The 72,089-nt window shown below is 42.7% G+C and overlaps 1 protein-coding gene across 1 annotated transcript; it reads right to left on the reverse strand.

The window, feature by feature from the left end:
• Positions 1-6,821: 6,821 nt before the first annotated feature.
• Positions 6,822-14,186, reverse strand: LOC147882739 (serine/threonine-protein kinase 52-like). Its single transcript, XM_087400268.1, has 7 exons — positions 13,715-14,186; positions 12,285-13,602; positions 8,378-8,499; positions 8,080-8,288; positions 7,807-7,981; positions 7,436-7,570; positions 6,822-7,184 (listed from the first exon to the last, which is right to left on the reverse strand). The coding sequence occupies exons 2-7, from the start codon at positions 12,616-12,618 to the stop codon at positions 6,978-6,980; spliced, it is 1,182 nt and encodes a 393-aa protein (XP_087256394.1). The 5' UTR covers positions 12,619-13,602; positions 13,715-14,186; the 3' UTR covers positions 6,822-6,977.
• Between the last annotated feature and the right edge of the window lie 57,903 nt (positions 14,187-72,089).

Consider the following 72,089-nt stretch of genomic DNA (forward strand, 5'->3'; position numbering starts at 1 on the left):
GGTCTAGATACTCTAGATGATCTTCTCAAGGGCATTTCAGCTTGTTGTCCCACCTGCATATCAGCCACATTTGGCTCATCATTTCCACCAATAGATGATCCATCATCTACCCTTGATTGTATACCTGTGGGAGTACTTGGTGGTACCATTTCTTGCACATTTGATGCATGGACAGCTTGCTGTCTATCAACATATGCAGGTGGATTCACATCCTGGAAAGTGATTCTCCTCATTTCCACATCCCTCATGGGTGCCTTATGCATCTTCTTCTCATTGAAGACTACATCATGGCTGCGTATGATCTTCTTTGCTTCTGGATCCCAGAGACGATAGCCCATCTCTCCACTTTCACCATAACCCAGAAAGATGCATTTCCTAGACTTAGGATCTAGCTTCTTTCGAAGCTCTTTTGGCACATATGCATATGCCTCACACCCAAATATACGCAAATGAGAGTAAGAGGGCTTCTTGCCACTCCATGCCTCTTCAGGAATACCACCATCCAAACTCTTACTAGGTGATCTATTGATCACATGCACTGCAGTCTTCATTGCCTCAGCCCAAAAACCACCAGAAAGAATTGCATTGGAAAGCATGCATTGCAATCTTTCCTGAATGGTATGGTTCATCTTTTCTGCAACTGGATTTTGCTCTGGAGTACGAGGGGATGTGAGCTCCCTCTTAATCCCACGTGTATCACAAAAATGCTGAAAGTCATGAGAGAGATACTCTCCACCATTGTCAGTCCGTAGGCATTTAAGCATTCTACCTGACTGATTCTCAACCAAGGCCAGCCATTTCTGAAATACCTGGAACACATCACTCTTCCGAGCTATAGCATAAGCCCACACTTTCCTAGTTGCATCATCAATGAATGTTACATAGTATTCAACCCCGCCTAATGACCGTGTAGGCATGGGACCACATACGTCTGAATGCACCAAATCAAGCTTTTCAAACTCTTTCTTTCCCCTTCTTTTATGGGCTGATTTAGTCTGCTTCCCATAGAGACAGTGCTCACAAAATTCAAAATCAAAGAAACTCAAATGCGGTACATAACCCAAACGGCATAAAAGTTTCATTCCATTCTGGCTCATGTGCCCCGACCTGCAATGCCACAAAGAAGTGCTTGGCTGCTCGGTTATTGCAACAACATGATCAAATACCTCTGATACATGTAAGGGATACAAAGTCCCACACTTGGCACCCCTGGCCAAAAGCATAGAGCCCTTTTGAATTTTCCAACTCTGAAAGCCAAAAGTGGTGTGAAAACCAGCATCATCTAGCTAATCCACTGAAATAAGACTCTTGGTCAACTTAGGCACATGTCTCACATGTTTCAAAATAAATGCAGACCCATTTGCAAAAGAAAACTTTATGTCAACTGCTCCGACTATGTCACATGCATAGTCATTTCCAAGATGCACACAACCTGTCTTTCCACTATCATAAGTGGAGAACCATTCCCTATGGGGAGTAACATGGAATGAAGCACCAGAATCCAAAATTCAATCTTGGGAATATGCATCATCTGAAGTGATAAGCAACTCTGTAGATAAACTAGACATGAAAAGAGCGTCATTGTCACTATCATGTGTGACTACATTGATCTCCTCGATCTTCACTTTTCCTTTGTCCTCCCTTGGACTCTCTTCCTTTTGATTTGCACCCCAATTTGCATTCTTTTTCTTATCCTTTTTCTCTCTTTTCAGCTTGTAGCAATCCTTTTTCATATGGCCCTTCTTGCCACAGTGGTAACACTCAATGTTCCATGCCCTGGATTTGCTACGAGACTTCCCTCTTTCTTGGGACTTCCCCCTGAACTGTGATCTGCCCCTTTGCACATTTAAGGCTGCATCCTGCTTGTTGCTGTCCATAGACTTGTGTCTAATCTCCTTGGCCAACAAACTACCCACAACATCATCAAATTTCAGTACTCCACCAAGTGTAGAGTTATTGACAGCTGTATGGAAGGTATCCCATGAGGATGGCAATGAACATAAGAGAAATATTGCCTTAGTCTCCGCATCAAAATTCATCTTCTAAGCCTGAAGCTGCCTAAAAATAATATTGAATTCATTCAAGTGAGAAGCAATGGAGACCCCTTCCTTCATCTGCAACTCAAACGACCTCTTCATGAGGTAAACTTTATTAGAGGCAGTTTCCTTCTCATAAGTGGCACACAGTTTCTTCCACAAATCTTCCGTAGTTTGCTCATTTACTACTGTGAAATAAACTAACTCTGCAAGATGAAGTCTAATAGTAGACTTTGCTAATGCATCCAACTCATTCCAATCATCCTTAGATATATTTGCAAGCTTAGCTTCAATCCTTGCCAAGGGTTTAATCTGCTTCTTTTGAATAAGTACATCCCTTATTTGTTCTTTCCACAAAGAAAAGTTTGTCCCATCAAACTTTTTAATGCTAAAAAACTCCTTTTCAAACATGGAAGAGGATGCCATGATGCAAATGAAGCAAAAATCCCAAATGCTAGTGCCTACAAGAGAGAATCACACCAAATACCAGGTGCACCCAAATGTGTATGCCACAATAGAGTGAAATATCACCAAAACTCATGTCTCAAAGCATCTGACTCATGTGCATATACTATGCATCCATATGAGCAAATCTGGCCCAAAAGAAAATGCCAACTGCAATGGCAATCCAAAATGCCAATAAGTGCCAAATGACTCAAGCATAAACACCGTCCACTGGCATATGCATCAAAGAGCATAGCACTATCAGTGCATCACCTGCAATGTGTCAAAGCTGTCCCTCAGCATAAAATAGCATCCATGTGCAAAGCATCCATAAAAATAGCATCCCACAAGGCAATTCGGGCCTATCAGCGCATCCAATAAGGACCACAATGCATCCAAATGGCCTATAAATCATCCACTGCAATCCAATGCACACCACGAATGAGCGTCCATGCAACCAGAGTGATCTGCATAAGGTATGCTCAAGAAATCATAGTCCCACGGTAATGACCGCTACTGAAAATAGAACCTGAGATGCCTCAAAACATGGGCGCCATTGCATAATCGGACTCACAAGAAAATATGCAAATATCTCTCTTATGCCGGAACTCCAAAATCCCAACCGATGAGTGAGAAATGGGAGTCAACACTTATCCACTGCCATGTGGCATAAATCTAAGGTTTCAAAACCTTAGAATAAAAAATGCATAACAGAGAGACGAAATCGAATACACAGAGATCTATAACTCTGAAAATCCTCCACCAAATCCCGCAAGAACTAACAAGTAGAGGTTTTTGGGCGTCCGGAACGCAATGGGACAGACGGTTTTGAAAACCGTGGTCTCAATCACTGGGTCCAACACACGGACTGAAAAAAGTTTTTGGAAACAGAGCTGTTTGTAAACTCCACCAGAGTGCGAATGATAAGCAACATAGAAGTTTTAGGATCTCCTGAGTCCACCGGAATTGACAGATCTGCAAATGGTTGCTCCAAACTTGAGTTTCAACACCCGGGCAGAAAAACGCAGAAACTGACACAGTGAGTTAGAAATCCAATGAAATGATCCCAGATTCAATAATGAAAGTGTTTCCAAGCTCCTGAAGTGAAGTGGACACCAAAAGCAAGCAATAGTTGCCTCTACAAGTCAATATGGAGTCTCTGTCATCGAACGAAACATGGAAAAGCTCAAAAAACGACTTTTTCTTTGAAAACACTTAACAGGCTCTCAAAACCACTTCGCAAAACCAAAGTGACTTTTCCAAAGGTTCCTCCAAGGTCTCTACACACTCGGATGCAAGTAAAGTCACCCACAAAGCTTCCCACAGAGCTTCTCCTTTCTCCCACAGAGTTGCTGAGCTTCAAGCATTCACGCACACTCAGCTAGATCACCCGGGCTCTGATACCAGTTGAGAGTGCTCTCAACGGAAGCAAGAACGGAAGAGGGAGAGAGAGAAACAGAGAGCCACACAAGTTTTGGTGGGTGCAGAACCACCCTAATCTTCTTTTTCATTCATTTATATATGTGTTTGAGTATTGTACATAACCGGGGTAAAGGCACAGTGACCTTTGACCCCCACACTGAGAAGAAGAAAGTTTTGTGAACAGTTGAGGGAATGAGTTATGGAGAAGTGATAGAAAATGGATTTGCAAGATTGGCACGTATACCAGAGACACATTACGAGGTTTTGTAGGTGCTAGTTGTTTAGTTTGAGTAGAAGGGAGCTTGCTATCTGATCCTATGGGGGTTTTCCTACGAGTTTTGTGGAGTTGATGAGTGCATATGCAATTTCTATGTGAAACGTGACATAACTTTGATGCTATAAAGACAGTTTCCTTGTTGCTCTACCCATCCTACCATGCGAAATAGGAAATAAAGTCTAAAGGTGAAGAATTCTATGGACTACAATGCGTGGATTCACTACAACGCAAGGAGGGAGTTTCGTTCGAATATTATACTCCCTTCTCATTTGCAGTGAATACTTGCCTATTTTAATTCCTAGTAGCATATAACATCCATTCGAGGCACAAAAAAGAACAAAGATGCAGTTCCTTATGGAATTCACTACAATACGAGAAGGGCGGATACTATACTCCCTCCTCGCATTGTAGTGAATCAATCTTTGATTTGATTCATTCTCATTCCATGCACTTCAACATCTAGATTCACTTCAAGGTGAGAATGGCTTTCCGTCTATGTAGTATACCCCATCCTTATGTTGTAGTGTCTCCATCTTGAATCTTCATCTTCAGCTTCTTTTTCCATTTTTTCATGTGGTTTTCGAATAGGAATGAAAATAAAGCAAATCAGAGATTTATTCACTTTATCATGAGGACGGGGTATAATACCCTAACAAAAGGCCCTCTTTGCGTTGTCATGCATCCCACAAAAAACTGTCTTGAGCTCTCTTTTATTGTGCGTGGAATGAATGTTAAATGCTACTAACGATTAAAATAGATATTAAAATACATGGATTCACCACAATGCAAGGTGGGCGTTCAATCCAAGAACTATACCCCCTTCTCACATTGTATTGATTCCAACTTGAATCTTGATCTTTAGCTTTTTCCAAGAATGAAAAAGAGAGCAATTTAGACATTGATTCACTACAACTTGAGGAGGGCCTTTTGTCTGGGTACTATAAACCCTCCTCACATTGTAGTGAATCCATGTTTTTTCACGTTGGATTCACTACAATGTGAAGAGGGCATTCTATCCAACTACTTTAACCCCTCCTAAAGAATTATAGTGAATCAATCTTTGATTTGCTTTCAGTCCTATTGGCATAAAACTTGCAAAAAAGGAAAAAGAAAAGCTTAAGATAAAGATTTCAGCTGGATTCACTATAATGGGAGGAGGACCTTCCCTTTGGGTACCATACTCCTTCCTATAATGGGAGGAGGGCCTTCCCTTTGGGTACCATACTCCTTCCTCACATTATGTTGAATCCAACTGAATCATACTGAATAGCTAAAACCGTGCACAAGATTTAGAAAAATCACACATGGGAGGGACTTGTTTTGAGAGATTTTGTGGAGGAGGTATCGACAGGATACAAGTTTTCATGGAGGAGGTATCGATCAAGGGGATGGTAGAAGAACCACGTGCAAAATGACGAACAAGAGGTAAGATTAAAACTAAAGAATAATATTGAAGCACCTTAAATTGAAGTGCATAATGATTACCTTGATTGCGTGGGATAGCATGTGTCGATCACACATGCACTCGAGATATTCTCTCCATCCACCCCTTTAAATGAAACCACATAGTGCAATCACTGTGGATGAAAAGTATTCAATCGAAAATATTCACTGAGGAGGAACCATTTTCGTAATCAATGAACCCACTTTCTCTGTTGCTCCATAATTATTGGGAGAACCTGATTTAAAACTATTTACCCAAAAAATAAACATGGAGCAACAATTGGAAAGGCTCACCGTTCATCGTCCCATCTAACATCACGATTCACGAAGTCTGAGAACCTACAAGCTCTTTTCGCACACAGTCTTTGTTCGCTTAGGCTCTACGAGATTACCATAAAGCTCTCCTAAGCTTTATGAAAATCTTTCATCAAGCCTTATCTTTTCCTCTGAAATCTTTCAAAAGCTATGCTAGTAGCCTTTCCTTCTTCTCAACTTTCTCTCTACCTCACACTAAAAATTCCTCCCTCTATCTCATACGATGGAAATTACTCCTTGTACCATGAATAAGAAACCTAACGACACTACAAAAATATCTCAAAGTGAACTATAGCCATGGGACAAGTCCTACGTCAACTGCGCTACCAAGATCATCTTACAAGTGCTTCATTTGGAACTCACCACCCAACCATTAGAGCAGTCCACCCACCATCAAGCACTAGAGGTCATACGACCCATTCCTAGGTCAATAGCAACTCCACATCCCATACCACAGAATCCCCATCCACGATTCATGTCAAGCACAATTTTTCCTCTCTATTTTTCATAACGTTTGTGAGAGATACAATCATCTCCCTATAACTTACCATTGGTTCACATGTGCAAACAGTGATTCATAGAGGTACAAAAAAAACACAGCTTTTACATGCCCACTCAATGTGTAACATCACCCTTCTCATATTTTTCACGTTCATAGTATTCATATCTACTATTCTGTCTTTGCTTCCCATTTGAGGGAATTCGTCAGAGGCTGACTTTTGTTGTCTTTTTTCCTTAACCATGACATCGTAATCCAAAACTCAGACACTTAAGAGTAAATAGAAGCATGCATCAATGTAAATACAATTACAAACAATTCAGAATTTGCATCAAGAACAGATGAATTAATTCGTGTAAATGTGTGTGCGCCTAAATGAAAAAGGGGTATTATAAAGCCCACATAATAATCATTTTAATCAATAAAACATCTTAGCTTCTGTAAAATGTTTTGAATGACACCACAAAGGAATGTCTATTATACAAAGAAACATACTCCAGTCTTCTCTGAATTTGAATCATGTCCTATCTAACCAAGAAGTTCAAGACCCGCGACGCCTTCCAAAACAAAAACACCCCTGTGGCTGATCAAGAGGAATCATTCCACCACCTTTGCTTGTATCAATTGCTTCTAGCAGATGCACTACCTCATCCATGTTGGGTCTCTTGTCGGGATTAGCATCCCAGCATTTTTTCATTATGGATGACAATGAGCTTGGACAACATTTTGGAATGTCAGGCCGCAGATTCTACAGGAATGAGATACCCATTAGCTTCTCTGTAGGTTTATTAGTGAGCCATTAAATGAAGAAAATCATGGATCATCTCAGGATGCATATCAATCTTAAAATTCCCACTTTCAGCACAAAGCATCCCTCAAATAGAAAAACAAAGCAGAATGAATAAATATAAAGAAGACACCTTCCAATATAGTTCTAAACAAATAAGAGGCAGCATAAAATCATGTAGAATTGAGGAAGAAAAGCCTTCATCAAAATACCTGCTTGACAACTGCAGAGGTCATTTCTGCAAAGCTCAAGTCAGGATAAGGCATGTCACAACAATAGATTTCCCACAAACAGATCCCAAAGCTATAGACATCACACTTCCGATTATATGGCTTCCCATCTAGCACCTGGATGTCACCAGAAATTAAAATAAAGGAACAGTAAGCTTCATGCTAGATGCTTTGGTACAGATCTAAACTTCATAAAGAACAAAGTTACACCAGTTGAATGCTGCAAACTGCTTGCTTTCTCCACCACCACCCCAACCTTCACTATTAGTCTTGCAGTATTGACTAGCACGACTGCATTTGAACTCAAAAAGGAAAGTAAAACAGAAAGCTAAAGTTGCAAGTTAAAGAGCTACCTCTGGTGCCATATATCCGAGTGTTCCAGTCTCACCAGTCATGTCTCTTGGGTTTTGGGCTTCAACTCTTGCCACACCAAAGTCTGCTATCTTCACGGTCATTTTCTTGTCAAGAAGCATATTTTCTGATTTCACATCTCTGTGTACAATGTTCTTTGAATGAAGATAACTCAGCCTGGCTAACAAAATAAATAAATTAGCCCTGCATCAAAGAAGCAGGATGAAGATAACACTGAAGAACTGACAATTTCAAAATCAATATCCACAACTTACCCCCGAGACAAATCAAGGGCAAGTTGCATCACAATTTTGAATGTAAGCTTCTTGCGGTGATGCCGGATGAGGAAAGATTTCAAAGTCCCCCCTTGGAGGTATTCTACGACCACACAACATATATTGGACGCAACATGGAGAAAACCATCTTTCCCCTCCTCATATGAAGGTATTCGTATATCTGAACTTCCCATTGAAGCTCCAATAAACTGCAAACAAGATTTCCATGCTCATAAATAAAATGTTGTTTTTAAGCAGAGAAACTCAACAGTATTTCTAAGCCAGTACAGAGTCTCACCCTTGTAACATTTGGATGTTCTAGCTTATGCCAGACAGCAACTTCTTGCCTGAATGCAGCTCGCACACTGTTGATTTCAGACTTTGTCATTGTTGCTTCTTCACCCCAGTCAAGAAGCTTAACTGATCAGAAGACAAAAATCTTCTAAGCAATAGCTTCCTCTGGAGCCCTTCAATAATAATTATGACATGAAGCTAGCTACCACCACCATCTTTGCATATAAGAAAAATGGAACAATACCCAGTATCCACGTAGGTGCATCCTTTGCATGATGCTTTTCATATTCACATTTTCAATATGCAGTTCACGTTTAATAAGAACTTAATCTGCAAGTATGTAATCGTGCATCATAGACTGCACGCTTGCTAGTTTGGTATCAAAGTAAAGAGGAGGATGTGGCAAAAAATTACAAGTGCAAGATTCAAAATGCAAATTTAGACTATTGCACACAAGCTATCTGTTGGAAAACATACCTACGCTTGTCTGGAATATCGTGTAGACAGAAAAATGTCCTTGCAAGACGTCTAATGCAGAAGACGTGCCATGGTACAACACTCAGTTTATCTTGCTTTAGCAGAAGAGATAGAGAACACTTTCAGACCTGAGAGAGACTATGCAGATGTACAGCCAAAATAGATCTCATCTAAGGAACAGAAATCCGTACACAAGAAGCTCCAAAAGTGTACCAATGCCTGCAGCAAGCATCCGCTGAGGTCTGGAACCAACACAATCTCTATTTGGTCAACCCTCTGCAGTAGAAACCCTACTGGATCAGCACTTGCCTCACTGTAGGCTTGCCGCTTTGCTCTAGGGTGAGCTCTGCTTGCTGCTCCCTCCTGCACTCACATACACTCCCCTACAGCCTGTAGGTGTGTGCACTGTAAAGCCCAATAGATCTGCAGACCTGTAACCAGCATGATCTGGTCTGCTACCGACCTGCAACATCCCTTCCAGGGCCTGGACGAGCTCTTCCATGCAGGTTAGGCTGGTCCCTACCAGGCCTTCTGCCAACCGCATGGGCCTGCACAGGCCTGCAGTAGCTACAGTTCTACATCAAATCTAGAGGGCTGCCCACGTGGCAGTCTCTCTCACTCCCCCTACCTGTGCACATGTTGCACAAACTAAACCCAACAACTGTAAGTGTCAAGCGCCATTTTGGGGCCTCACATTGACCCTATACTCAACATGATCTCACAAGTGTAAGAGCTTCCTGTTTCCATGCCATGCCTCCCCCTGGAGGTCGGATATATGACCCCCCATTGTGTTAAATATTTGGAAGCAGAAATCTCATGCTCTCGCTGTGAGTTCTCCTCTCCAAAATTGCAGCAGCCTTACAGGAAATATGATTCTCACCCTTAAGTGTTAAGGTCCACAAACTCATCACCAAGTGTGAAAGTCTCATCCTAGGGTCAAAGATGACAAGACCACGATCATTCCTGGGAATCCGAACCTGCACACAGGCACAAACAACCGATCATAGAACCACAAAGAGAGGCACAAGCATGCTCACCACCCAACCATGATCCTCACGGCGGGTCCAGGACCCATAGAATCCGAGAATCTCCATGAGCCACAGGCTGGGCTGCTGGCACAAACATCTACATCCAACCAGTCCACAACCATCTTGGTGTCCCATACCACCAAGAGGCGTGGCCTCAGGACTGCGCTGGGGATCTAGGCTACCCTAGAAAGCAGGTGCGTCCACAACACGATCCAAGATCCAGACCAGCAAGGAAGAGCTAGACCTGCTCTGACTTGCATGACTGAAAACTGAACCCCTGGCTCCTTATATAGGCTCAAGCCCACTGCTGCTAAAAAAATCAGGAATCCTGACTCGCCCATTGCCCTTGCATCCCAACCTGAGAATTGCCTGCCTAGCCCCTAGCCCCCCCAAGCTATCAAAGTTTGTCATGTGTGCCTAAGCACCTGTCAAATACGATCCATGCACATGACATACTCCCCTTCCTCTAAGAACTCACTCTTGAGTTCATAAGAAAGTCTGGAAACTCTCTCCAAAGGTTAGTCAATGTCTCCGATGTAGAGTCCTCCTCGACACAATCCTTCCACTTAATCTTGTATTCCGTGATCGTCCGATTTCGAACTTGACATTCACGAAATCCAAGAATATTTTCTAGTTCGTTTGGTACAAAGGTCAAATCTGCAACCTCTTTAAGTTCTTGAGGAGTAACTACATGATCCTGCGCACCAAAAATTCGTTTAGTCTATTGACATGAAAGACTGGATGAATTCTTACACTAGGAGGCAATTCCAGTTCATATGCAACTTCACCAATTCTTCGGATAACCTTGAATGGACCACAATATCTGGGGGATAATTTTCTAACTTGTACAGTACTTAGGCTCTTGGAATATGCAAGTATACCATCATTCAAAAGCTACAGGTCACCCTCTTGAAATAATGCTGCCCCAATGGCATAGTCACTCACATCAGCCTCTAACACATAAGGCAGGGTAGGATCAGGCAATGCTAGAACAAGCACACTCTTGATACAAATTTTCAAAGTATCGAAAGCCTTGTTCAAATCTTCATTCCAAGTAATAGGTTGAGGGGATCTACGACCAGACCCTTCAATATGTTGGTCAAGGGGACCGTGATTTTGGAATAAGGAACAATATGAAATTGGACGAAGGCTTCATCAATGAATTAGAAGATTGCTAGATTGAGGAGTGTCAAGGACAATGATAGGATTAGCGAAGTGAAAATCTGTGGTTTGAGATTCCACCGTGGTTTAGGACTGTTTGCAAAAGGTCACTCAGGCTGTACACACACACACACACACACACACACACACACACACACGCACAAGCGCGCATGCCCGCGCGCGTACACACAGTGCCACGTAAGAGGCTATGGGAAAGAGGAAAACATCAAAGAGAAAATGCTTACAATGAATATGGCCCTAGAGGAATGGTTTTCGTTAGATTGCCAGTTAAGCAGAATTGTACCGATCCATAAGGGGGGATATAGCAAGGTGGCAAAGAATTATTGTTCAATCATGGTAAGCAGCCTAATGGCAAAGTAATATGGCACTATACTCGAGCAGAAAATCAGCAAATGGGCGGAGGAGGAAGGAGTGAGGGCACCATCCTAGGCAAGATGTCGTCCCAAGCACACAACGGTTGATCATCTGGGTGCCATAAGGGCTGCAACTAAGGAAGTCAAAGGCAAGAAAGAGGCTATATACTGCTGTTTCATAGATTTCAAAAAAGCCTTCAACACAGTGCTGTGCAAGAGGCTATTTGAAAGACTAACATCAGTTACAACTAAGGTGAGAAAGAGGGAGGTACACTATTGCGAGTGCATCCACTTCAAGGATTCCACCTTACCCAGCTAAAGGCAAGAAGACAGTGGTCCATGACACTTGCGAACGTTCATGGGCATTCCCTAAGCATACCACAAAAATATAAAGACCATTCCAAGCCAAAACTTGAATTCATGAATTTTATTTGAAATCGGACGTGGCACGACTGGACTGGTTATGAAGCTGCACTGTTGATAAAGTGCACCAATTGGAGAGTTCAACACAGGAGGTTGGGCTGCGTGATGTATTCTTCAGATCGCTCACCCCCAGCTTCCAATGTGAAACTATGGCAAATTCAAGTCGAAGCGCATGCACAGCCGTGTAAAACACAATGTTATCATTTTTTAAATCTTATCTATCTACAAGATATTCTGGCGACAGTAGTTGATTCTTTTCTGGTTGCATAGCAGTTAATGTTTTGACCTTTCGCCCGACAAGCACAAAGCAGCCCATCTAGGTCAGAACATGGACAACTAATGAAAACAATAAAATATCGGAAAAGGATTGAGAGCAGCCAAGCATACAGAGAAAAGTCAAATGTCACAGGGTGCATAATTAATGTAAGGAGGAGAAGTTAAAAGGTACCTGCAACATCTTGTCCATCATACATGCCTTTGTAAACGGTGCCATAAGTTCCCCTTGCAATCATGTTCTTTAGAACCAGCTTAGTGTGATCAATCTCCCATTCTTCCTTCTCTCTGAGCAGATCCGATTTAGAACTTTTGCTGCGAGTGAAACGCGTATTTAGTATTTCATCAAGTTTTCCAAGGTCCTCTATATCTTTGGCCCTCAGATACTGCCCCGACTTTGCTTTATCTACTTTACCCTCCTGATTGTCATGCTTCTCTTGCTTGGGCTCTCCGTTGTGCTCACCATGTTTTGAGCCTTCTGATATTTCTGCGCTTTCCTGATCGGCCATCACGATTAGTTGTTCGATCCAACCCTTTGCAACTCACAGGTGTATAATTTTTCCAGCCTGGGGATGAGATCGAGAAATCACATCCTAAATCTTACAGTTATGCCTTGTATGGATCTCCTTGTCACTTGCGCAGCACTGCCTGATAACAACCCGGAATGTTTAGATCGTGGAAACCGTTGGCGCGGACAACACATAAGCTGGCTGTACCATGCAGTGTCCTCTATCCCCGGCCCGAGGCGGAATCGGTCTTCGTCAATGAGGAAAGACAGCGATTCTTTCAGCCGTTACATGCGACTACCAGCACCGCCGATTTCTCAGAGCAACATGTGAAGAAAAGCAGCTTTAAAAATGATTGAAATATTCCAACAGACCATCTGTCAAGCAAAAGGGCATGCAAAAAGGAATGGTAGTGGACTGCTCGAAAAAAAGGGGATGAAAAATCGGCGATGAACGGCGGAGACCCCGAGGCAAGGGGGCGTGTCACAAGCTGCAGGCCCGGCAACAGAATAAGGATATACAAAGCCTGAGTGAGACGCTAAAGCAGGGCGCCCGTCGATGCAGCATTGGATTCGACGACGATGATCTTCTGCTCTTCTTCGCTCTGCTAAACACCTTGTCTAGATCAATGCAGCAGCAGCTTTCCGATCTTCTTCAGTAATCGGATTGATTCATCCGACATTCAGCTCAAGTTTGCGCGTATTTGAAGCAAATACTGACCATCGAGCTGGATTTACCGTCGATTTGAGGGAAGATTAGCAATCCAATGGATTCTCCAGCTATCATCGGACTCGGGATCAAGATAAGCTCCACTCATGTGCAAGCCATTCGGACCAAGCACACTAATCGCCGACGGTGATTTTGCATAGACTTCGTCCCAAACAATCGAGAGTTGCGTCAAATTTCACGACTCGCAAAACGCACAAATGCGGCTCCTAATCTGCTGCTCGCTCTTTCGCTTAGTAAAGCCAACGGAGCTTGCATGATCTGCAAAACAGTTTGGCAGCAATTTTGCAACCTCGAGTTTAGCATCTTGCAAATCTTTCTAATCTCCAGCAGCTCCGGCATCGATTTGCAGCGTCCATTAGCAATTCAGCACCTTGTCAATCTCTTCAAAATCTGCACAATTTCTTCACAACCTGCACAATTTCGTCACGATAGGCACAATCTCTTCACAATCGGCACAATTTCTTCACAATCTTCCAGTTTGCAATTTCTTCAGAATCTGCAACAGCTCCGGCAGCAATCTGCAACCTCCACTTTTCACAATCTGCAAAATTTCTTCATAATCTTCCAGTGTGCGATTTCTTCACAATCTGCAACAGCTCCGGCAGCAATCTGCAACCGCCAGTCGGCACAATCTCTTCACAATCCGCACAATTTCGTCACAATCTTCCACGTTGCGATATCTTCACAATCTGCAACAGCTGAGGCATCAAGGTTGCCAATTCTGAAGGACGAAGGGTGAATGATTGTGAATTGTTGAGGGCGAAAGGAGAGCTTTTCTAGATCGGATGAATCTTTGCACGACTGCAACAAAATTCTTTCGCTATCGAAATTTTTCCATGCATCTTGGTAGAAGTCTAAGCTCCACAGAATTCTAGGCCCTTGACTTACATCCTTATCATTCACAATCCTTTTGAAGGTTTCACTTTCATTTAACAACCATTTCAATGTCAATCATTCTTTAAGATTCGACGTTGTTCCAATCACTATATGATGTGGGAGTCTCTAGTCGCACCCGGAGTCTCGAGAAATAAGAACCTCTGGTCTCTTGAGAGACATCTGATAAAATTGGAACTATACAGAAATAAGAGCCTGTTTCACATAGGAAGAGCAGTTTCCACACCACTCTACTCCCTATCAAGGCTCGCCAGGTTTTCCTACTTGCCTCTGTTCCAGTGCAGACCCAAGGAGCAACCTCCCTCCAAAATCACCCTGTCCCTATCAAGACTGACCAACAACAACCAACTTTTTATATTGGACCCCTACTCCAGAGTAAGCCCAAACAACAACCTGGTTTTCCCTCCAAAACCACCCTGTCCCTATCAACCAAGTAATGACAGAGCAGGCCCAAGCAACACACTATCCCTATCAAGGCTAACCAACAACCAGGTTTTTCTATTAGCCCCTATTCCAAAGGAGGCCCACGCAGCAACTTGGTTTTTCCTCCAAAACCACCCTGTCCCTAAAAAGGCTGACTAGTAAACCAAGTTTTTCTACTGGCCCCTACTCTAGAGTAGAACCAAGTAGTAACCTGGTTTTCCCTCCAAAACCACGTTGTCCCTATCAGCAACCACGTTTTTCTACTGGCCCTTACTCCAGACCAAGCTGGCCCAAGTAGCAACCTGGTTTTCCCTCCAAACCCCAGACATGTGAATCCAAATTAAAATCTATCAATCAACCTAGTTTGCAAACCTCCACCTTCGTGTGAACAGGATCTAGTTGGTTGCAAGTCAAGCAGAAACTAGTTCGTTTTTGGACCCCTCACTCCTTTGGAGTAGGGGCTGAAATGCCCAAAAGAACCACCTGCAACCAAACAAATAAGATACTAAACCTGGTCTTTTTGGTGCCAAAGGAGTTTCAAACCACGAGTAACGCAAGAACAAGGCCTATTACTTTGTTTTTCAACTTTTCCAATAGTGCTTATAGACCAGCCATGGTTTTTAAAATATCTTGAATGAGTCTATTTTTTTGATGGCATGGTACCATGGATGTTTAGCCCACGTGCCATTAGTGCATATTACAATGGCCACGAGCCCTATATTACTTCATAGATTTGCATCTTGTTACCACTATTTATTGATTGAACCTGATGTTTTATAGTTTCTTTTCATCATAGAGCATGTAACTATCAAAAATACGTGAGAGAAAGAGAGGAGAGCACAACCATAAGATGATTAACTACTCACTACATTGCAAATGAAGGAAACTAAGAATGCATACATTGTTGTGAATAAGACCATTTTAGGATTCTTGCAAGTGTTGTAGTCTCACTTCTTGTTCTTGAGTTTAGTGCTTTTATTATTTTTGTGGTGCTTGATGTTAGTATTGCGCTCAAAATTTGTGCTCTTTGTTAAATGTTTCAATGTGCTTCATGTGAGTGAGTATCATTCCTTGGAACTTCCTTCCTTCATTGGAAGTGGAGTCGCACTTGGGAAAAAATGTATTTCAACAAAAGAGTATGTTCTCTACTCTTTTTGAAGTGCAACAAAGAATAGATGTCTACAGTTCACTCTTAATTTTAATTATGTAATGAGTGTTGCACCTTTCAATTACATTATTAGCTCTATGCTTGCATAAATTTATGCATTTGTATAATGGGAATTTTATAAGAATATCATTTGCATGTAATGCCCTTATGCCTTAATAGAGAATTTCATTGTATTGAAAATACAAAAGATAATTATGAATGGATTATCTCCATTGCATGTCTCATGAAAATCGTAATCTACTAAAATCCCATCTCCTATATTGATGTACCTTTATAGCTATGGTCACAAGAAGTCCATAGTCATCCGTGCTTACAGTGCACTCATCCTCTACTCATGGGTGATTTTTAAAAACCTTTCATTTTCTCTTTGAAGTATTTTAAGCTATTTATCCAACTTGCCACATTACCATTTTCCAAATTACCAGTTTCCAATCACCTATAGTCATTCTCGACTCTGCTTACGACCTCACTGAATTAGAACTCTCTTCACTATTGTACCCTATTAGTTAGATTTCTATCCTTCAAGCTCTATTTTTGGAGCCATAGTATCTAATGTGGATAGCAAATGATGAAGCTTTCTTCATTCCCATTACTTCATCCATCATGCCCTAGAGATTTTATCCTATACTGGTACCAAAAGAATCTAATCATTTGTTTGAACCTAGAGGGCCCTCAGTTGATAAAACATATGTGTGCTTCTACCTTGGGGATTTTCCCCCTCCATTTATTGGGGGTTTTCTCCTTTTAACTGGGTCTATCCAAGCCTACCCATTGTTGCAAGAACTCATTTCCATCTACTACCACTACCATGCATGTCGCTGCTGATGCACAATTTTTTTGCAACAAGCAAAATGCAATACCACTATGATAAAATGTGATACTACTGTGAAATAATTTCCTACTTGGTATGAATGCCACCACTAAATGCATCCACAATGTAAGAATTGCCTACTTGGTCACATATTTGCAACGTAATGATCCTTGTGGAAAAATGACTTTATATGGCCTTATGGCATGCTCCACTTATGTGCCGATGTTTGTGGAGTGAGCAAGGTCTCTTCTTGATTTTCCTCTCCAAAGACATTAATAAGCCAATAACATAGGACCAAATGCTAACAACAGTATTATTTGACCTCTAGAGCTTCTATGCACATTGTGTAGAGGGCAATAGCCTCTCCCTTTATCTTTAAAAGGTACATCTTTTTTAATATTTTACCATTATCGAGTCTGATCTCCCCACTTTAAAATTAAGTATGCCACATGGCAATTCATGGATTGGCCACATGTTATGTGTTGTGGCTTCCACATGTCTAGGAGGGAGGGTGTTGGAGGTGGGGTGGCCATCAGGGTTGTGGGAGGCATTGGAGAGAGGAGAAGAGTTCCTATCAAGATCGAGAATCACTAAAGGAATGCTCATGGGATGAAGTCTCTATGAATAGTACTATGCATATATTTCAAGGAATATGCTTTTGATTTTCCATTACTATTGGTTCTGCCATACTTTCCCATCAAAATTTGGTCGTGGAAAACTTGTATGGCATGATCCTTCTTTCAAGAGAGGATTAAGGCCCCTTTCTTACCCTCTATTTCTTGCCTTATCTACCTCTCTCTCCTTGATTCTTTTTCTCCCTCACCCCTCTTGTTCTTTTCTAGTTCTAGTGCTTAATACTCCTTTCTTTTCCTTTGCTTATTTTCTCTTCTTCTTTATCACCCCCACTATTGATTCGCTCTCCTTCCTAGCACAAATTTCCTCTACACCTCTCCATGTGATGCTCCCCCTCATAGTGTTCTCCCCCTCAATCTCTTTCACAATATCCTCTTCCTCTTTCTCTCACCATCCTACTCCATAACCTTGTCTCATACCTCATGGAAAACTCCCCCTCGCTACGGTCTCCATGTTCTCCTCTCTTCCACTCACCCTTCATCCTCACACCACTCACCCGTCCCCTCACAACACTCCTCCAAGCCACCCATAGTGCCTTTCTACTTTGCTGCTTAGCCTCTCTGTGCCCCCCCCCTCTCATTCCATTCTTGCCCACCCCTTCAAAGCCCCCTATAAGTACTGTTCAGCATCTCCACCAACCCCTCTTGCCACTGTGGGCCTACCCCTGCTTATATCTCTTCTCTCTTGTGGCCTCTCCACTTGACTCCTCCTTATAGATCACTCGCACCTTCTACTTTATAGCATTGCAAGCCCCCTCACTTTTACTCTACAACTTCTCCTCCTCAAGTGTGCCTTTGATGTATTTTAGCACCCGCATCCCTGCCCTTGGTATAGGTGATGCCATAATCAAGTGTGTCTTTGATGTATTTTAGCACCCGAATCAAGTGTGCCTTTGATGTATTTTAGCACCCGCATCCCTGCCCTCAAATGGTTCTCCCGGGGCTTATTGGAAAACCTGCTTAGTACACCAATCGCAAAGCTGATGTCCAGCCGCGTGTTGCACAAGTAAATCAAACTGCCCACAAGCCTTCTGTACTTCAAAACTCGTTTGAGAGCTTCACGTCAACCTCCATAGGGGTGCCAACTGTCTTGCACTCAGCCATGCCAAATGCCTTCAGTATCTCTCCAGCATACTTCAGTTGTGAGATGATCTGTTTTGGCTCTTGCCAAACTCAAACAACTTAGTTTTTGCAATGGAAATTTATGTATGACCATGAGATCATAATGTGAGTAACCACAAGGTTATCAATAAAGATCCATTTACAAGAAAGAAGCCCATGGATGCCCAAGGCTTGCATTATGACCACGAGGTTGTAATGAATCCTTGCACCTTTCTTGTTTGTTGATGACCTTACAAGTATTTGTAAATCCACTCTTCTTTATAAATGGCCCATAAGTCCCCCAAATTAAAAATCCCTTCCATTAATGAGCATACTATGTTACATGTTGTACAGAGTAGGAAGTTATGCTCTTTTTTTTGAGCTCTTGCAATAGATTCATTATGAGACTAAGAACCATTTTAAAGAAGGCAATGCTTAGCGCATCTCAACTACTCTAGCTTCATAGTTTGACAAATTAGAAATTATGATAGGTAAAAAATACCAATCATCTAACCTAAATAAATTATGTGCATGGTATGTGATAGATAATAGTATGCATAGGGAGTGCTAAAATTCGTTTGATAAAGTGGCAAGGTTTCAATGCACCAACCCTACAAGTGCATTTGTCTATGTGTGTGATGAATAGTTAACATATGCCACTTGCTAATATGAGAAGATGTGTGTATATGAAAGATGTAAAAATGGTTGGTGAAGGTCTATGGGAGGTTATAAGGTGAGTTTGGATAAATATGGAGGTGAATGGTCCTATAAAACCATATGTGAGGACAAGCTATAGACCTTTTCACTTGATGGAGATGCCACATGATATTTTGGTAGGGATGAATGGTGAAAGTAAAATAAAGGAAATTGATGGCGAAATCCAGTACCTTGCAATAAATGGAAAAAAGAATCTACATCTATCAAACATAATAGGGTCGAGAATGATAAGGCATCTATAAAAGGATCCATCCTCCCCTTCATGGGACACATTGATTGTCCATCATCCTCTCCATGTAAGATTGATCTTAAATAGAAGTCCCTTTCCTACATGTCTAGAAGCCCTCACTTTTTATGTCTCTTGAATAGAAGTCCCTTTCCTACATGTCTAGGAGCCCTCAATTTTTATTTTTCTTGAATAGAAGTCCCTTTCCTGCATGTCTAGGAGCCCTCACATTTTATTTCTCTTGAATAGAAATCCCTTTCCTACATGTCTATGAACCATCACTTTTTCTATAGACTTCCATTCCTCCTCCCAAAATGTGCATAACTTGTGCCTTCCCTCCTACTTTTTCATCCCTGCCCTCCATACACCATAATTCCCCTTGTCTCTTTTCCTCTAACTTAACGTGGCCTTAGTGTACATACTAAACTTCTCTTGCCTCTTCTTTGTCTTAGTTCCATGATGCATCCCTCCCCACGATGTTGTCCACCATGTGTAGGACCCAATAAACTCATTCATCATATCATTAACGTTTTAAGAGTTCCTATCAGGATCGAAAATCACTAAAGGGATGAAGTCTCTATGAATAGTACTTTGCATATATTTCAAGGAATATAATTATGATTTTCCCATTACTATTGGTTTTGCCATACTTTCCCATCAAAATTTGGTCATGGAAAACTTGTATGGCGTGATCCTTCTTTCAGGAGAGGATTAAGGCCCCTTTCTTACCCTCTCTTTCTTGCCTTATCTACCTCTCTCTCCTTGATTCTTTCTCTCCATACACCATAATTCCCCTCGTCTCTTTTCCTCTAACTTTACATGGCCTTAGTGTACACATTAAACTTCTCTTGCCTCTTCTTTGTCTTAGTTCCATGATGCATCCCTCCCCATGATGCTATCCACCATGTGTAGGACCTAATAAACTCATTCATCATATCATTTACGTTGATTGTCACATGATAACTGCGTAGGCTTGTTCTGCACTACACCCATGTCCCCTAAAATCCTCCTCAACCACACTGCCTTGCAAGAAGCAATGCATGCTGATTTGTACTCAGCCTCGATAGAAGAAAGAGCAACTGTAGGTTGCTTCTTGCTGACCCATGACACAGCTCCAGATCCAAGTGAGAAACAGTAACATGTCACTGATCTCCTGCTGTCCACGTCTCCTGCCCAAAACCTTGTGTTCCACGCTCACACAAAACACATTGAGATTCAATATCACTTTGTACGTGAGCTCATCATGGATGGAGAGGTCAACTTGGTGTACTGTCTGACTACAGAGAATGCTGCGGACATCTTCACGAAGGCTCTTGGAAGAGACTTGCTGGAGAGGCATCTTCATCGACTTGGCATTGGGCCGAAAAAGTAAGTTCACTTGTGGGTGGACATTGAGGGCGGGTGTTAGATATCAATGCTCCACTCTCGTGTAACTACGCGGGAACTAGCTAACTATACTTGTAAGCCCCCCATATGAGGAGAAGGCATTTGAGTAGCTCGGTTATCCGGTAGGTCCTGGTTTGGACACCAGATGGGGGCCATGTGTGGCCTGATGGCTGGACGGCTTTAGATAGAGTTAGCACACTGCCAACTAGGCTACATGCAAGTGTGGGAAGGCATCCCATGACTGACCGTATTGAGGGTAGACGGAGCATTTCCTCGGGCAGCCCACTCTCGAGTTGCGGGGCTTGTTTGGAGCCCCAGATGATCTCGGATGGCTCTGGGATGAATGGTAACCATAGGTTAGTTGGTCTATTTTGTGCCACGGTTCTATCGTGTGGTCGGTGGCCTATTTCGAGATCGAGACACCCAATCAGCCGTTTTGGGTAGACTGGGTCGGTCACCCAATTGGGTCTAACTGACTACTAGTGGTGGCTATATAAGAGCAAGCCCGTGAAGCCCATTTCATCACTAGCTACAGTAACCCTGATTCCTTAGCATCGAGCCTTCGTCCTCTACTATTTCCAGCTCGCCATCGAAGCTTCTTTCACAGGAGCGCATGGTTGGGAGGCAGCGCCATCTATTGTATCAGTTCTACAGTAATCAAATTTTTGATTCTCCATACTATCTGCTTTTCTCTCTTGCATACGAGATCCTGTAATCTGTTGAGCACAAACGTTGTATTGTTTTCTTACAGTATCTATATATACATAATTATGATCCTATTTACCTAAATTGCTATTTATGTCAATATGACCATGTGGTCATTAACATCACTCTCTAAAACTTTGAACATTTTTATTGAAAATGAAGGGCTAGAATCTTGCTAAATTTCCCACACAAGCTTTTGGTAGAGCTATCTAGAGTATCCAACATCAATTATGGTAGCTCATAAGGGTAGCACCTCATATGAGATAGATTTAACAAGCAAGAATGCAATGGGAAAATATTAACTTCCAACAAGAATGACTGAAGACAATAAACATGTAATGTATGTGCATCTCTATCTCTTGAGTAAAATCTTCTATAGCTTTGCATATTGTTTACAATTTAGAGGTATGATTGTAGGTGTTTGTTTTGTGCATTCCAAATCCTTGCAAGGTTTTATTGATATTCTGGATGGACAATATAAACATGCCTTCAAGTGTGTCCTATAGACATATTTGATGGATGGATTTTGATTGACAATATGTACACCATAGGTGAACTTCCACACATGTTTGGATAGCTGGATTCTTAGAGAAGGTAATCTAGAAACAAAGGAGACAATGTCTAACAATGAGGACTATGAAAAATTTCCACAAGCTCCATATACTACAATCCTCATTGCAAGTATGTTTAGGTTCCTTGAGGGACTAAGTGAGGAGATCAGAGAGCTTCAACAATGCATATTACACCATGAGATTGTGTTGAAGAAGGCAAGGAACAAAGTAAATTTGTTAGAGGTGGAAGAGGCTTCTAGAAAAATGAAGGCTAAAAGAGACTTGCAAAAAGAAATTATGGAGCTATTTGAAACTTTCAAAGGTGAAAATGTGATTGGGCAACAATTTTCTCCAAATATTAGATTACAATGGAGACGTATGATGGTTTTGGGCTTAGTTCATGAACACCTAGTGATGACTGACTTATCAAATCAGTATTTGTGTGTCATTTCTACATCTAGGGTAAAAATTAGTAGCCCCCCCGCCTCTCCCGCCCCCCCTAACTTAAATTTAAGATTAGCAAAAAAATAAAAGGGCCCCCACCCCTTATGTATAAGCTTATGCATCATCTGCAAAAAACCCCCCTAGTGTACACTCACGTGATATCATAAGGTTCCCCTTGTGAATCCCCCAGGAGGACAACTATAATGTTTGAACCTACAAGATTGAGAATATACTTCATTATATGTGACGCACACAAAGAGATGGATTGTGATCACAATGATCTATGTGGATGATCTTCTTGTGATAGGCAACAATGATGAAAAGATTGCCTATGTGAAAAGCAAGATTAGTCATGAGTTTGATATGAAAGACCTCATAGAGTTGAGGTCTTTCTTGGCATAGAAGTCATGAGGACACCACATGGCATATCGTAGATGCAAGGAAATACTTCTTAGATGTCAATAGGTCTGGATGATAGGATCCAGACCTATTGACACTCCCATGGATCAAAATGGGAAGTTAGAGATGGATAGCACATACATTGAGGATGCCACAATGTATCACAAAATGGTTGGGAGTTTTATCTATTTCATAATTACTAGACTAGATATGAGTTATGCCATTGGTGTGATTAGCCAATTCATGCAAAAGCCATGAAAGATTCACTTGGATGCAATGAACAGGATCTTGGGATATGTGAAGGCCACTTGTGGATATGGTTGTTCTATGAGAAGAAAATAATATAGAACTCTTTAGATATATGGATGCAAGCTATGGGCTAGTAATTATCTTAACAGGAGAAGCATGAGTGGTTATGATTTTTCCTTTAGAAGTGTCATGGTGTTGAAGTACCAATACTTGCTTTGTCTAACACCAAAGCAGAGTACAGAGGTGCATGCTTGTGAGGCATCACTATCTCAATTCATCTTGTTTTTGACCTTTTTTAAAACATCAAATGATTTTAATTTTGGGTCAGCATTCAAATAAACTTGGGAAAATTTGTTGATATAGAACTATGGGAATTAATGTTGCTATTTGTGGACTTGCCTGTGATTTTTTACGCTTTTATGGACATTGTTGCACTTGGATTTTTGACACTTATATCAAAGCTTTAGTATTTTGAGACATTTTTTTAAAATCATACCCAAGCGTTGATCCCCCCCTTTTGTTAAAAGCGTTATTTTGAGACATTTTTTTAAAATCATACCCAAGCACTAATCACCCCCTTTTATTTGTTTGTATTATATATGTGTGTATACAAGGGTCCAAAAGGGATTTGAAAGTAGGAAAAGGCATTACATCAAAAAGTTTCTTTATGAGAGCAAGGAGGAGAGACAATAGAGGAATCTACCATCACAAAAGGATATGATATGGAAGCAAGGAGCCTAAAGAAGAGTACCATCGTAGATACATGCTACTCATCCTTGAAAAAATGGCTCCCACATCAGGAGGACCTCTAAAACAAAATGATTCAAGACACACTTCAAACATAAATTAAACATATACATGCGATTTTTGGTGAGCTTTTTCAACCAAACCATTAAAACTATTTCACTTTGTCCCTATACCAAGACCATAGAAAGATTTCCAAAGTCAAACGATTTTGTATTCCTTGTAGAAACTAGTAAGGATTTAGTCTGATTACTCACTCAAATGGTCCAAACCATATAAAATTTGAAGAGCCCCATAAGAGATGTGATAAACACTCTTAAAATTTCACCAAAACTCCACAAAATCTCTTAAGACTTATACTGGTGCTATGCAATTTATATATATATGTAGTTCACTTATCTAAACTAAAAGCTAGAAACCAAATGAGACATACCTCGAAATTGAAAACTCATAAAGATATTAACCAAATAGGAAATGTTGCACATAGTTCGAGAGGATGTTCTAAAGACCACCTTCACAACCCCTTATGGTATCTTTGGATTTCATACTGTGATGTTTGGGCACACCAATACCCCTGCCACCTTCCAATGCTTCATGCAAACTACTTGGGAAAGTTCTTGGAGGTACTTCTTGATGACTTTGCATTTACTTAGCTAAGAATAAGCATGTAGCAAGAGTATGATTCGCTTCTCAAAGGATGGATAGAATGCATGGAATCTTGAATCATCATGAGAAATGTATGGTTGGAGCTATGCAAGGTGTGGAACCAATTGCTATTGTGAGTCTCCCTCAATGCAAGAAAAAAAATGCAAGTGCCAACTTTTGTAAGCCTTGCTAGCTATGATTGTTGCTGCATCCTTGAATATGCTTCAATGATAAGTCCCATAACCTCTCTTCTTAAGGATGGTATGATTTTGTATGGGATTTTAATTGTGTTGAAGCCTTTGCAAAGACTAAGCATGCAGTGTCATTGGATCCTATGTACTTGTTAGACAATACATTTTCCTAGTAGGAGAGGGGCTATCCAAACAATTACTTCAATCTCAACACCTTTAGGGAGTCTAAACAAGTGGCTAGGGACATTGCAATAGTTGTCTTCTTCTTTCAAATTTGTAGAAGGGGGGGAGGGGGTTGCTACAATCAAAAATTTTGTTTCAATAACCTAGAGAAGGTCTTGATTTCAACTATAACATTTGAAGATCCATAGTATGGTAGAATCTTTTCCAATTTCTCGCTTCTTACTCTTTTGCCCATGGTTCCACCATCCATCAAAGGAAGAAGGGCAAGGAGAGAAATCGATGGTACAGGATCATTGGTGGCATTTTTTACTAGCAAGGCACTGATGGTATGCTTCTTTGGAGGGTGATTATTGCAAAGACATTCAAGATATAATGTGTCATATAAAACAAATCCTACTTGCAGGTTATTACTAGCCAACCATATTAAAGAGTGTAGTTTCTTATTGTAAAGTTTTATGAAACTTGTCAATTATTTGGGAACAATCATGTAAACCCAATTCAAATTCATAATGTGGATTCCAATAACCCCTTCCAAAAAGGTGAATGGGACTTGAAAGAAGATGTACCTCCTAGTTTCCACAAAAAATGTTACAAATTGGGCTAAAATAATGGTTCTATTTGGTTGCGCTGGGAAATTTGTGTGTGGTTTCATTGCATTGCATGGGAATATCTTTGTTAATCCATGCATCTACATGAATTAATTAATTAAATCATATCATCTTCATGGGATTAAAGGGAACTCCCTAGGGAGTCCTTACAAATTTCTTATCTCACATTCCTCAATTATACTTCCATGATTGGATGATAAAAAATACTAGTTTCTAGAATATGACCATTTTTATTTTAAAAAACCAAGACTTATACTAAGAAAAGAGCTTGAAAATACCATTAGTCTGCCATTGCTTGTACCTGCTTCTTGATAATCTTGTTGTGTGCTAATAGTTCTTGCTCTCAACTTCCAGCACCACTCATATGTGACCTCATCCACATTCTTGTACCCTCTTCTAAGTCTCCCCATGTGGTGTTCAAGGGTAGATGTGCATGATTATCTTTTGAAATTTCAAAGGTCATTAAAAGGGAACCCTTTTGAGTGCTTGTAAAAGCACTAGCTAGTAATGTCCCAAAAACCACTTTTTGTATCACATTATCGTGCATATACCCCTTGTACACCAACATCCTCAAAGTGGGAACCCACATTGGATATCATCCAAGGTCTCTCTTTTTCCACTTGCATTTTCCTACTCTATCTAAAAAACATACTAGCTAAACATACTATTGATGTCATTGCAAAAGGACCAGTTAGACCTGCTGCCCCTAAAGGACCCACTAAAGCTCCTCCCAAAGGATATACCTCTGTCGCCAAAGAAAGAGTAGCTACTAAGGAAGCTAAAAATACTAAGACATAACGTCCCTAGCTCCTTGAAGGTTACATAGAGGAGGAGTAACTACTTTTGATTATTATGTTTTCTATTTTTCCTAGATGCTATGCTAGTGCTTTCTATATGAAAGTTTCTGTGGAGAATCTTATGAGACTCTGAGGATGTATAAAGGATGATATGTAAATAATGTGATACAACTTTTGTGCTCAAAAGCAAAAACATACTAGTTAACCTTTTTGGCACAAAGAGGAGAGAGGAATGTCCTTCTTAGCCCTTGAACCAATCTATAGACAGTTCTTTACTTCTCTTCTATAGTTTTAACTACATCGATCATGATGAGATAGTCACAGCTCTTGAATGGGTTGAATCTAGGATATCAATGGAAAATATTAATGCCTTCCAGTGAGAGGCTTATTGTAACTTTTGGTGTTTGTTAACACCATTATAAATATTGAGAGATTTTGCTTAGAGTATGAGGAGACCATGTTGCTTTGGATAGCGTGGCTGGGTTGCCAGGCTTGATACCATATAGAATTTACAAAGTCACATTGGCGAAATGAATTCATTATTTTAGATTGATGAATACATGTTTATATAGGATCGTGCATGACGGTTACGAAGAGACATACCTTCTCGAATCCCTATGTATGTAAATTAAGACTTTATCAGTCTTACTTCCAATACAATCGGACGAGCCTAACTAGTTGATGCCGTTGCATTCTTGAGGAATTGCCGCAGCCGGAGTGGTGTGAACTTCGGAGATGATGAGGATGTTTCTTCCAATGGTTTTTGAAGTATGAGCGGCCGCATCATCGACAAATCTTTATGCCCACTAACATGGCAGTGCCATAGATAACCTGGTTCAGCTGTCGGATCAAATCCAAAGCTAGAGCCATTCTTCTGCATGAATCGCATGATAATGCGAGTGACATTCCCAAGCCACACAACTTCCTTCCAGCCCCTTTGATAGCTTAGAGGATCCCTTGGCGGTGTTGTAAAACAGCTTTGACTGGTGCCATATTCTAGATTAAGGCTGCAGGTCTTTTCCAAGTCCTCGTCTCCTTTGATCTCCTGCTGACTTAAAACCTTAAATTGGATGAGATGAATACGGATTGCATGGCCATTATCGCGAGGGTTTATCAGCTCCCATATTTCCGTTGTGGAAGGGCTTCTCTGACACGTTTTTGTTCGTCCAGGTGGTCTTCTCTGACACGTTTTTGTTCGTCCAGGTGGTCTCTGCAATCTCATAAATCATCGGCGTTACAGTTTGAGGAGCATCAATTTCATGCACCGTCATTCTCCTCGTTCTAAGAGCTCGTCTTCAGATAATGGGAGGATTTTTTGCACCAGAGAAGAAACCTGTACAGGAAGGTGAGCGACGATTCCCTCGGGCCAACCATCTTCGTCGTCCACGAGGAACATCATGGTAGCAAATGACTTGGGAGGGTTTGTGGTTAGATTATCTAGAGGAAAAGGTGTAGGCCCAGTATTGTTTAGGTACACATGTTTAGGTACACAATGGTACCTACAGCCAAGGTCGAGAAATCGATGGTGCAATCGACTCTCTCCGAAGGCGACATTGTCAGGCTTGTCAAATTCATCGGCTCATCGATAAATACTTCGTCTGTGCCGATCTGGTAGAAAAAGAGTGCTTCATGGCTGAGGGAAAGGACAAGGAATCGAGCATTACATGCATTAAGGATGCGAAAACGGTAAGGGCGTGGAGCTTGAATTTTGTCACCTCGAACAAAAGTAGATACAAATAGAGAGAGAGAGAGAGAGAGAGAGAGAGAGAGAGAGAGAGAGAGAGAGAGAGAGAGAGAGAGAGAGAGAGAGTTTATTAAAGTCTTCAAAAATCCGATGGGTCTATGAGACTGTGAAAAATCCTGATAGAAGCAAGTTGTGTGGGTGGAGCTACTACTTGGAGATAGATCATAGTAACTCCACCATTAGTAAAATTGGATCCAAGCACTGGCGACAATTGACAATTTCCATGCACTAAATCTAGTCCTCATTGATGGTGATTCTTATTGTTAATTATGGTAATCAAAGAACTAATCATGGCTAATTAAAGGGGCTAATGTTTAGAGAAAACAAGAAAAAAGGCTATGGAAAAAGGTGGAAGAAATGTTCCATAGTAATGCCTTCCTACAAGCAAATTAAGCATAGCATGGACACATGAACACCACCACACCCACACCTATACCCTCTCACTCTTTCACTCTTTGATTTTGACCACAAGTTGGTTCTCCTAAGTTTTCCTTATTCTCTTACTGTATTGATATCAAGGAATTTTGGGGGATATTCCCAACTTTGAGGGTAATGCTCCATTTTCCATGCAGCCATTTAGTAATGGAGGGGACTATTCTCAAATTAAATTGTCATGGACCAATAGGAGATTTCAAATGATTTAAAGTGCACTTCATATGTGTGTACTGTGCCCCTCCTCATCTCAAATGGTCCACTCATGTTAAAGTACACTTCATATATGTGTATTGTGCCCCTCCTCATCTCTCCCTAATCTTTTATTTTGGTCCCCAAAGTATGTCCCCCCTCATGGTGAAATAAGAAATTGAAGAATTTCTTTCCTAGTTTTCAACATGATTAGTTAAGGGTACAATCCCCCAAGGTTAATAGCCCCAACCTAGGGTATGGTTAGCAAACCTATCTTAACCCTCCCCACAACCTTAACTATCTTTTCGTGCCCCCTTCACCTCTTTTCTGCTTGCCAACCTAGCTACCCTCTTCTTCTCCTTCGAGTTGCCACAACTCGTTCCTTGTTGCCCACTTGAGCAGCCCAAGCTCTTCACATGCACAACTCTACTAGCTATTGCTCTTCTTGCTCCTCCTAACAGTTTATATATGGTCTACTCGGCCATACACCTAGAGGCAAGGATAAGTGAGGTAGAAGCAAGGGGTCGCACAAGGGTACGTCATGTTTCAAGCTGATGGCGGTTGCGAGGAGGCTACAAGGCTCAGGGAAGGGTGAGTTCTAAAGGGGTGATCTCTCTAGATCTATGCCTTTGAGGTGAGCGGCTGTTACTTTCCCTTCAGCTTCAATCTTGTTCCTTTGCTTCAATTTGCTAAGAGCCATGCATACGGCAGCTTCCAAAGCATTCAAAGCTACACGAGCATCCCCATCTATAGCAGTTGTAATAAATTGGATAGCTTCATCTTTGATTGCCAATGTCACAGACCTAGAAGCGTCTCCCAGTGACACTCAAACACCCTGCATAATCAGAAGCATCTCCCAGTGGCCTCATGTGGCTCTTAAAAAGACTCCGGAGGAGAATGAGGTAGATCTATTTCTACTTTGCTTAAGTCCATCAGAGGAGGTGATAGCAATGATTCTGTTTATTGGCTTGAACAGATAGTGGAAATGAGCGAAGGATCACTTACGATAGCTAATGCCCTCCTTAAATTTGCCAGTGAAGAGCTAGGCCTGATTTTGCACAATCAATTTTCCTTTTCAACCTATGCAATGTAGACTCCCACTTGGTGCAGATGGATGTCTTTATAAAGACGGCCACACTCATCCCCGTATCGTAATATCTTGCCAGAAGAGGATAGTCCTACCCTGCTATTTCTGCAGTGCTACCAGCAGGAAGCTGCCTGAAAGTCAAAGACATGATGGAGTGGATCACTGTAGTGATGAAGGCGATAAATACTACGATCAGTCCATGATCACAACTCAGCATTCTGCCAATGTGAATTTCCACAACTTGCTACATCATCCTTGTCGAATCGAGAGCTAGATCTACTAACCTTTCGAGATGGATATCCCAAGCACGAGTAATGCTTCAGCATTGCGTGCAGTCCTATAGATGAACCAAATCACAAACCCTCTTATAATAGCCTGGATTTGCACTGTTCAAACTGTCTTTGTCATTTCTTATCACAATCATGAAGCGACCATTCCCAAAGTCTCTCTTCTAGAGGGCGCTATAGAACAACTGATGGATGCCTCTTGGACTCTTGGAAGCAACAGGCCTTTTTGTTGGTGGTGAGTCATTCATGTAGCTTTGTTGTTATGTGACTTCAATTCTTACAAATTCAGTTGGAAGAGAGCAAGGCACATGCATTCCCTTTGGTCTATGTCTTGTCAAAAATCTTTGATTTTGTATTGTGTGTCTCTCTCTCTTGCCCTTTAGTGTGGGTGCCATCATGATCTTCATCCTGATCTGTGAGTTTGTTGATTTTAGCTACTGCAAATAATGCATTGAGAAGGCCTATGTTTCTACTTCAACTCACATGTTTTTGGTTGGAATTTGTTTATAGGTGTTGTAATTTATTACTAGTTGCTAGAGTAGCCGTAAGCTTCAAAAGGAGATTGTTGGCTTGAAGCAGCTCTGATTCTTCCATACTTTGCACCAGGTTTTATGTCCATTTCATCCTTCATTTTGAACATATTAATGATGATTTTGCTATGATTTGTTCCTCATTTCCTTTACTTTACAACAAGTTTTGCTGCTACTACTGCAAATAATGCATCGAGAAGGCCTCTGTTTCTACTTCAATGCACATGTTTTTGGTTTGAATTTGTTTATAGGTGCTGTAATTTGTTACTAGTTGCTAGAGTAGCTGTAAGCTTCAAAAGGAGATTGTTGGCTTGAAGCAGCTCTGATTCTTCCATACTTTGCTCCAGGTTTTATGTCCATTTCATCCTTCATTTTGAACATGCTAATGATGATTTTGCGGTAATTTTTTCCTCATTTCTTTACTTTACAACAGGTTTTGCTATCCATTTGAGATTATCTGTTGGGCACCTTTTTTGTTATCTAGCCCTTTTAAAGAAGCATGGAGAGGCATGATATTGTGATTGTGTTAGATGAGGGTGTGGCTAAAAATCATGTGTTGGGATATGTTCATCTCAAAACCGGTGGTACTATTATGGATAAATTTGACCAAACTAAAAGGCATAAATATGTGTGTGTGCTTGTATGTGTGGCAATAGTATAATAAAATATGGTGTGCATAAGGCCCAGGGTTGAGGTGGCAAGGCATGACCATGTGCCACCCTTCATGTAAGAGGACCCATAAGGTGTGTTGTACATAATCCATGGTAGTAATAATGTAAAATGATAAGGTGGCATGGGTCCTCCATGCACCACCCCTCCACCTAGGTGGTCCCATGCCTGCATTTAGTGAGATATGTCCCAAGGACCATGGGAGAAGTAATATAAAATAGGTGGAGATGGATATTATATTGGATTATTCCCTCCATGTAGGGTAGGCCCATGTGGGGGGGGTGTAGAAAGTCCAAGAATGCAAGTTAAATAATGGGAAAGTAGGATGAGGTAGCAAGATTCCTTGTGCCAACCCTCCACTTGTCCTCCTAGATGTTTGAATGTATTATAAAATTGGGAAGAGACCAAGGGAGTATCTTAGACTTGGGATATGGGGGTTGATGTATTTGGAAAAATGAGGCAAAGGGTTGTCACACACAATTGAGAGTGCATAACCACCTAGCCCACATGGGACACTCTTCCACACACACCATGCATGTAGGAGGATGCATTTATTAGGAGAGACCCCCTCTCTTGGCTATAAAAGGAGGGGGCTATTCCTTGATGGAACACGCTCATTCTTGTAAAGCCACCTAGCTAGTACTTTGATTTCCCTCCCCATCTTTCGAGTAAAGCATGACTCTCTTCCCTTGATGTTTCCATCTCTACATTCCACCTCCCATCATGTACATGCTCCTCTTCCCCCTCTTCCGTCCCCCTTGTGCCATAGTCCCTCTCTTCATTCCCACCCCTCTTAATCTTTTTTTCCCCCACCTATGTTAACGCTTCTTCCCTCATGTTCCCTTTTCCTCCATGGCCCTCGAGCATCGCCATGCCTAGCGTCTAGCCTCATGCATTGAATTCTTTTCTAGTTAATAGAATTGGTGTGGCTACTAGGATCGAAATCTCCACAGCTAGTGGTGTAAAATTCGTTACTCCTACGACTGGGTGTAGTTTTGCAGCACCTTCTGTGTGCGGTTCTTTGCTTCTACGCCTCCAATCTGCGTATCTTCTGCTCGTAGTTCTCTGTCTCTGTGGCTGTAGAACTTCTCAGTTTCTATGCCTTTAGCCTGTCGTTCCTATGCATCTTCTGGGTTCCTGCGTAGCGCCATGCATCTTCTAGTCGATCGCGCCTGCAAAATCGCTCATGCGCATCTGCAACACCCGCACGTCCCCTGGTTGCAGCTATAGTTCTGCAGCACCTTCAGTGTGTAGTTCTTTGCTTCTGCGCCTCCAATCTGCGTATCTTCTGCTCATAGTTCTCCGCCTCTATGGCTACAGAACTTCTCAGTTTCTACGCCTTTAGCTTGCGATTAGAGGGAGGGGAGAGGAGAGGAGAGCCGAGTGGAGAGGGGATGGTGGGAAGGTTGGAGGAGAAGGGGAGAGGGAGGAGGAGAGGAGGGAGGGAGGAGAGGCAATACCTCGAGACGAGAGGAGGACTCCGATGAGGAGGAGGAGGATTTGAAAAAAGGAGGGAGAATGAGAAAATGAGGAGGGAGGTTGAGATTTTATGGGGAAGTGGGTTATAATTAGGGTTAGGGCAGCTTTTTTAGGCTTTTTAGCATAAGTAAAAGTATAAGACACTCTTTCATTCCAAGCTCATTCTTCATTTTTCTTGGTTCTCTCTCTTAAACTCAACCTGTTGAATGAATCAACAAAATTTCCCAAATCATGCAAAATGTGAAGAGCTTTCCAATGTATTCGTAGGCCACATCTTCCACCTATCAATTTTTTTGAATTTTGAATTTTTTAAAAACTTTTTATATCTCTTTCAACCTGTTGCATGAGCAACACCTTCCAAAACTTTCTTTGCTTTTAGTTTTTTAAACTTTCAAGATTTCTAAAAAAACTTTCCAAACTTAAAAAAGTTCTATTAACCTATTGTGTACGCAACAACTCCTTTCTTCGACACGACCGGCAAGGGATCCAGCTAGAGAAGAAAAAGCATATGGTATCATTGCTCTTGCTTTAGGAGATGATTATATACACCATATCTCTGACTTGGAGTCTCCTTCGGAAGCTTGGCAGAAGCTTGACATGATTTTTGGTGCTAGCTCTCACATCTCTAAACTATCACTTAAAATCTCTTTCTTTGAATTGAAGATGACTAGTGGTACTACTTTAGCAGCCCATGTCAACTATATGCGAAGTCTTATGACTCAATTAGCTTCTATCAACTCTCCTATTTCTCCAGATGATGCTATGGCAGTGTTACTTAAGAGCATGCCTGAAGATTATGATCACATAGTTACCACTTTGAAAAATCTTCCTAATCCTAATCTTGAAGGTATTATCTCTGCTCTCCAAGAAGAAGAAAGGCATATGGAGCTCAGGAAAGGCAATGACACTGCTTATGCTATAAAAGTCCAGAAGGGCAAGTATACTCCTTGCAATCACTGTGGAAAGACAAATCACCTTTCAAAGGACTGCTTCAAAATTAATCCATGCAAGCACTATGGCAAGAACAACCATAATGAGAAGTTTTGCAGAGCCAAAGCAAAGAAAGAAAATGCAAATCTACTTTCAGTTGAGCCTCCACAAGATGAGGCATCCCATGAAGATTATGCATTTTAAACATCTCTATGTATGCTCCAAATCTCTCTTTTTATGTCAAGGTACTCAGCCTGGATAGTCCTCCAAAATGAATGAAAATAAACTATTGTGTTTTGTAAACACCTCTGGTCACCTTATGATGTAGGCCATGTGTATGTTTTGTTCCATGGTACCTCCTGCAGACATTGTGTGCATGTACATGTAGGGGAGATAACCATTGGAAGGTCTTTCTGTATCCCTTTCTGTTTACCTTACACCCAAGGGAACCCTTGCTAGCATGAGAACCTAGCCATAGATTAATCCTTGACCACCATGAGATGGCATGAGAAACTATGAGACTAGATGTATCCTTAACATAGCCTGAGGCATTCCCTTGAGGGGGGGTTTGTTGGGATATCTCAAGGTGTATGCCTCAGGCACACCTTATGTTTCTATGTGTGAGTGCTAGAGGCACAGTTAAGTGCCCACAAGCATAGTTAGGTGGTGGAAGAGCCACATAGGATGATTGAGAGAATCTAGGAGCAGATTGAGGAGATGATTGTGGAGCTCTGAGGTCATCAGTGATGTCAGTGAGCATGTATGAGGTGCCTACTTAAGGACCTCACTCTTCTTCATTCTACAATGGAAGTAATGCAAGTATTCTAAGTTTGTGTCCACTCTAATCTTTTCCTTCAGTTTTCCAACAGTTCCAACTTGAAGAATGCTTTGATTGATTTAGAGGAGTGCCTCGATGTATCCCTTGTAGTGGCCATAGAAGTTGGGGATCCATGGTATGGTGGAATCTACAGGTTTTTGACTGCTTTCTCCTTTCCTCTAGAAAGTACTAGCTATGAGAGAAAGAAAATCCATAGAGATAGTAGGCACTACACTCTCTTTGATGGGGTGTTATACCGTTAAGGCCTGGATGGGGTACTAAGACGAGCCATTGATGCAAATGAAGTACCTAAGGTATTGAAGCATTATCATGATGGATTTTGTGGAGGCCACTATGCCGGTGACTATATAGCTAAGAAGATTTTACATGCAGGGTACTATTGGCCGATCTTGTTCAAGGATGCCACTATGTATTGCAAAACTTGTGAACCATGCCATGGACAACATCACCCAATGATGTCCATCCATCCGTTTCAGAAGTGGGGAATAGATTTTGTTGGGCCCCTACCCATGAATGTCCACAAAAAGAAGTATCTTTTGGTAGCCAGTTAGTATGTCACTAAGTGCGCTGAAGCTATCGCCCTCCTCGCTGCAAATGGTAAGGCAATTTCAAATTTCATATTTGAACGTATCTGCACAAGGTTTGGGACACCCATGGAAATAGTATCTGACCTGGGAGTCCATTCTTAAATGAAGCAGTGGAGTCGCTCATGGATCACATGGGTATTGATCACCGCACTTCTAGTATCTATCATCTAGCGCCCATGGGACAAACGGAGCAGACCAATGGCCTCCTTTGTAAATCTATGGGAAGAATGGCCACAGGGAATAGGAGCCAGTGGGATCAGAAGGTCACTGAAGTTGTGTAGGCTTACAACATCACTCCTAAAACATCTACAGGTCACACTCCTTTTGAGTTGGTGTATGGTACTGAGGCAGTTTTACCACTAGAGATAGAGATTCCGACCTTGAGACTGGCATGGGAATAGAGGATGACAGAAGATGAACATATAGAGGCCAGGTTGGTACAACTTGAGAAGTTAGATGAAACCTGACACCTTGCACTACATCAAATAGAGATCCAAAAGAATTGACAAAAGGCCCGCTTGGATGCTAAAATTCACAAGGGATGGGAAAGACACTTTGCTAAGGGGGATGTTGTGCTATGCTTTGATAATAGATTGGACCACCAAATGGATAAGAAGTTCCTACCACTATGGACTGGTCCATACAAAGTCATCAAGGAATGTAGCAATGGGTCTATACAAGTTCAAGAGCTACATGAGCCATATGGCAAGAAGGTGATCAACAAGCGTTGTCTCAAGCCCTTCTTTGTGCGTGATGGTCCTAGGCATGGAAATGCTGTGCATTTCATGCCTGGGGGGGAGTTGTTATGGATAAATTTGACCAAACTAAAAGGCATAAATATGTGTGTGTGCTTGTATGTGTGGCAATAGCATAATAAAATATGGTGTGCATAAGGCCCAGGGTTGAGGTGGCAGGGCATGACCATGTGCCACCCTTCCATGTAAGAGGACCCATAAGGTGTGTTGTACATAATCCATGGTAGTAATAATATAAAATGATAAGGTGGCATGGGTCCTCCATGCACCACCCCTCCACCTAGGCAGTCCCATGCCTGCATTTAGTGAGATTGGCCCAAGGACCATGGGAGAAGCAATAAGAATAGGTGGAGATGGATATTATATTGAATTATTCCCTCCATGTAGGATAGGCCCATGTGGGGGGGGGTGTAGAAAGTCCAAGAATGCAAGTTAAATAATGGGAAAGTAGGATGGAGAGATGTTTGAACGTATTATAAAATTGGGAAGAGACCAAGGGAGTATCTTAGACTTGGCATATGGGGGTTGATGTATGTGGAAAAATGAGGCAAAGGGTTGTCACACGCAATTGAGAGTGTGTAACCACCTAGCCCACATGGGACACTCTTCCACACACACCATTGTAGAACCCATTCACTATTGTAAACCGGAACAATAAACCCAGCTTCTACAAATTTCTACAACTCTAAGCACAAAGCATCGGTCTATAGGGGCCCTAATCTCTGATACTTCTGAGCCACAGGCTTTGCATCAGGCTTCACATCTATCTTGTGCTCTATGGCAGTCACATGGCGAAAGTGGTAGTAGCTAGTTGCGAAGAGGTCAGGGAAATCTTTGAACATTTCTAGGAACTCATCTTTCTCACTTGGAGTGAGGTCTCGGGAAAGCATAGATTCAAGCTGTTGAGGACTAGCTGTTACCTTTTCTGCAGGTGGTGGGATCGGAGACACCCCCATCATATAAACTTCCTCCTCTAAGAACTCCTCCCCCCATCTAATTCTTCCATTGATTCAGACATCGAGGATGAGAGAGTATCACTGTCTTGCTCCTCTTCTTCTTCTAGTTCCGTGGCACCTGGTTGCACCGGGATCTTCTCCTTAGAAGCACCAAAAGACATGTGTCCTGTCTTCCAATAGCTAACTGCATCACTCTTTCTCAACCATGGTCTCCCGAGTATGGCTGGGTAACTCCTTCCTGTATCTTCGATGTCCACTACATAGAAATTGACGTTGGTGGTCAACCCATTGACAGTGATGGGAAAATCCTAAATGACTCCCAGGGTGGCGAGTCGTTGACCATCTACTACCTTGATTCAAGTGGAGGAACGCCTTGTGCATTTCAAATTCAATTTCTTCATGATTCGGAGCACCATGATATTACATGCAGCCCCCCCATCAACACACACACTTTTGACACGGCAATTATCTATGATGACATCTATTGTATGTGGGTGCCGATCGATTTCTTCAGAGATAGAAGAGACCTCTCGTACCTTTCCCTTTTTCTTGCTCCTCCTTGTTGAGAGCCCTTGTTGTAGCTCACATCTCACCTTAGGGCTTAACGCTATTAGTTGAGGGAGCATGATGCTCAAAGACTGATGAGCAAGGTTCTGAACAATTGAATAGTCCTCTTGCCCCAAGCCAATGGGAAAATCTGAGGGTGACCACTTACTCCAGCGAGATCTTTTAGTCTTCTCTGTTGGTGGGTCTCCCATCTCAGCATCTAAGGGCTCTAAGAAGGACACCTTCTTCCTGGTCCATGGTTTGGGTCCATGGTTTGGAGAGGGGTCCGAGGTGGTACGACTTCTTTTCTCAAGGTCAAGGATCTCTACGTCAGAATCCTCGGTGCCTGATTCACTCAAAAGATTCACCCTTGGAATATTGGGACATTCCATGCGATAATGACCCTTCTGGTGGCACTCATAGCACACAACATTGGCACGTTCTCTTGGAGGGCGATTGGCTTGATTTCTAATGCCCACCATCTCAAGTCAAAGATCATTCAGGGCCTTGGCTAGGTCATTGACTCCGGGTTCCTTAGCAGGAGGGGATGGGGTAGTAGGAAGGAGGGGGGCTCGTGGGCGAGGCTGGGGAAATTTTCCAAGCAGAGGTTGAGGATATACTCCTTGTTGAGGGTAAGCATCTAAGGGAGGTCCATACATTTGAGGTAGAGGCGGTGGATACATCCCTGATGAGGGGTGGGGTTATGCCGCTGAGTTAGACCCCCCAGGTTGTTGTTGCAATAATTGAGGGGGTTGCGGAGGGACAATCATCTTCTTTGAAGCAGTTCAGACTGAACTTTATCAAACTTTTGAGCAATCTCATGTGCTAGCACCATAGTTTCTGGATTCTCCCATTTAAGCTTGAGGCGGAATTCGTCACTTGCTCCTGCTACAAGGTAGCCCAGCACATGCTGAGTCATTCCAACTCGAAATCTAGCATTGTCCTCTTGCATGGCAATTAAACGGTCTAGGATCATGGCTGCTCGATCCACATATCAACGTGCCATCTCACCTTCTGACTGCTTCAAGTTTCCCACCTGCAGGTACACATTCTCTAACTCCTCTTCTTTGTCGAAATACTCAATCATCACTGCTACTAACCTTGGCCAGCTTTGGCGAACATCGTCGGCCTGCTTCTCATACCACACTTGAGCAACCCTCTAGAAATGTGGGAAGAACCAACAGCCATCTATCTTCAGTAAGAAAGTTGAGAGAAACACAACAGCGCTTGAAGGCCACAAGATACTCATTTGGATTTTCTTCAACCCATCCACAGAACACGGGAATGTCAACCATGCTTGAAAAATGGAAAAGAGAGAGTCAAAATGAGGCTTATCCTCGGCATATCCATTGGCAAACAATGGAAAGAGGTAGCTTGAACTGAAAATCAGGTGAAGATACATCCACAAAGCACACATAGGTAGGGTAGGGTGTGACTGGTGTATTGTGAAATACTACACCGGAAGAATCTTCATTAGCATAGAATAGCTCGTAGACAATCTTAAAAGGACCAACCCTCATGATATCGCATCCATCTTTACAAGCGAGGGTTAGAGACACGGCGTTGCATGAGGTTGTTCATCAAGGCAAACAAGAATGCCATGACAAATGTCAACAGTTGGAGAGCTTGCACATCACCTTTAGCTTCTTCTAGTTCTTGTAATCGCCATGCTATTTCTTCAAGGGGTGTGCGGTTTGGCATCCTTCTTTTGAGTAGTGTCCTTGAGGACCTTTCTGATGATCTTTCGAAGTCGGTAAACTCGTATCAAATATGCCCAACACTTAGTTTCATGATGACCACAACCTTTGCATTCCTTACAAATGATCACCCTCCTTCATGGCTTGCGGCTTTGTTGGGGCGATGCTTCCACTCGCTTCATGTGTGATTGAAGTAAAAGCTTCATGTGCCAAGAAATCAGCAACTATATTTTGAGCTCGAGGGATATGCTGAATTTTTACCTCTTCAAATTGTTGGCAAAGCTCCAATGCTTGTTGATGTCGTGGAACCAAGCCTTCGCTTCGCACCTTCCACCTTCCACTAACTTGTTCACACACGAGCTGAGAATCTCCTTGCACCTCAAGTTGCTTGATGCAATGTTCTTGCACCTTTTGTAGCCAAAAAATGAGTGCCAAGTACTCAGCTTGGTTGCAAGTACTTGCTGGTGTAGACTTGCTATAATAATACATCTCACCCCCTGGTGAAGTGAGCTTCACACCCACACCAGCAGCCTTGGTTGAAGGTTTGTATGCGCCATCAAATTGGAGGAGCCAAGATGTCATCACACCAAGACTAAAATCCGAACATCCCAAGTTTCTCGGTAGTCCAAGATAGGTAGAAGGAGAGGGTGGGGAAAATTCAATACTTGAGCAAGACCTTCAACACCAAATAAACTTGCAATCCTTTGTTGATAGTTTGTCTTTATACAAAAAAGAATTACAACTTGAAGCTCAAAATGAGGCACAAAAGGCTGATTAGGTACAAAGGGATTCCTTGGTTGAAACATTACCAACCATAGCCGAGCCCTAGAAATCTTTGTAATGAGATCGAGAAGAAATCATTCAAGACGAGCTTATCCACAGGAATTAATAAGCAGATGCGCCAAATCTCCCCCCAAGATTGGGGAGCATCCCACCCTTCAAAGAATGTCACCCTTTTAATTACCTCTGATGCAGCAAGTAGCTTGATCACTGCACAATGAGTAGAATTGAAATCAAAGTCCTCCTAGTGTATCACTAATTCTTCACCTTGAATCATCCACGGTGTATCATCCCACCCGTCGTCTCCTTGAACAATGCATTGTACAATCAAATGTTGAAGATCGACATGAAGATCAAGAAAGAGATCTTGCCAATTGGTAGCCGTAATGAGCAGAGGACCAAGCACCAAATCCTTGAACTCATCGAGAAGTGACATAAATATCCACCCTTCTCGCGTGGCATGCGTCCAAGGAGTGAACTTGAAAAAGTTCAGAATCTACAATCTAGTATCAGATATGAATAGAGCACATGAAATGAAGTACTTTTGCTTTTTACAACAAGAGGAAACTCCCTGCGGTTAGAGAGTTAGAGTTCATGAGATTTCACTATATAAGCAATATCTTTACACTTTTATCACTTCCTATTTGCTGGCCCATTGGTAAGTCTTCCTTTTGTGAATGGGGAGGTCTTGGGTTCAATTCCCACTCCTTAATAAAAGAGAGGAGAGGAGACGAGAAGAGAAAGAGGATAGGGGCATGAGATCTTTTGCAGGAGCCTAAAAAGTCTATCCGCGATGCATAGGTGCGCCAAAAGACACAGGAACCCAGGAAAACAGTCGCGATCTGTCCATGACGTGCATAGATGTGCCAGAAGATGCAAGAACTCAAAAAAAAGTTGCAATTCGTGATCTGTCCGTGATGCACAGATGCGCTAGCTACAACCAAGGGGCGTGCGGGTGTTGTAGATGTGCATGAGCGATTTCGTAGGCGTGGTCGACTAGAAGATGCACGACGTTGCGCAGGAACCCAAAAGATGCACAGGTACTTCATCTCTAGCTAAAACTACAAGACAGCAAGTGAGTCGTCCCAAGGTAGGATCAACTTCCATAGCTATTCCAAGAAAGAGAGAAAAAATAACTCTAGCTCCATGGGCAAACCGAGTGAGTGCAGGTTATTTAGCACTAAGTGAGGAGCAGTTGGATAGTGATAGTGAGGCTACAGACTGCAAGGAAGAAGATGCATTTGGTGATTTTTCTATAAGTGTTGAAAATTTACATCCTCCTGAAGACGAGGGATATATTTGGGGATTGGTACAATTCCTTGTCATCACACTGCTCATTGATCAAGCTTCCTTGTTCACAAATCAATGAAAGTTGGATGTGCATTTTGTAGGCAAGTTGTATGAAGAGACCAGGAATGCAAAAATGCCATTTGGACAAGCAATGTCACTCTCCATCCAATAAAGTTTGTGAGACTTCCAGAAGATGATCCTTAGTTGAAGGAAGTCACATTTCAAAAGTGTGGAGATTTTCTCAAAGCCTTCGAAGAGTTCAAAGATAGTGACTTTGCTCATGAAAGTGATCTCTACCAGAGTAGATATGGGAATGACATCGAGAAGAGATATATGCTTGCAAAGAACAGGTTCCTTGATAGATGCAGACTTGAGCCCATTGATGGGAAACACTTATGTGAATCTTGTAGAATCGCCTTGAAGAGGGATGAAAAGGAAATTTGAATCACACTAAGTATCTACAAAAGTTTCAATGGGTCATATGTTACATATGCTTATTTAATGATGACTCAAAATATATTCTCGAATTCAAAAGGTTGAATCTTGTTCCATTAATTAGGAGAAAAAACTTAACTCTAGATCCTTAACAAAGGCAAGGAAGTTATGGATCGGATGTGACTTGCCACAAAAACAGTAAATGGAAGGAGACCTACCAATGAATACAATATGAAGCAGACTCGTTTTTATAGATGCTTGAAGGGCATAGTGAATGATACACAATCAAGTGTGCAAGACTTGAAGACCGCAGTTGTAGGATATAGGGACTTTACTTACATAGTGTTCCATGAGGAGTCAATCTTTTAGATTATCTTGGATGCCTGTAAAGCATATGAAGTAAGAAAGATACTATACAAGGCACCAGGGCATGTGGTATGTCAGAAAAAAACCATGGCATGTTTGGTGGAGACCATTACTGTACATTCCAGATGAAATAACAAAGGATGTATGCCAACAATTGCTTGATGGTGATTGCTTCTTTGGGAAGAAGAGCAAGCATAGTCACATGGATGAAGTAGTCACAAAAATGGTCAGAAGCGAAGCTACCTTATCTCGGTAGTAATGTTTTTATTGAATTCAGATCAACAGTTGGCTAGCAAAGTTGCTAATGTGGATAAGCAAAAAGTCTTTGGTCTTGGTCAAATGATTGACAAGTTGTGGGCCAAAAAGTGGGTGTGTTCATTAGATGCAGATGGCACTCCAACAAAGGATGAAAGAGGAAAGATGCTAAAGATTTTAGAGAAAGAGTATGCAGACATCAAGAAGAATAACTTGGTGCTAACCTTGCTAAGCACAGTAGTAGTACAGTAGCTAGTTCAACCTTTAGCTTCTTTTATGACATCCTCTTATCAAAGGAGGATACAAAATCTATTTGCGTTAATGGTATTGATACAAAGCGCTTCATGGCAATGAGTAGTGATGCTTGGGATAAGCCATGTGTGTTTATCTTGGATGAGTTGCAAGACTTTGGAGTGGCGGGGATAGTTGACCTTGTAAAGTTTATTTCATACATAGCCTTTGGAAGACAAGAAAAGATCAACGCTAAGCACAAAGGGATCCCCTCTTTGCCAAAATCAATTGGATATCCACTTACAAAGTCTTTCATGGTGTAGTGTTGCACTATGACTTGATCATGCTAGAAGGCACCGATATTCAAGTCTTGAACCCATACTTGATTTGCTTCTTAAATAGAGGTGGCGGCCCTTTAATTCAACTTCTTGTAAACCCTATGGAGCTGTATTACAAAGAGGAAGAAAAGCCTAAAATAGATGTAGCAATGGTGGACTATCGAAAGCCAAAGTACCTTGAATTGATAGATGAGATGGTATCCCACCTATTGAATGATGGATGGATGGTAGCATTGTATCCAATGGGTTTTCTAGCTGAAAAACTGCTACACCAAGGTATTAATGTAAATATCATTGATACTCCCATCAAAATACAATATTTTGATGCACTTTATAGTTGTACTACGGTCTTTGAAGATGAAAGTTTCAAAGAAGAGAGAGGAGATAAAGAAGGTGACTCAGAGGCTAATGACTCTAGTGCACGTAATGAGGAGGTGGATAGCTCTTCATCTAGTAGGGATCACATGCTTGAAGTACACTTGAAGAGGAAGAGTGATTTAGTATCAGAGAGAGCAAAGGAGGTCCCACTTGTCATATGAGAGGGCCAGAGGCAAGAAGTAGTCCACTACGTCGAAGGTAAAGGGAAGGCTATAGAATGTTAGATATCAATGCTCCACTCTCGTGTAACTACGCAAGAACCAGCTAACTCTACTTGTAAGCCCCCCATATGAGGAGAAGGCACTTGAGTAGCTAGGTTATCCGGTAGATCCTCGTTTGGACACCAGATGGGGGCCATGTGTGGCCTGATGGTTGGATGGCTTTAGATAGAGTTGGCACACTGCCAACTAGGTTACATAAGTGCAAGAAGGCATCCCATGACTGACCGCACTGAGGGTAGACAGAGCATTTCCCAGGGTAGCCCACTCTCAGGCTGCGGGGCCCATTTGGAGCCCCAGATGATCTCGGATAGCTTTGGGCCAAACAGACACCATAGGTTAGTTGCTTTTTTCTGCACCACGGTTCTATCATGTGGTCGGTTACCTATTTCGGGACCGACCTCCAGTCGGTCATTTTGGGCCAACTGGGTCGTGGTTGTGAAGATGGAGAGAAGGAAGGAAGCTCACTTGTGACTTTCTCACATACACAATGGGGGAATACACACAAAGGTGGAGGCTGAAAACAGTTTTCCTCTTCTTAGTTGTGAAGGCCAAAAGAACTCTAGTACAAAGAAATAGGAGAACCCTATATGTGGGTCTCAAACCAAACTCAGCTAACTAAGGTGGCATACTAACTAAGCCACAAACTAGAGTACATAAGGATAGCTGTCATCCAGCTATTATTCATGGGCGGTGTACCAACCGCATCTGTAGCTAACAAGTCGGTAACATAAATGCACAATGGTCACCCTGGCATATCACGAGTGGAGCTCGATATCTCAACACTCCCCCTCGAGCTCAATCCCAATTCCTGCACACCAAGCAAGTCTCTGAACTTATGCAGCTTCTCTGTGCCCAATGCCTTCATGAATATGTCAGCTACCTAATCCTCTGTGCTAACATAAACTAGATCAATAAGACCTAGTAAAACCTTCTCCCGCACATAGTGATAATGCACCTCAATGTGCTTTGTTTTAGCATGATAGACTGGGTTATTTGCCACGTGTATACTGCTCATGTTGTCATAATAAATGACAACTGGCCCATTTGTAGACTGATGCATATCATAAAGTAGTTTATGCAACCAAGCTACCTCACATGCAGCCATTGCTACACTCATGTACTCAGCCTCTATGCTCGACAAGGCAGCTGTAGGCTATTTCTTGCTGCTCCAAGTGACTATAGCACTCCCAAAAGAGAACACATATCCACAAGTAGATCGTCTATCAGAAATACTTCCAGCCTAATCAGCATCAGTGTATCCATGCAACTGTATATGAACCCCAGCCTCATAAAATAGTCCATACTGCAATGTGGACTTCGCATACCTGAGTATGCATTTAGCCGCATCCAAATGCAGTTTCCTTGGAGCTTGCATAAACTGACTTACCAATCCAACAGCATGGCTCAAATTTGGCCTAGTAATAGTCATATAAATCAAACTTCCTACTATGCGTCTGTACATAGTAGGGTCTTCCAGAAGCTCACCTACATCTGCGGTCAGCTTCACATTCTGCTCCAAAGGAACTGAAATAGTCTTATAGCCTGTCATCCCATATTTGGATAGCATGTCCAATCCATACTGCCTCTGCAAGAGCTATATCCCACTTGGTGATCTAATCACCTCAATGCGCAAGAAATAATGCAGTGCTCCCAAATCCTTCATCTCAAACTTCTGCTTCAATAGCATTTTCACATGAAGGATCTCTTCATCACTATCACCTGTGATGATCAAATCATCAACATAAATGACAAGTAGCATAATATTTTTTCTCACATAAAGTGAGAAATCTGCCTTGGAAATCTGAAAGCCAATAGTGACAAGATACTGTCCTATCTTGTCAGACCATGCTCTAGGTGCTTGCTTCAAGCCATACAAGGCTTTCTTCAACCTGCAGACAAACTCAGGATGAACAGCATGAACATAACCTGGTGGCTGCTCCATAAAGACCTCTTCTTGCAAATCACCATGCAAGAAGGCATTCTTTACATCCATCTAATGTAAAGACCATCCCTTTGATGCAGTCATAGCAATGACTACTCTTACGGTTGCCATCCTTGCAACCGGACTGAATGTTTCCTCATAATCAATGCCATATGTCTGTGCATACCCCTTAACAACTAATCTTGCCTTGTATCTGTTCACAGAACGATCTGCATTGTGCTTCACCTTATAAACCCACTTATAGCCAATTGCATTCTTGTCTTTAGGCAAAGGCACCAATTCCCATGTAGCATTTGCTTCCAAGGCATCCATTTCTTCGTCCATGGCTTTCTCCCATTTTTCTTTTCCCATGGCTTGCTCAAAAGAAGTGGGTTCTGGTTCCTATCTCACTTTGACCATATAGGCATAGTGAATGGTTGTAAATCCATCATATTTCAGCCTATCCATAGGGTATCTATCTCTGGTAGACCTGCACAAAATAGGCTCACTTCCAGGTGTTCTCAAAACATCCCTGGTCTTCCTTACTCTAGGTGTAACAATAGAAGGAATACCCAACTCATAATCGATGCTCTATTTTGAGCCACTGGATTCACCATCCACATAAGAGTGACCTGCATTCACATCAAACATGGGCTGATCTACCTCTCTTTTCCTTTTCATGATACCTACATACCACTATCTGCATTGCTTTGAGGAGATTCTCTTGATCTCAATCTGCCTGTCCATGGCGAAGTATGTGAACCACTACTAGAGGACACTACAGGTCCACTAATATTTTGTGATTGCTACTTTGAATTCTATGCAGCATTACCATTTTGTGCATCTACATCATCAATCACATTTACTGGTTTATACCAGCTGCTCATCTCATCAAAAACAACATCTCTGCTCATTGGAAACTTACGAGTAGAAGGGTTATAGCATCTATACCCTTTTTGCTACAGAGAATAACCAATAAAGATGCACTTCTCAGCTTTTGGATCCAGCTTGGACCTCAACTCATCTGACACATGAACATAGGCAATGCAACCAAAAATTTTCAAATGAGAAATATCTGGTTTCCTACCAATATACATCTCCTCTGGTGTCATGCCATGTATTGCTATAGTGGGAGTCCTATTCATTATGTAAACTACTGTAGCAACTGCTTCAGCCCAATAATAATCTGGTAGGTCTTTTTCATTTAGCATGGCCTGAGAAACCTCTCCAATATGCCTATTTTTCCTTTCTGCAAGTCCATTTTGCTGTGGGGTATGACTGCATGAATATTGTTGCTTTATGCCATGCTCCTGCAGGAACCTTGCAAACTCATTTGAGAGGTACTCTCCCCCTCCATCTAACTTAAGGCATTTTATTTGCAGGCCTGTTTCTTTTTCAACCATAGCTTTAAAAGCTTTGAAATGCCCAAAGACTTCACTTTTCTTTTTCATAAAATACACCAAAACTTTTCTGCTATAGTCATCAATAAAAGTGACAAAATAATGGCAACCTCCAATAGATGTAGCTTTAGTAGTCCACACATCAGAGTGGATTAATTCCAATGGCTTCTTACTTTCTTAAACATGCCTAGGAAATGGTTTCCTTGCCTATTTTCCAAATTGACAGGCTTCACATACCTCATGCATTTCGACAACCTTGAATTTAGGCAATCCTACAACAATATTTTGGGCCTGCATTGATTTAAGTCGTTGTACATAAACATGACCAATGCGTTTATGTCAGATATCAATATCTGCAACTACACTGGTCTCATGTGCAAACATTGTTGCACTCAATTCAGGCATGTCCACATCCAATGTAAACATCCTGCCCTTCTTCTTTCCTTTTGCTATCAAGCGACCGTTATTTTTCATATCCTCAACAAAGCATCCATGAGGATTAAATCTGACCTGCAAGCCCTGCTCAACCATTTGACCAATAGAAACCAGGTTCTTGGTGATGTTTGGGACATGAAATACATCAGACAGGTATTTCTTTTTCCCATCTTGCATAGACAAAGGAATTTTACCAATCTGCACAATAAGATGTGCAGTATCATCACTAGTCTCCACAAATCCTAGTCTTTCCATTTTCCTTGCATCCTGCATCCATTCTGCATGACCTATCATGTGGTTTGATGCACCTGAGTCAACATACCATACATCATTGCTTTCTTCTACACTTGTCACAGAATTGGTCATGTGCTGCACCATAAACAAATGCTCATTTCTGTCATCACCCTGTCTACTAGAGGATGCATAATTGCCTTGCTGCAATTTTCCATTCATAATGTCATTCTGCTTTTTGTAGTAGTCTTTAGCCATATGACCCATTTTACCACAATAGTGTTAAGAAACTGAATGAGACTGCCACTAAGCCTAGGGCTACATGAGATTAGTGTAACAATCATGGAGGATTGAACCATACAAGAAAATCCATTACGGGAGATACAACAATGTAGGCAACACTCAATCAATCTATTCCAATGCTTGATAAACAATACAATGATAGACCTCTTATATAGAGAGTCTCAAGGCATAAGCCTACTGTGTGGCATCCTCTGATCCACATCCAACTTGTGGTGACCAATGTCCCACATCCATTCATGTAGTCCACATCCTCTTGTGTGGCTACCATAATTCCCACAAACATACCCCTCTAGGGTACCAACACAATATCCCAACAATTGGACATTGCACATTTCAACACCCCTCCTCAATGTACAATCATATGTGATCATCTCACCTCTCACCCCCAATGATTTTGGCATTGCCAAACTCACTCTCTCAACACTCCCCCTCAATGACAAATTGGAGTGTTCAACAAATGTGTGTGCATGTGTCTACCAATCTAGACACCTAACATCCACTTTACACACCATGTTGTGCGGGCGGGACACCCAAGTGCTTTTTGAACATCCCATGTGTTCGGGAAAAGGAACCAACCCAAGTAGTGCATCATCAATGTACACTACTCCTGCACACCGCAATCAAATATCTTTTTGAGCACCCGTGGGCTCGGGCAGAGGACCCTCATAAACATGGGTGAGAGAAAATTACATCCATTTTATGTCAATGCAAGGGCAGGGCACCGACAAATCATGTGGTCACAATTAAATATATATCCACAGCTTTCCATACCAGCCAATGCTGCACCATTTTTTCAAGGTGCAAGAAAAATTTTCATGTACACTAGGGGTTTTCATATGCACCATACCTTCATAAGGGTTTCTTTTTGAACCACATAACAAAGGAGATAGGACATTTTTCAAACGGGCCTGTGAACCACACAAAATAACGATAGGATTCTGAAGCCTTAGAGTTTCAGCCCCGTCTTCTTCCTCAAGTCATGAGGCTCCCCATGAGCAATGTCTTCTCCGTCTTTGTTGCTGTGGGTGGTGTCTGGTATGCCCATGAAGCTGGTGGTGGCTTCATATGAGCGCTTCTTGTGGGGATGGCGTCTCCAGTAGCAGCAAAAGCAGCTCCATCTCCAGCCCTCCTTCTTGCACCCTACGCACATTGGCCCCATCAAATGCATCGCCGCTTCCGGGCCTGTGTTGGCCATTGGCGGAGTTGATAACACCATTCACATGTTCGACCTCACTGGCAATATAGATATTGCCATTGAATGACTGATCTTCCACATCGCAAAGTTGGCAAGAAGCCCACTTTGTTTTCGGTAGTGTTCGGATCAACAGCAGTCCAGAAGCGCAATACTTGAGCTTGAATTCTTGGGTTCGAATGTTTTTCTGTTCACCATAGCCTCTAGAGCATCAAGCAGCTTTCTTCCTTCATTGACTGTTACTCATTTTCGATCTTTCTCTACTTCGCAGCCCGGATTTTCACCTCCTACTTTGCACCTTTCTTCTCGTGCTCGCCTTTTGTCGTGGTGCTTATCTTTGCTGCTTCAGCATAGCTATCAGCCACTGTTCTCTTTTCTACAGATCGTTACTTGTTCTTGTGATGTTGAATGTCGTTCAGCTGCTCTCCCTGGGCTTCTACAAGCACAACCATGTCGAGAAAGATTTGATGCAGCTCCTTGTGTTGCTTTGGCTACTTTCTGCTGCTGTTGTGAATCGATACAAGATGCGCTCTGATATCAAGTTGTATAATCTCTCTGGAATGGGCTATGCAGCTTCGTTGCTGCAACTCAATGATGACAGCAGCTTCCTCCTTGGGCAGCTTCAATCTTCACTACGACCTCCAGTTTTTTTTCCCTTCGAGGCACTTTCTTTGCTCCCGTAGCATAAGAAGCTCCTCCTGTAGCTCTTCCGTCTTCCTCTCGAAGTCCTTCATTTGCTTCAAGACCTGTTCTTTTTCTCCGACCAGCGTGTCCTTCTCTTCTTCAAACTTTGCAAAATGTTCTTTAAGCAATGCAATCTCCTCCTAGCAACAATCTTCTTTTGCATCTTCCATAAGCAGCAACATCTTTTGTAGCAATAACCTACATCAGTCTTCTTTTCTCATAGTAGAAAACTTCAATTCAAGCCTGGCTCTTTCATGGGCTATTCCAAATCCAGCAAAGGCATAATCTCACACAAAACTCTCCCTAATGATAGAGTGTTGCCATTATTTTTCTCTATACAAAAGACATGAAAGAAAACACACTAATCTGCCTAAGCTTATGGACTACCAGCTCTGATACCATGTTAAGAAACTGAATGAGACCGCCACTAAGCCTAGGGCTACATGAGATTAGTGTAACAATCATGGAGGATTGAACCGTACAAGAAAATCCATTACGGGAGATACAACAATGTAGGCAACACTCAATCAATCTATTCCAATGCTTGATAAACAATACAATGATAGACCTCTTATATAGAGAGTCTCAAGGCATAAGCCTACTGTGTGGCATCCTCTGCTGATCCACATCCAACTTGTGGTGACCAATGTCCCACATCCATTCATGTAGTCCACATCCTCTTGTGTGGCTACCATAATTCCCACAAACATACCCCTCTAGGGTACCAACACAATATCCCAACAATTGGACATTGCACATTTCAACAAATAGTAGCATTCAACATTGCTGTTTGCATTTTGACCTCTCTGCCATCCACCACGGCCTCTTTGGCTCCCCCTCCCTCTAGAGTTACCACGTCCTCCTCCATAGGACTGGTTTTCTTGAGTTTGCTGCATATTCTGATTTCTACCATGGCCTCCAGATCAGCTTCCTCTACCTCTGCCTCTACCTCTTGTAGTATTTGAGTAGAAGACAATTCGTTTTGAAGTTCCTCTTGAAGAAGATGCACCACCATTTCTCTGCTCTTCAGAAATTAGAAGAGCAAATAATTCCTCAAAATCAAGAAATTTTTCACGGATGGCAATGGATGTCTGGAACTGTGGATAATCCTTTCCTAGACCATTCAAGGTCATAAAAACTAGATCATCACCTTCCACTGGCAACCCAATGGAAGCAAGTGCATCTGCAATTTTCTTCACCTTCATGTGGTAGTCATTGATGCTCATATTTTCTCTCTACACATTGTGCAACTCGTGCTTGAGCTGCATTTTCTTGGCTTGCATATTTGTGCTGTACATTTTTGTCAAAGTATCCCATGCCTCCTTTGGCATACTTGCATCCTGAATATGCACAATCATAGAATCCGAAATACTGATAGAAAGCTAGTACATAACTTTTCTGGCTCTCTCATGCCATCCTTTAAATGTCTGCATTTCATGTTGATTGGGAACATTAGGAAGAACCGGTTCTTCTTCATTTCCTGTAATGAACTCCCAATAGCCTTTTCCCATAAGGAAATTCGTCATTCTAAACTTTCATGCCTGGAAGTTGCTCTTGTCAAGCTTTTCAGTGACAATCTGTGAAAGAGAATCAAACGCCATTATAGAACACTGCAAAATATTTTGTCACTGCAAAAAACACAGCTTTTGCCTCACACGGGCAGATCTGTAAAACTGACAAAAGTGGTATTTGACCACACAGTCACTTCCTAGTGATGATTTTGCATCAACAGGCAACAAGGATGATTCTGCAACTCCCAATATCTCTGTGCACAGGCATACGATGCAATTTCTACGGCAACTTTTCATCGACTTGCAGAGCAGTGGTCGCACAGCAAAAACTGGGCCTTTTTTTGAGTGCCTGCAAAGAACTTCCGCCTTCAAAATGGGCCCCAAAATGGCCTCAAATCAGAAAAATAAAGTCACCAAGGGCTTCACCTTCTCCCGCAGCATATACTGCCCTCTCGCCACACCGCCAAGGGCATCTCAATTTGAGACAGTGCACTCTTGCACTTCCGGCTGTGCTACCTGCAGAGATTTGCTCCCAAACTCAAAAAAGGAAAGCAACACTGGTCCTCTTACCAAGACACCGCGAACTTGGTTTGCTTTCTTGAGCTCCTTACCACGAACCAGGCTCTGATACCATGTGAAGATAGTAGGAGAGAAGGAAGCAAGCTCACTTGTGACTTTCTCACATACACAATGGGGGAATACACACAAAGGTGGAGGCTGAAAATAGTTTTCCTCTTCTTAGTTGTGAAGGCCAAAAGAACTCTAGTACAAAGAAATAGGAGAACCCTATATGTGGGTCTCAAACCAAACTCAGCTAACTAAGGTGGCATACTAACTGAGCCACGAACTAGAGTACGTAAGGATAGCTATCATCTAGCTATTATTCATGGGCAGTGTACCAACCGCATCTGTAGCTAACAAGTCAGTGACATAAATGCACAACAGTCACCCTGGCATATCATGAGTGGAGCTCGATATCTCAACAACGGTCTCCCAATTGGGTCTAACCGACTATGGCTGGTGGCTCTATAAGAGCAAGCTTGCCGTGAAGCCCATAATCATCAGTGGCTACAACAACCCGTGAAGCCCATAAGCATCCAACCTCTGTCCTCTACTATATCCAGCATGCCATCGAAGCTTCTCACACAAGAGCACATGGCTGGGAGGCAGCGCCATCTATTGTATCAGTTTTACAGTAATCAAATTTTTGATTCTCCATACTATCTGCTTTTCTCTCTTGCATACAAGATCCTGTTATCTGTTGAGCACAGAGGTTGTATTGTTTTGTTACATGGTATCAAAGCATGGGCTCTAGCAAGAAGATTTGGTAGTGTGTTTCTGTTTGCGAGCAGATTGTGAGAGATGGCCCAGCCCCTGCAAGATTGCGAATCCCACCGTTCGGTGAAAGCAAAAAGTTGGACAACACTAACTATCCACTCTGGAAGTTTTAGATGAAGACCATCCTAAGTGCATACGAGCTTTGGGATACTGCTACTAGGGTGGACGTGAAGCCAGTTATGAGGCTGAATCCAGCCAATGCAGTACAACAGATAGTATCAACTGCAGATTCTCATGTGGACAAGAAGAAACGCAGATGCGCTGTGTTCTATTGTCTATAGTGTAAGTAAATCTATCATGGCATTAATTCAACATGTTACCACAGCAGAGGAGGCATGGCAGAGGAGGCATGGACGGTCTTGAAAAATCAGTATGAGACCATGAATCAAACACGGATTCAAAATTTGGAGACTCAACTTGCGAAGCAATTGAGGAGATTTGCACAGAGGCAGTTCATGTACCTGCAGATGAACCTTGGCTTATTGACAGTGGTGCAAAATGTCTAGCAAAAGGAAAAGGTACGATTGCTCTCAAGTCAGATGGAGTAGTAATACAGTTGTCCGATGTTCTTTATGTGCCAGATATCAAGAGGAACTTGTTGTCCGTTTCTACGATCATGGATCGGGACCTCAAAGTTCACTTCGATAAGAATGGCACACAGATTTTGGATCTTCAAGGGAAGGTCATTGATAAAGGTACATAGCGCAACAACATCGATGAACTCTCAGCTTTCAGTGCTCGAGCTGATGTGAGCAACACTAAGCTGTGGCATGAGAGGTTTGGTCATCTAAACCTTAGTTCTTTAAAGGAGATGCATAAAAGTGGAATGATTGCAGACCTACTAGAAATTACAGATCTACCCGATGTATGTGAAGCTTGCATGATGGGCAAGTAGCATCGGCACCCCTTTCCTAAAGAGGCCAACAGGGCAAAGGCACCTTTATCATTCACACGGACCTCTGCAAAAAGATGGAGACGGAAGCTTTGGGTGGTTCCTACTACTTCATGACGCTGATGGACAACTACAATAGAAGGATATGGATATACTTCCTGAAGACTAAAGATGAGGCTTTTAGTAATTTCAAAGAATGGCATGTAATGGTCGAGAAAGAAATGGGAGATTAAACAGAGGTGGAGAGTTCACATCAAGTGAATTTGAAAGTTACTGTAAAAGTCACGAGATTAAGAGGCAGAAACCCCCACCACATACACCACATCAAAATGGAGTAGCAAAGCGCAAGGTGTGTGTCATTTGTGAAATGGGCAGGAGTATGATGAAAGGGAAAGATTTGTGAAAGACTTTCTGGGCTTAAGCATGTAACACGGCAGTTTACATTCTGAATCATAGCTACACAGAAGCTATGAATGGGATGACTCCACTGCATGCCTTTTCTAGTAAGAGAAACCTTCAGTTGCACATTTCAGAGTTTTTGGATGTGACTATTTTGTGCATGTCCCTGATGCTAACAAGACCAAATGGGAACCGAAGAGCCGGAAGTGTATTTTCTTGGGCTACAATGAAGAGGCGAAGGGTTACGTCTCTATAATCCTCTTACCAAGAAGGTAATAGTAAGTCACGATGTGGTCTTCTCAAAACAACCGCATCAATTGGAGGAGGATGCTTCCTTCCCAGACAACCAAGACGAGGATATCCATCCAGTACAACCACCAACAGTAGACCGAACTCCCCCAATGGTGCTTGGGAGGATTCAAGATAAAGAAGAGGAAGAAGAGCCTGCAGAATCACGATGATAACAGCCATTCTCAAAGTGGGTAAAGCAGCTTTTGGATGGCAGAGAACCTCCAACCATTGAGGAGGAACCATCCGAACACCGCCGGTCCAAGAGATTAGAGGAGCAAAGAAGAGCGCAGGAACACTTGGTCAACTATGCTTTGATGACAGAGGTGATCCGTGCTGAAGAATCTAAGTGTCTTGAAGAGGCACAGGGTGATAATAGGTGGATGGAGGCTATGCAATTAGAGTTTGGCTCCATAATGAAGAACAACACTTGGGACCTTGTGGATCGACCACCAAAATGCAAGATAATCGGCACCAAGTGGGTGTACAAGACCAAGTACAAGTCCGACATCACGTTGGATAAGTACAAGGCTCAGCTTGTGGTAAAAGGATTCGCACAAGTACATGGTTTTGATTATCAGGATACTTTTGCTCGCACAACTCGACTAACCACAATTCGTAGTGTTTTGGCTTTAGCAGCACAGGAAAGTTGGCCCGTGTTTCAGATGGATGTAAAATCCGCCTTTCTGAATGGAGATCTCAAGGAGAAGGTATACGTGGAACAACCACTAGGTTTTGTGATCCCCGGTTCAAAAGGTAAAGTTCATAAACTGAAGAATGCACTTTACAGGCTGAAACAGGCCCCACGAGCATGGTACCAGCAGATTGATGCCTACTTTCTACAAAATGGTTCAGGAGAAGCCCATCTAGTGCAAATTTGTATATCTACAGAGGAGGCAGGTGTTTGATCATGGTCCTTTATGTGGACAACCTTGTCATAACAGGGAACCATGAAGAAAAGATCTCGCAGACAAAGCAGTTGCTAGCAAGAGAGTTTGAAATGACAGACCTCAGATTGATGCATTTCTATTTGGGGATTGAAGTTTGCCAAAAGCCAAAACAGATCTTCATCTCACAGCTGAAGTATGCTGGAGAGATACTGAAGGCATTTGGCATGCCTGAGTGCAAGACAGTTGGCACCCCTATGGAGGTTGACGTGAAGCTCTCAAATGAGGATTCATCACCACTAGTGGACGATGAAGCAAAGTACAGAAGGCTTGTGGGCAGTTTGATTTTACTTGTGCAACACATGGCCGGACATCAGTTTTGCGACTGGTTTACTAAGCAGGTTTTCCAATAAGCCTCGAGAGAACCATTGGAGGGCAGGGATGCAGGTGCTGAAATACATCAAAGGCACACTTGATTATGGCATCACCTATACCAAGGGCAACGCCTTGACCGGATTCTGTGACTGGGATTGGGGACAGGAGACATGGACAGTAGGAGATCAGTGATAGGTTACTGTTTCTCACTTAGATCTAGAGTTGTGTCATGGGTCAGCAAGAAGCAACCCCCCACAGTTGCTCTTTCCTCTCCTGAGGCTGAGTACAAATCAACATGTTTTGCCTCTTGTGAGGCAGTGTGGTTGAGGAGGATTTCAGGGGACATGGGTGCAGTGCAGAACAAGCCTACGCAGTTATCATGTGACAATCAGAGTTGCATGGCAATTGCAAAGAACCCTGTGTTCCACGCTCACACAAAACACATTGAGATTCAATATCACTTTGGATTCAAGCTCATCATGGATGGAGAGGTAGACTTGTTGTACTGTCTGACTATAGAGAATGCTGCAAACATCTTCACGAAGGCTCTTGGAAGAGACTTGCTGCAAAGGCATCTTCATCAACTTGGCATTGGGCCAAAAAAGTAGTTCACTTATGGGTGGACATTGAGGGGGGGTGTTAGATATCAATGCTCCACTCTCGTGTAAGTACACAGGAACTAGCTAACTCTACTTGTAAGCCCCCCATATGAGGAGAAGGCATTTGAGTAGCTAGGTTATCCGGTAGGTCCTGGTTTGGACACTAGATGGGGGCCGTGTGTGGCTTGATGGCTGGACGGCTTCAGATAGAGTTGGCACACTGCCAACTAGGTTACATGCAAGTGCAGGAAGGCATCCCATGACTGACTGCACTAAGGGTAGATGGAGCATTTCTTGGGGCAGCCCACTCTCAGGCTACGGGGCCCGTTTGGAGCCCCAGATGATCCCGGATGGCTCTGGGCCGAATGTAACCCTAGGCTAGTTGCTCTATTTTGTGCCACGGTTCTATCATGTGGTCGGTGGCCTATTTCGAGCCGCGATCGTTTTGGTCCGACTAAGTCGGTCTCCCAATTGGGTCTAACCGACTATGATTGGTGGCTATATAAGAGCAAGCCTGCCGTGAAGCCCATAATCATCACTGGCTACAACAACCTTGATTCCTTAGCATCCAGCCTCTGTCCTCTACTGTTTCTAGCATGCCATTGAAACTTTTCACACAGGAGCGCACGACTGGGAGGCAGCGGCATCTATTGTATCAGTCTTATAGTAATCAAATTTTTTATTCTCCATACTATCTGCTTTTCTCCCTTGCATATGATAGCCTGTTATCTATTGAGCATAGACATTGTATTGTTTTCTTACATTGAAGTGGAAACTATAGAGAAATTAAAATCTTGTAAGCCATCTAAAGTCTTAAATGAAGGCTAGGGAAGTGGAGCAACTGGGACATTAAGCAAAGAGAGTGAAACTAAACGCGGGAAGACTGGCGAGGATCCCAACCCTCAAGGTCAAGAAAGTGGAGCAAGTGGGATGCTAAGCAAAGAGCCTGACCCTGCTGAAAGCTTAAAGAATGGTAAGGATCCTAATCCTCTAGAGCAAACTGGTGAGGATCCTAATCCTCTAAAGCACCTAGAGCGGCCTATTAGTCAGGACCCTAGTATAGTTAAGGGCATGTGCTTGGTCCTCAAGAGCAAGATCTTTAAATATTCAATGTAGAAGAAATTTTGAAATAAAATAATGTATTTTGTATTATATAGGACCTTGTAGAAAGGGCCAGTGCTTGAGACTGAAGAGCAAGAGCTTTAAATATTCAATGTAAAAGAAATTTTAGAATAAATTAATATATTTTGTATTAGTCACTTTAATCGATGATGTGATTTATTAAGAAATATTAAATGTGTGATGAGCAAAATATATTTGTAACCTTTCACTTCTAAGTATTGATTCCAATGCTCCATCCCTAAAAGTAGAGCATTCACTTCGAAGTATCAGTTCCCAATGCTTCACTCATTGAAAGTAGAGCATTCCCAATGCTCCATTTACTAAAAGTAGAGCATTCACTTCCAAGTATCAATTCCCAATGTTCCACTGACTTTATTCTGAACCTTTCACTTCACACTTACCAATCCTCATCTCCTCTCTATGAATACACTTGAGTGTTCACCCATTCTCTCATCCTCTCTCTATTTATTCTCTCCACTTCACTACATTCACATTGAGGTACTGAAGTATTCCTCCATCCTAGTCCTTTGCAAACACTTTCTTCTTCCATCTCCCCACCCCCAGATGTATACCATATCGTAGGAGATGTGGAGTCAAGAATTAATAGTCTTAAAGAATGGATTGCTGATTAATAGCAAGGAGAGATGCCAGAATTCAAGAAGGCTCTCCATTGACTCAGATGGAGAGAGACAAATTTAATTTACACAGGCAAGCAGAGAGGGAGGAAACTTTGAAGATAGCAGAGAGTGAAATACTTTTATGGAACATGACAAAAGCATAAAAAGATCTGGTAGACTCCTTAAGTAACCTCATTATCGTAGCACTTGGTACGGGTGATTTGATGCAGATGTTGAAGAAATAGGGCCTCGCAAAGAAATTATCAACAAACAATCTTTGAGTGCTTGAATTTCTTCCTTTTGAGAATACAGACGTGGAGTTAGTGGAAGATTGGGTTGTTGAGCAGATAAGAGAGACTAATGATGAAATCGTCTAGTCTTCATAAGATATTGACTGGCTCGTGACATACTCTTGTATAGAAGGCGTGTGTCCCCATCTCTTGATAGATCTTCTTGCATCAACTGCATGTGTTATAGCTTCACCTTAGAAACTCATAGCTCATCTATGTGATGAGCCTATTGTTTTATGCAGCCCATCATGACCTGTGTGGTCTCGGCCTATGTGGCACTATATCTCAACCTGTGTGGTCTCGGCCTATGTGGCAATATATCTCGACCTTTGTAGTCTTGACTTATGTGGCATATCTCGACCTGTATGGTCTCAGCTTGTGTGGCATTATATCTCAACCTTTGTGGTCTCAGCCTGTGTGGCTTGTAATAGTATAGTTGATAATCTTATTTTGTATTCTCTACAACAAGCCTAGTGGAGCTGAGCAAATCATATTAAAATTTCTAGTATAGTTTTTTTTTAAGTGGCAAATTCTCATCATGTGTGGCTCTTATGGCTCCATAATGTTACATCCATTGTTTATTAATTTGACTTTATACAACCACACTAGTATAAGACAATCACGTAACTCTAGTTTGACCTAAAACAACACGGTGATATATTGCATGATGTTCCAACCACCGGGCTGGTTTAGAAAATCACATTAAGTCCAAGCAAGCCCGGTTTAGGAATGGACTAGTGTATGACCCGAACTAGCCCATAAATTAAACTTAACTAATTTAACTACTAGGAAACATAGCAATTTCAACCGTTGGGCTGGTCATCAATCAGAGGCAATAACAATATATTGTTGTTTATTTCTATTGCAAAATATATTGTTATTCAACATTTAGGATAATCACATAATTGGTGTATTGACCTGAGCCAGCATGGTGATATATTGCATGATGTTCCAACCATTAGGCTGGTTTAAGACAATGACATTAAGTCCAAGCCAGCCCAATTCAAAAATTGAACAATTAAACTTTTCCAAAAATCAATCATAGACAATCACTGGGCTAGTTTAGGCAACCACTTACCTATGTTGTATCAAGCATGTTATGATGTGCTCGTCCCACCACTTGCATCCCATTTTCTTTTGCAAATGTCATTATTATTTGGAGAAACTCTCGTATTCTTATGCCATAATATTTTCACTCTATCAATGACTTCCACACTTAGGTGTCTCTCCTTTTCTTGTGTTTTTTTTAAGCCCATAGACTTCTCAGATAGGGATGATCGCACATTTCTTCCACTCTGTGTCCAACCGCTAGAGCCTCATTGGTCCTTCTCATTGATAACATCTTTGACATTGTGCACCCAATCTGTTTCTCCTTTGTTTCACATTAGGGAAATTTTGGACTCTAAAAGGTCCTCTTGTATTAGGCCCTTAAGAAATTGAGATTAGGGATTGGCCAATAGGAAAGCTTGAACATTTAAAGAACGGAGGCTTTTAAACCTCTTTTGACTAGTGGGAAGACTAACAACGTGCCAATTTATCTCTATATACTTTGGTAAAGGTCTTTAAAAAGAATAGTGGCCATTGGATCCTCCTAAGACATCAACGATGAAAGTGACTATAATTCAAGTTGATCCTAACTCTTGAATGTGTGGCATGCGGCATTGATCCAATGGGTCAAAAAATCTTGTTCAAAATGCAGGTTAATGTATCACGATGGCCACATGTGAGCCCTTATATTGAAAACTTGATCTAATGGTAGCGATGAGGCACCTGATGTGTGCCCTTAGATGGTGGTTAATCCAACACTGGGTAGTTGATGCATGGCATGGCACTGGCTTATGGTCCATGCATTTATGTGGAGGATGTGAGCCCTTAGATTGAGCGAATGATCCAAGGTGAGGACTAGGACCTCACACGCACCCTTGATTGAGGGTCTAATCCACGGCAGGAGGTTTGACATGTTGCATGAGGCATCCACTTGGCATGTGTGTTGAATGAGGGCCTATGGGATCTTGTGAACCCTTCAATGGGCATGTAGATCCAAGGGCAAGGAGTAGGCACCACACCTATGCCCTTGGATGGGGATGAAATTGCAAGGTGAACAAAAGGTGCTTCATGGGCACCTTCAAATCGACACCATTGGATGAACTACCAATGCATCCACACCATCCAAATGCACATGTCACATTTAATGAATGTAAAGCCTTCCCATTAATTGCATGAGCATTTCAAGGGAAATGTAGTCTACAAGACTATCACTTCACTAGTCGAGGATTTTATCAATATTTCTTTACATCTAGCATAGAGAAGGAATGGGTTCTGTCATGTTCAACTGGTACTTGGGACAATTTGGTTTACTCACTCCCTTGGAGTGCTACCTTCTCCACTGAAGAAGTACTGCAACATGAATGCCCAATCTGGATTGGCTTTGCAAACATTAATGAGATTCTTACTGAAAATGTTGCCATGATTGCCTCAATAATTAGAGATGTTCTATATCCTCTGCCCTCTCAACCTATGAAAACCTCTGTCCAAAGTTTTCATTTTTGGGATTGACATGAAGAGCCTCCCAATCATTTGGATCTCATAGAAATCGATGGCTAGGAGCTTTACAATGCAATCAGGTTTGGTCCTTTTCCTAATGCATCTTATCTATGTAAACAACCAGGACACTTTGAGAGGAGTTGTTTGACTAGAAGCACAAAATATAATCCTAGCGGGGAGCTATCCCATCCCAAATTTACTACTAACAACACAACTCAAGAAGTGCAAAGAATTCTAGAACAAACTATTGAGTAGCCACACAGTGGGTCTCAAATCACAGGTCCTAGCTTAATTTCCTAACACTAGTTTGGTAAAAAGACATAAAATTGTCCTTACATATAATACTATCCTCGTACATAAAAATGTGATGCTAAGTAGTCATGTTTGAGGAATTTTCACAAGTAAGGTGTGGTGAATTTTGACAAGGTGTGGTAAATTTTCACAACTAAGATATGGTGAATTTTGATTCTTCATCATGTCCTTTCTTATGATCCAAATTTTATCAAAAAATATTCTAAATTATAATTATGTATCCTATTATTAAGATTTATAAACCTTTCTCCACTCTAAAATCTTGGTGCTTGAAATAGCACCCCAAAACAACATCTTTAGGTTATGAAAAAAGTGGGTCTTACATGGCCATAATGTATTTTTTTGGATCTATAAATCATAACCATCGATAGAAAATAAAAACAATCTTATTTGAATAAAAAGCCCAAATTTTAGGGACATATCTAGTCTTTGATTGTTATTTTCTCTTATTTTTACATCAAATGAGTTAAAAATGACTCATAATCAATGAGTTTTCTCTTTAAATAGCATTCTTATTTTGAGGTTTCAATATATGGATGAAAACTTCTTTGCATATCAAAGATAATGTTATTTTTTTAAGTCCTTAAATTGATTTAATGTAAGACTTTTACGATCTCTTTTTGGGTCTATCCAAATGATGCATTATCGTAAGTATGCCTAGAGAGTAGTATATGGCAAAGGTAAATGTAATATATGCCTCAAGAATAATCTTAGGCCATGCATGGTTATACATGATAATATAGATTATACAAGATATATTCACAAAGTTTTATAGTAATATAAGAGCATTAGATGAGATATAGAAAGTTTCGATGGCTACAATCTTTTGAACCCTAATTCAATGGTCAAAAGATGATTACTCATGCATTGATGTTATATTATATCATGTACAATAGAATTTTAAGGTATAAAATTTGGTTACATGTTTATAAAATGTAGGTCTCATATGTATAGAACTTTGAATAGACTCTAGCCAACCTGACACACATATGTATTCAGTTTTAAAAGCCATAAGATTTTTTAATTTGTTGAAAGTTCCACCCAATTGTGTTTTCTATACTAAAACTATGTTCAAAAAAGTTGATACCATTAGAAGTAGGATTTTAAATAGAGTTATATCCTTAAATTTTGTTCATCCAAATGTTTGTATGAGTCCAAATAGCAACCATGCAATTGTTGAAAAGAAAACGGAGGCTTCGTCATAGCTTTTTGTCTATAGAAATTATTTTCAGGGTACTTACATTGGACAGAGGCTCAAATCACTAAGAAAAGAACTATAAAAAATACATTTTTATGTCCTTTAAGCTACCAAACTAGTGCTAAGGATATTAGTGATGCCAAAAAAAAAAACCAGTAGCATGAGTGCATGTTCTATCACTTGCCTCATTGCCCTCCTCATATGGGGTCTCCCATGTGAGGCAGTGATCTCTAACAAGGCAACTTGTGATATGCAATTCAAGATAAATTTGGTAAATCCAAGTATGTGTAGAGGGTTCTCATGCCTTTCTAGGCATGAGATAAAGTGGCAGTATAGGGAACTCTTTTATGCCCATGCACATGTCAAGTATAAAGCAAACTATTCACAAGGCATCCCATTATATGTGATATGTGATAGAGTGGCTCTACCCATGTGATAAACCCACAAGGGAGCCCATCATATGTGATATGTGATACAATCAATAAATCCAAGTATGTCCAACGAAATCTTCTTTCACTCTAGCCACATAGTAAATGACACAATGTATGGAGCCACCTGTATGCTACAATCAAAATGTATATTTAATCATGTTTAGGATGTGGAAAAAGGAGTCCAAAAGCATGACAAAAACTATGGGGAAATAAAAATTCCAAACTTGTGGGGTATCAAGACAATACATACCATTGATAGTTTTTCATCAATGGACTACATATCACTAGTCTATCCAAGTATGTCTATAGAAATCTTCTTTCACTATAGCCACATGGTAAATGACACAATGTATATGCTACACTCAAAATGTACATGTAATTATGTTTAGCATGTGGAAGCTCCCAAAGCATGATAGAACTATGGGGGAATGAAAATTTCCAAACTTGTGGGGTATCAACAAAATACATACCATTGATTATTTCTCATCAAGGGAATACATATCAACAATGGAGTGTCACAATGGGATAATCTAGATTAGGAAAATATGGTGAGAGAGAGAGAGAGGCTACCTTCCTTAGGGACCAAAATAATGATATTAGCCATTGTTTCTTTTTTCAAGTGTAACTCAAATTAGAACTTGACGTATAAGCAACAACCCCATGAACCTTTCCAAATAGCAACTCTAGCTGGAGATGACAAAGTCAAGGACAATAAGTGACATCAAGGTTGATAATTGTTGGCAATAAACAACGTTAATAAAGGGTCCATTATTTATTTTGTGTTATTAGGAAAAAATCAAAAGTAATAATTTAAAAACCTAGATGGGTTCCTCTTCAACAAGGAAAAGAAATAATGTTTAGTGCTTAGGGCCATTTCAATGCAACTAGGATGTATGGCATAATGCCATTATATTAGATGGATATTTAAAAAATGGAACACACTTGAAGATCACTACTAAAAGTGGTGACAAGGGAAAGCATGCAAAAGCATGTGTCTGTGTTCAAGTCCTATAGGTTCCCTCTTTGGAACTACATATGCAATTGATCCATACATGCAAAAAGTGTTTGTGTTTATTCTAAGGAGACATTGAACAATTACTTTTTAAAAGTGAAATGAATCCCTAGAAAGGTGGTTGAATATGTATTAAATTCGATACGAACTTGTACCAAACCTAGGCTTACTCTATGCAAGGACCTTGTGCTTGTATCCTTTGTAAGATTGGAAGCCTTCGACTACATAATGCATAGTTTAAGTGATGGCCATGACATCCCCACCCATGTCATTGGTGCCTAGTAGTGAGTGTAGTTCAATTATAAAATTAATCTCAATTCTATGTAGATATTGATCACAAGTAGAGTGTAGGTAATAAGTGATGGGATGTTGGGCTAGGTTCTAAAGCATATCATGCCATGAATAAGCCAAGAGAAAGAAAATATGTAAGCAAGAAAGCCATACAAACCACACCAATATTCACATTAAAAGCATTGAGAGCCTAGCCCATTTATGTTGAGGGATAAGGCACATGCATTCTGCAAAGAGATAGTAATCAATAAGGCTAAGGGTGACACATCATGATGCCATGTTTTGGGCACATATGTGTAGAAAGTAGGGAAAATGGGCGATAGACCTAGGTCACAAATCATAAACAAGACGCTAGAAAGCATAGCTAATACATACTAGCTCTCATTCCCATCCACAAAGCCTAATAGACTAATAAATGAAAGTTATTGTCGAATGTCCTCCCCCACATTTTCTTTAGTAACATGCACATGAATAGCCAAAATAAGTAAAGGAAAGGAATACCATGCACAATTAGTAGACCACTTTACAGATACACCATACCATATCACTAATTTGCAATTGAAAGCTACCAAACATATAGTTTTGTAAATGGTGTAGATTGAGTCCTCACAACAATGTCCATGCACAGCAACAAGAATATTGTTTGGACACAATTTCCCTTTGGAAAATTTATATTTTCAAAGGGTATCCAGACTCTCAGGGTTGGTATCTTGTTTAGGACTCAAAAGACATTTTCCATTGTAAAGCTAGGCTATGTTTCAGGTTGAATATTCTAGAAAGTTCTAACCCTCATCTACATTAATGTGCATTGGTTCTCAAGTCATTATTGGGTATGTAACTCTGATTTTGGGACCTACTCGTGGGTCTATTTTTTGTTTATTCTGAAGATTTTCATACCTTCCAAAGGGGTTTCTTTTCTTACCTTGTAAATTAATTCTTAACCCCTTGTTTTGTGGGTCATTATGTGTTCTTACCTTTATACATAATACAAGATATCAGTTCCAAAAAGCCTTATATATTAGAAGGAAGCACTGAGGGTTGGGGTGCATGGGGGGTTGACAAATCCTCTATAGTAGGGGAATGCAATGGGAGCTTGCTACATCCACGAGATGCTGGACTACATCCATGAGATGCTAGAGAATGCAATGGGAGCTTGCTACATCCACGAGATGCTAGAGGTTGTGTTGGATGATTGGGGGCAGTCTATTGCGAGTCGCATGGTGGATTATTGAATTTGGTAGCTACATGGTGTTGGAGGTACAATGGATAGAAGTAAATAGGGATGTACAAGATGCCTTTATAGGTCACCACATGGGCGAATGTAGGTCAAACCTTTCTCAATGCTTCTATGCAACTATGGAAAACCTAGCCATCATTTCAAACGTGTCACTCACCTATGGGTTTGTAAGTTTAGTTGTTGAAAGTAATTGGATTCAACTTAATACGTGAAAAGTTGAGAAAATTCAAGATCCGTGCCCCAATTCATGGATGCCAAAAAACCCTCCAGTTTTGCTTAAGTGGCTCTAAGGGGAGGGACATGCGCCCAAGCTCACCCTCAAATGGCTCTCTATTATCACATGTCAAAATTTGGGGGTGACATGGGTCCCAAGTTCCTTCCCTAGTGCCAAAATTCCTCACCTTCAAGTAAGTGTTAAGTGTTCAGTGTTCACAGAAAGACTACAAACTATATACAATGAACCTCCAACATATTCATAAACATCTCTCAATTTTGTAAAATCTGTAAAAAAGTCAGCCTAGAAAACACTTTAACCCAAAGTTTTGTGATTGTGTTGAGAAAGATGTTTCTGTGAATAGTGCTTCCAAGTCCACAAGAAGAATACTATTTGACAACAACTGAGCTGATTCACATCTGAGCTCTGTAAAATCCCGAAAAGCTGAAGAGCTTAATCCGAAAGCGGCAACATAAGCGATGGATAAGATGGGATTCAGTTATTTTGAGCCGGGAACTACTTTGTTTTCAGAACCATATGATGGAGGTTAGTGGCTAGTCCTCAACAAGGCCATCAACAAGGCCAGACCAAGATCAAAAGTCATGTTTGTGCATGCTCTGTAAGAAAAGAAGGGGGTGGGGTTCTCTGAGGTCTCCGATGGTGGCCAATGCCACTCCCTTGGGTCCCACTCCACCTCTAACAAGGAGCAGCCACTCCCCTGGGTCCCACTCCACCTCTGACAAGGAGCAACCCTCCCATATCCAGAGTCTCCAATCCTGGTCCTGTATAATCAGGGGGTCTATATGCCACGTCTTCCCTTGCAGCCCTACAATGCGAAGGCGCTGCTAGGGAAGCTGGGGGTCGATCACGGCCTCTCTGCTCTGTAGGCGACTGTCATCAGTGATGGAGAAGAAGTGTACCGAAGAGTCTGAGAAGAGGCCTGCCACCACCAAAGGAATGCCTCGTGGAGTTAACTGTCCGAGCCACCTCTCATCTCCCGGGAAGAGCTGTCTGGTGTCTACGGGAATCCTCCAACCTGCAGGGATGGCAGCATCAATCTCCGCTCGCCGAGCCTGGATCCCACGAGCCGTACCTACTGCTGCTACTAGCTCGCCTGGACTCAGCTGACTGTAGACGTCCCTCCAAACCCGGAACGAGCGCGTGGGCCCACGCGCCCAGAGCGCCCAAGGGATATGAGATCTCTCTCCGAGCTGATGACCTGTATCATCTGTCACCTGGCTGCTCTAGATCAGGGGTTGTCTGTTTGTCTCCTCTCGGCAGCTAGGAGGGACCTGGGAGAGGCTGTGTCGCAACTTCCTCCAGACTGAAATGAGGTTGCGGAGGAAGGGGGAACGGGGTTGAGTCAAAGGTGCTGAAGTGAAGATCCATCGAATAGAAGGCTGCCAAGCACCCCCTAATTGCGGGGTACATCCACTGAGACCATGCTGTAGCAAGAGCTTCCACGTCTGTCCTCTTGGGGTCAGAGGCCGCGGATGACTAGCTTGCCAAGAAGTGCCTGACTCTGAAGCTCTGGATCTATGATGCTGAGGCCACCCTCTGCCTGGGGGAGAATGACCGTCTGCCAGGTGACCCTAGCTCTAGTGGTGCCGGAGCCATCTGAACCAGACCATAGGAAGTTCCGCACCAGTCTCCTCAGCTGGGCTACACAAGACCTCGAGAAACACCAGCAAGAGGCCACATACCAAGCAGTGGCAAGAAGGACCTGGTTGACCACAAGGGCCCTGCCTGCCAAGGAAAGTCGAGCCTTGCTCCAGAAAGCAAGCTTCCATCGTATGGAGGCTAGGACCGGCAAGAACTGCTGAGCCGGTGTGATGTCCAGGCCTACCTAGAATCCCAGGTAACGTGTCGTTTGTCCTCTAGGGATCCAATGAAACCCCAGGAAAATACCCCACTATGAGCTGGCTCCCGGATCTGTAAGAAAACCGACTTACTTATTCCAGTTGATTTTCGCTCCAGCCGCAAGGCAAAACATCTCTAGGGACAGTCTCACACGCTCCAGTGACTCGACATCATCCTGCACATATAGGGCTGTGTCGTCTGCATACTCGAAGTCCAACAGCTCGGCATCCTCTTGAATAGGGAGACGCATCCTGCGAAGACCAGTGGTGCGAGCTCTAAGGAAGTGTGTCATGGCCTCTGCAAAAAATAGGAAGAGGTAAGGCGCTAGTGTTGACATACCGAGATATAAGTGTGAATCTCTCCCCCATCCTGCCACTAATGATAACCCGACTGGATGATCTGTAAAGGCTAGCAATACCTCTAATCCACTCGTCAGGGAAACCGAACCGAACGAGTGTGCCTTCCAAGAAAGACCAGTCTACCCTATCGTATGCCTTCTCAAAGTCGAGAAGGAGTATGGCAAGGTGCTGTCCACTATGCTGGGCCCATTCCGTCACCTCTGAGAAAGTGAAGATGTTGTCCAAGATGCTGCGATCTTGGACAAAACTAGTCTAGGTGTCGTGAATCAGATCGTGTAGTAGGGGGCGGATGCGACTGCTGATCATCTTGGCAAGGATTTTGTAGGCAGTCGGGAGGAGGGTGATTGGGCGCCACTGTCTGATCTCTTGGCGGTCCCCCCCTTTGGGGATGAGGCAAATCAGGCCTGTTGCAAGGCTCTCTGGCATCTGCCCACTGGAGAAGATGTGTTGGAAGGCTGCGAGCAAGGGCCGGTGGATCTACTCCCAAACGGTGGTGAAGAAAGCTCTAGAGAGGCCATCCTCACTTGGGCATTTCTGCCCATCAATAGCACTCACCGCATCCTGCATCTCCGCAACTGTGAAGGGTGTGAGAAGGGTATCACTCATGCTGGGCTGCACGAGTCTCGGTGTAGATCTCCACACCTCCTCCCTGCAAATGCGACCACGAGGGTCTGGGGGCTCCTGCTGGAATAAAGATCTATCCCGGACCTCATCTGGATCTGTCCTGACACTACCATCCTGCGCCCTAAGAGAACGGAGTTGTTCCCCTGCTGACCTCTGTCCATGAGTCCTGAAGAACTCCCTGCACATCCTGTCGCCTTTCCTAGCCCAGAAGGACTTGGAAGCATGAAATGAAAACTCTAAGTGACGCTGGGTGATCTCCTCTCTAGCATGGCCCGGGCCCGAACCTCCTGCTGTTTGAGCTCCTCAGAGCCTGGAGAAGACTGCTGCATCCTCTGAATCGAGGCGAGGTCACGTCTGAGACCTCTCTCCCGCGCCCAACACCGCTATCTGACCTGAATCGCCTCCTGCTGGCAAATGTGGCTAGACTCATCAAGTGCCTAAGCTACCTGTGCTGCCATATCCCTGGTAGGGTCCCACTCCTGCTCCCATAGGTCCACTATCCTGCTGTGCACCGCTGCTCTGGTGTAGATGATGGAATCTAGGATCTGGCATGAACGTGGAGGTGAGGACTGAGGGGCCGAGTCCAGGACTAGGATGACTGGGGCATGGTCTGAAAGTGTCGTCCCTGGAACCACTCCTGACTCTCGTCCTCTGCTAAGCGCCCAATCACGGACATAGAAACGGTCCAGTCTCTCCAAGAGTCTGCCTCCCTCCCTCCATCCCAAGAGAAGTCCAGACTCCCAGGCCATCTATGAAAGGAAGGCTCCCTCCAGCTGTCCCCGCCTCCAACTGCAAAGAGGAAGGAGTCCCAATCTGCCTGCTCTGCCTGAGCTATACCGAGGAACTCTGGGCCCCTTCCCTACTGATCCTCTAAGGTCTCAATGTTGTTGTTGAAGTCCCCTCCTATAATCCAAGAGTGCATATCTGGTAATAGGTCTGTCAAGGATCTCCAAAAAATGGATCTACGTCTGAGATCAGTCGGAGCGTAGATATTGAGGATGCCGATGTGGGATCCCTCAATATGCAAGCCGACCCAAAGCGCATGTCCTGGGATCAAAGTGCAAGAACTAAACATATGCTGAACTAGAGAAGCGTCGATGGAGGTACAGACACCTCCGCTTCTCCCCTGCTCGCTAATCGAAGGTTCCCAGTAGGTGTGGGAGCGTCCTGTGAGGACCTTCCCACAAATACTAGTCTGTGAAGCCGAAAGCTTGTGTTCCTGTAGTAGGAGCACGTCTACCTTTCCCACCAAAGCTGGCTAGAGCTCCTGTCTGAGCACCATCTTCCTGGGGCCACGGGTGCCTGATGAGTGGAACCCGTTGACATTCCAAGAGATAATGCGTAAACTCATGAGGAGGGAAGGTGGGCCACAAACAGCTATCTACTTGCAGTCGAAGTCGAAGTGGTCGGAGGATGTCCTGTGTGGAGACGAAGGCACTTCTGTGAAGGTTTCGAAGGAGAGGCCGGATCATCGGGCCCATTCTCTAAAACCTTCAGCAGAGGGGAAAGGCCTTTCGTCCCGTGGTGGTAAGCTCTCTCTAACCAGCTCGACGCCTCTGCCAAGGAAATGCTGTAGAAGCCTGCAACCTCTGAAGTCCTCCAGGGGCGAAGCCCTTTCGCGTAGGCCCACTCCAGCGGTGGTCTGATAATGACCAGGAGTCGGAAACATTTGGCGCTGTGGTGCCAACGCAGACAAACATCGCCCTCCTGCCACTGCTACTGAAGAAGCTCCACTACTCTGCTACCAATCCAGTCCTGCAGCTGCTCCTGGGTCTGGTCTCGTATCATCTCCCAAACATTTTCATTCGTCCATTGCTCATTCCCTTCACTGGAGATAGTGAAGGAATAGCTAGGACCATCGTGCGGAGCCAGGATGGACACCTTACCCTTCGCTCCCTTGCGGAGGAAGAAGATGCTGATGTCTAGGCATGCGGGAAAGGAGCCAATACCCGCTGCATCCAAGTAGTCCCAAGGACCTGCTCGGTAAAACTCCAATGGAAGAGCTCTAGGAGCAGCCCTTGGGCTTGGGGACGACGATGAGGAGTCTGAACCGGAGGGAGGGGTGCTGGCCACCTGTGGGGAAAGGCCTATCCCCACCGTCGGGCCCAGAAGGATAGACGAGGGTGAGGTCTGTGCAGGCTTCGGGGCTGAAGGTGGTGCAGGTGGGGGGGGTTCCTTCTAGGTCATGCTCGAGGAAGAGGGTGGAGCGGAAACCACTAGTGCGGGGGGTGATCCTGGAGGGGGGGGTGGGGGTCGGAGAATCGAGGAGGGGGGAGGTGGGGGAGGGCGGGGTGAGGGATGAGGGGGAGGCTGGCTGACCTTCTCCTTTCCTTTTTCCTTCCCCTTACCGGGCTGCTGATGAGTAGGGATCATTTGAGGGGGGGCTGGCTGTGGCTAGGAAGGTTTTTTGGGGCCTACCTTGTTGCCCTTCCGTTTTCGTTTGACTTCCATCCAGCCTTCCCCTTCAGGAGGGGATGTCGCTGACTGGAGCGAAGTATCCTGAGCTGCCTGAACAGGGGTCTTCTGAGAATCTGTACCCGTGAAGCGAGGACATGAGCGAGCCTGGTGCCCGAAGCCATGGCATCTCAGGGCGACCAGTGACCAGAATGTGCTGCGTCACCACACCTGTGTCTGTCTCTATCTCGAACTCCGACGGGATGCTCTGTGGATCAAGGACTGCCACTTTGACATGTGGCACCCCTTGGGCTGCCGCCGCATCAACGTAAGTGTCCTGCATAGGCCAACCAAAGTGCGCCCCTAGGTCCTTGATGATCGGGCGAAGCTCGGTTGCGAGACCTGGGAAGATAAGGGTGACGGGGTGTCGAGGAATGCGAAAGCAGGAATCGAAGTCCGCTACACTGAATCCCCTGTACCAAGGGACCATGAGGATGATCTTCCCACCCACAGAAGTAGGGGATCGCCTGACTATGTCGCTCGCAACCTGTGCTGAGGAGAGCTTAAGCGAGAAAATGCCACATCCCATGAGTGCCACCTCCTCAATGTGACTGTCCTCGAGGTAGAGGGTGGACTGCAACCAATCCCTGATGTCTGCTCGTGAAGGAGAAAAGCCAATGACCCTCCCATAAACTGATGTCTGGGAGAAGTCCATGGCGGCCTGCTTCACCAAGGAGACCTGGTGCTCTGTCAAAGTAACGCGATAGGTTGGTGGAGGGGGGGTCCGTCTGGGCCACCGGTTTCGGGCACGTAGCCGCCATATCGCTTGACTAACTGCGAACTCCCGAGGTAGGTGAAGGGAAAAGAAGAGGGGGGTGAGAGGTAAGGGGCTAAGGGTGGAAGAAGGTGGGCGGGGACAAGGGGTGGCCCCAAAAAAAAAAAAAAAAAGGCGAGGACTAAGGGTGGTGAGGTGAACTGAGGTGAGGTGAGCGGGGACTAAGGGGTGGTGAGGTGAAAAAAAAAAAAAGGCGAGGACTAAGGGGTGGTGAGGTGAAATGAGGTGAGGTGAGCGGAGCGGAGTGGTGTGAGGCGGGGTGGGTGAGGTGAGCATAGTAAAGCGGGGTGCGGTGAGAGGAGCGGGGTGAGGTGAACGGAGCGGGTGGGCGGAGGGAGCGGAGAGAGGTGGGTCGAGGCGGGAAGGGCGAGGTGAGTGGAGCGGAATGGAGGGAGGTGGGATGGGGTGAGGTGAGTGGAGAGGAGAGGAGGGGAGCGGGACGGAATGAGCGTGGCGAGGAGGGGGGGTAGCGATGGGCAGAGGAGTTGGCGGAGAGGGGGAGCGTAGCAGAGAGGGGGGGCGGAAGACTGCACGGTAGCAGTCGACGGAGGGAGGGAGAGGGCCACGCAGGTAGCGAGGGGGGGTAGACGGGGAGCGAAGGGGGAGGGAGCTCACAGGAGCTACGGGATTATCATGAAGACTACACGAGACACCTCATCAAACTTGTGGGGTATCAACAAAATACATACCATTGATTATTTCTCATTAAGGGAATACATATCACCAATGGAGTGTCACAATGGGATAATCTAGATTAGGAAAATATGGTGAGAGAGAGAGAGAGAGAGAGAGAGAGAGAGAGAGAGAGAGAGAAAGAGGCTACCTTCCTTAGGGACCAAAATAATGATATTAGCCATTGTTTCTTTTTTCAAGTGTAACTCAAATTAGAACTTGACGTATAAGCAACAACCCCATGAACCTTTCCAAATAGCAACTCTAGCTAGAGGTGACAAAGTCAAGGACAATAAGTGACATCAAGGTTGATAATTGTTGGCAATAAACAACGTTAATAAAGGGTCCATTATTTATTTTTTGTTATTAGGAAAAAATCAA

The sequence above is a fragment of the Dipteris shenzhenensis genome, chromosome 29 (assembly GCF_047967505.1).
Source record: "Dipteris shenzhenensis isolate YYH24624 ecotype China chromosome 29, Dip_SZ_1.0, whole genome shotgun sequence".
In the NCBI taxonomy this organism is placed as follows: Eukaryota; Viridiplantae; Streptophyta; class Polypodiopsida; order Gleicheniales; family Dipteridaceae; genus Dipteris; species Dipteris shenzhenensis.

What these genes read in the sequence shown, in the direction of transcription:
- LOC147882739 (XM_087400268.1), bottom strand. Translation starts at nt 12,618, where the DNA reads ATGGCCGATCAGGAAAGCGCAGAAATATCAGAAGGCTCAAAACATGGT. An exon ending in TGATGGACAAGATGTTGCAG is followed by an intron (nt 8,500 to 12,284) that starts GTACCTTTTAAC and finishes TCTTCTGATCAG; the next exon opens with TTAAGCTTCTTGACTGGGGT. An exon ending in GCCCTTGATTTGTCTCGGGG is followed by an intron (nt 7,982 to 8,079) that starts GTAAGTTGTGGA and finishes TTTGTTAGCCAG; the next exon opens with GCTGAGTTATCTTCATTCAA.